This window comes from Sorex araneus, chromosome 10 (genome assembly GCF_027595985.1).
Source record: "Sorex araneus isolate mSorAra2 chromosome 10, mSorAra2.pri, whole genome shotgun sequence".
In the NCBI taxonomy this organism is placed as follows: domain Eukaryota; kingdom Metazoa; phylum Chordata; class Mammalia; order Eulipotyphla; family Soricidae; genus Sorex; species Sorex araneus.
The window spans coordinates 26,749,668-26,821,756 of NC_073311.1; positions in this window are offsets into that span (position 1 = coordinate 26,749,668).

The window sequence follows — 72,089 nt, forward strand, 5'->3', positions numbered from 1 at the left end:
AATATTTCTTAAATTTTATATAGTATATTATATATTCTATATAAAATATATTATAATGATATACTTTATATGTTATATAATGTTATATGATATATCATATGATAATATAAAATATATGTTATAATATATGATATAATATGTGTAATGTATATTATGTACAATATTACATATATAATACCATCTGATGCTATTATATGTATAAATATGCCTTTGGCTATTATATATATGCAGTACTGCACTATAGCACTGTCCTCCCATTTTTCCTAGACTTGCTTGAGTGGGCACCAGTAACGTCTTTATTGTGAGACTTGTTACTGTTTTTGGCATATCGAATATGCCATGCGGAGATTGCCAGGCTCTGCTGTGCAGGCGGATACTTTCGGTATCTTACCGGGCTCTCCAAGAGGGACAGAGAAATTGAACCCGGGTCAGCCGTGTGCAAGACAACACCCTACCCATGTGCTTTAGCTATTTTGTATATATATATATATGTATATATATAATAGCCAAAGCCCTATATATATACTGTCTGTACATATATACATGTATATAAATGCATATATACATAAATTTATGCGTGCATATATAAAAATATATATAGCCAAAGCCATTGCTGATGCATATATACATGTATGTGCATATATGTGTATGTGCCTAAGTATGAGGATGTATATAAATTTATACATATATATATATTTCTGAGACTGACTGGAGCAATAGCACAGCAAGTAGGGCATTTGCCTTGCATGTGGTCGACCCAGATTTGATTCCTTGGTTCCCCTCGGATAGCCTAGCAAGCTACTGAGAGTATCCCGCCCACTTGGCAGAGCCTGGCAAGCTACCCATAGCTTATTCGCTAAGCCAAAAACAGTAACAACAAGTCTCACGATGGAGACGTTACTGGTGCCCACTCGAGCAAATTGATGAACAATGGGACAACAGTGCTACAGTACTATCACTTGTACTGTAGGTACAAGTTGATCCTCGATTTGCTCGAGCGGGAGCCAGTAGCATCTCCATTTGCCCCTGTCGAGTGCTAGTGTAGCCCAATGATATCTTCTTGCTCAAGAACAGGAAGAGCCTCAAATCATTCCTTCAGGGTTTTGACGAATAAGTCTGACCATCTCGTTGGTGGGCGGCCACACGGTCTTTTGACGTCCCATGGAATCCAGTCAGTAAACAGCTCTAGTCCAGCAGTCGTTGCAGTGCTATATATGTTTATATATGCATAGGCATGGGATGATCTTTATGTTATCTCATATGGGTGAATAACAAAAATGATTTGAACAAAGGAAGAATCAGGGTGAGTCTAACTGGATAATTTGGATTCAGTTGGTGATATGGGAGATTCTGAGCCTCCTGATATTTATAAGCCAAAATAAGTTAAAATTTCAAATACATAAAATAAAAATAAGATAAAGATGGAAGAAATAGTAAATTTAGAAAATTGTTTTGTAATTATTCAAACTGTGAAGAAACATTAAAAAGAATAAGACAAGAATATATTGAAAGTAGAAAATGAAGAGTTTTGAATGTTACGCTAAAAATTTAGGGCCATAAAGACTGACTGACCAGTGATTGTTTTGAGTAAAGAAATCATGTGTTCAAATTTGAGTTTTAAAAGATTCATATTGCAGCTGTGCATAAAAGGCATCGTGCCAGGGAAGGGTCTTAGTAGACTATGGCTGTAGCCCAAATAAAATAAAATGAGGCATGAATCAGGAAAGTGGTGCTGGAAAGAGAAGTGAAGTTTATGTGTCTCTTTCATGTTACTTTTCCTTGACCCAGTTCCTCCTTCTTTCTATTACCTGGAATATATGTCTGAAATATTAGACTTGCTAATGAAAAGCCCAATAAACTTTCTGAAACCTCTTTTCTTTGACTTCTTTTATCTGTCCCTGTGAATCAATAATTCCTTTCTAAAATAATTTTCTCAAGTCAGAGTGATAGTGCAGGAATTAAGGCACTTGCCTTGCACGTGGCTGTCCTTAGTTTGATACCAGCATAGCATAATGTTTCCTGAGCACAGATCCAGGAGGAAATCTTGAGCACTACCAAATCCCCCCGATACCACCACCACCACCCACCAAAAAAACCTTTCTATTTTTTTTTTCCTCTATGGCCAGGGAGATAGTACAGCAGGTAAAGTGCTTGCCTTGCATTAAAAAGAACCTGATTTCAACCCCTGGCAGAACATATGATCCAAGAACTGGTGGGGTCAATCCTGAGCACAGAGCCACAGTCATCTTATATGATTTCATTTAAATCAGCTGGAATTTTATTTTAAGGTCATAGTCAAATATACATGAGTAAATTTTATGGTATTAACTCTATTTCCTAATCATAAGACACAAACTTTTATCATATACCAGGGTTCCCTAACAATGCATAGCACAATAAAAATTATTAGTCTAGATACTCCATAATCATCTGGTGAAGAAAAAAAATGCCAATTATTCATGATCATGATCACTAAATCCCGTTGATCTTCGAGTTGCTCTAGCAGTCTCAGTAACCTCTACATTCGTCCTAACCCTGAGATCTTAGAAGCCTCTCTTTTCTAAGCCTTCCCACCGATGCTGCATTGGAGGCTCTCTCAGGGTCAGGGGAATGAGATTCAGTTGATTACTGGCTTTGGCATATGGATACACCATGGGAAGCTTGCAAGGCTGTCCCATGTGGGCAGGAGCTCTCAGTAGTTTGTGAGTTTCTACCAGATAGAAAGGTAGGTTATAAGATATCGCTTCTGGGAGCTTGCTTTTAAGTCTCTGGATGTTGGCCCTTGATGGGATTACACACACCTGGGTTCCTCTGCCGGTACCTTCATGCGTGAGGCTTGTCTGAACGTGTGGAGAAGGGCCTTGAACATGGCTGTAGCTAGGTTCTGGTGGTCTTCGGCCCGCCGGGAGCTTTGCTCAGTACGTGAGAGGTGAGAGGAGCTGGAGCCCATCCCCTCCAAGGGGCCCCGGGGAAGACAGCCAGGCATGCGGGCAAGAGACTCTCTGCCAATTATTAAAGAATATATTAAAAGGCTCTTTTAATCATTAAAAGGCTCTAATCATAAAATGTTTTTTGTATAATTACATCACTGGAATAGGTGACATAAAACTGAGTATCCTAGCAGTTTTTAGGACTTACTCCTGGGCTCTGAGCATAGAGGTCATTCCTAGTAAAGTTCAGAGGATATATAGGATATATAGGATATGTAGGATACATCTATAGGTATGATATAGATACATATATATCTATATATATAAATCTATATACATATAAGCATATCTATATAGATGTCTATATGTATATCAAACTCAAGTAGGCTGTTTGCAAGGCACTGTACTCTTGCTTCTGCTCCCCAAGTGACAAAGCCAGCACTAAAAATCATGTCTCCAGACATTTATACATAGATGGGAGAGTAGGAGAGTACAAAATTTATGCATGAAATAACAGTATGTTATAGCAGAATATCAAATAAATCTTAAAAAATTAAAATTAAGAAAAAAATTTTTAAAAGACAGAAAGAATCCTGCTCGGAAACTACTTTGTGATAGAATGTCTTTGTGATATTCTATCATTCTAAATCTGCAAAACTATGCCTGGGCTTCAGCCCAGCAAGAAAGCAAGCACTTATATACATATATATGTAATTGTGAGCTTGCAGGATACTTTTTTAAAAATTATTTCTTAATTTCACTATACATACAGAACAGTGACCAAAGCTGCCAGAACTGACTAAAATATTCTACAGAAAGATTTAAGAAATCTGTAAGAAACTGAAAAGTGTTTAAAACTTATAATTTAAAATTATTTATGACTAGTACACATTAAAATGCATATTCACTTTTTATCCTTTGTGAAGGTAGGAATCCTCCTTTACTTTATATCTCCAAACATATTGTTAAAGATTGCAAGTCCCCTGCTTTCTGCTGAGAGTACAAAACCTAATTTCATGGTTATAATGGAAATTTTCTGATGGGACCTGCAGCATGAAAAATAAAACAGGTACTGTAAAAAATAAAATTTACTAGGAAAAATTTCTGTCTTAATTTTTCCCCAACATAATAAATTCCATGCAGCAAAGAAGTTTGTAATCCTAATATGATTATGCTTATGACATAGATCCTACTAATTTTTTTCAGCCTTTCTCTGAGATAAAAATATATTTTTTTTAGAAAATTAAATTTATATGAACACTTTGTGGCATAAAAAATCTCAAGGAAAACACAGGAAATTTTGATCATTCATTTAAATGAGGGAAAATATTTTAGATTAGTTACCACTGTTTTGAAAAGGAAAAAAACAAACAGACTAAATGAAAATTTAGAGACATACTTATCTCACAACCATAGCATCATAGGTAAGTCCTTGGAACTTCTCCAAAAAAAATTTATAAGCACATTTAATTCTTTTCTCACAGCAGATTTAAAGAGCTTTCAAATAATTCCCTGAGAAAAGTAATTTTGCATGTACAGTGATTTCCATAATGGAAAAAACAGAGAAAAGGTTGATGTTTCTATTATTTTTAAGTCACTTTTCTTCACATAAATGTAAAGAAATAAGTAAAGGAAAGAAGGCTAGTTTATGTAGTAGGGAAAATAAATGAGAAAAACAACTATGATTATGACATATTATATTTTATATATTTAGAAGCAAATGTAAAATAAATAGAATTCCAGGCCACACTGAACAATGACCAGCAAGCAGGCATTATTCTAGCATAGGTCTCCAGACAAAGATTTCATTAAGTGCCATTAAATTGTTTACATCTGGTTTGGGCTCTATAAAAAATCGTAGGTTTGAAATGGGGATGATGGTATGCATTGTCCTTTAGAAACTATAATTTTCCCAACTGAAGCATCTAAATGTAGTCCAAGAACCAAGTTCTCCAGGGTCACTTTAAACAAATGTTCAAACAGCTTTAGATCATTTCTTGGTGGATCAATTTAGGATTGTGATGAAACATTTTTCTTATTATTTTGCCCTAGCTTGCAAGTGTTGTTAGATGGATTGTTCCAGAACATGTAATTTTTACTAATAAACAAGGGTACCAGAAATACCCATGCAGAAATGTTTCTAAAATATTGACAAAAATATATAGATTAAAAGTAGCTATCACTGATTTTGGCTTTATTCATACCTAGGGAATTTTCTTCATAGTAAAAATAAATTACTTTTTGTGAAATATATAAACTCCCCTTTTTAAAGTGAAATATTAGTATTTGATTTATTTTTTGTCACATAATAGCTTATATATCTCCCATCAACCATCACAAAGAAAAATCACTGTCAATGTCACTGTCATCCCGATGCTAACCAATTTGCTCGAGGGGCATCAGTAATGTCTCCATCATGAGACTTGCTGTTACTGTTTTTGGCATATTGGATACACCACGGGTAGCTTGCCAGGCTCTGCCATGCAGGCAAGATACTCTGGGTAGCTTGCCGGGCTCTCCAAGAGGGGCAGAGGAATCAAACCCAGATAGTCCACGTGCAAGGCAAACACGCTACCCGCTGTGCTATGGCTCCAGGCTGCAAAGAAAAATATTCTCATATATATATAAATTCAACATTCTGCTTTAATAATCATATAAGTTTATATTCAGCTGAAGATAAAGACAAAGAACTTTGAAAATATTGCATAATTATTTTAATTGATTTCTTATTTAGGTTTCATAATTTATAAAAGTATTCAAATCATTCTTGTATATTTAGAAATTTAAATTATCTCTTTATTGGGGGCTATAGAGATAGTACAGGATTTAAGGAGCTTGTGCTGCATGTGGCTGACCCCAGATTTAAATCCCCGGCACCTCATCTGGTTCCTTGAACCCACCAGGCATAACTGCTGAGAACAGAGCCAGGTGTCACCTAAATACACCAAAACAAAACAAAACAAAACAAAACATAACAAAACAAAACAAAAAATAATGTCCTCATATAACATGACTCTGGCCATTAATTTTTATGTCTTCCTTAAAATGTAATTTCCAAGAGGTCTGAGTGGTCTTTCTTTGTTCTGGTGCCTTAAATTCTTATGTGTAGCAAACACTCTAGAATATATTGGCTCTTATCAGTGTTTGCTAAATTTATAACACTTTTATTATTATTAGAGAAAAGATTATTTGTGTTCACTTAAAAATAAATACTAAGATCTGACATAAAAATTAATTTTTTTAATGTACTAAAGATTTTTATATTCAGAATGACCTAAGTGGAAATCTTGAATTTTAGTACATTCTATAAATTTTAAAAAATAATTTAATCTTTATGAAGTTTTAATTTTTTTTGTAAAATACAAAATCTCAGAAAATATATGACAAAAGTTAATACTCAAAAGCTCATTCTCGGGGCTGGAGTAATAGCACAGCGAGTAGGTCATTTGTCTTCCACGCAGCCGACCTGGGTTCCATTCCCAGCATCCCATATGGTCCCCTGAGCACTGCCAGGAGTGATTCCTGAGTGCAAAGCCAAGAGTATTGCCGGGTGTGACCCAAAAAAAGCAAAAAACCAAAGATTTTCAAAAGCTCATTCTCTTTTAGAAATACCTAAAAATCACTTAAAGGAACAAAACTATTTGTAATTATTAAATGAAAACAATATTACTTCTGCATTTTTTATTCATACCACTGACGTAGCAGAGGTTATATATTTGCACAACCCAAACAAAAAAATAGAAGAACTATAATTTTTTTAAAATAGACTTACTCCATTTATTCCATGGGTGGTCGTTCAAACAGGAGGCCTGCTGTGTACTTGATGCAGTTTACTTTGAATTTTGTACTTTGTGTATTTATAGCAATCAGACTATTATTCCTACAGCCAGAGAATACTAATCCATTCCTATGCTGGAAAGTATAATTTGGAATAGCCTTTTCTCAGAGTAATATAAAATAAATAATTTTCGTCAAATAAAATGATATTTGTTTAATGTTATCTTTTATATTCATGAGTTTTTAAAATTAATTTGAGGCTGGCAAGTAGAAAAGAAATTGTGCAAACAGGGAACACAATATATCTGTTCTAAAGAGGCAATATCAGTCATCTTGGTGGATTTGTCTAATCACCTGTAGGGATTATTTCTGCTTAAGTTCAATGTTTTGAAACAGTTGCTTGGTTTACTGATAAAATCTGTGATGTCAGTTAAACAGGGTTCTTCCTGCATTTACTACTTTGTAACTGAACACATTAATGAAATGCTTAATTTCAAACTTCCCAGTATCTTAACTTGTTACATTTATTTCAGTATACATTAGATAATTTAAACTTTTTGAAATATGTAAGGAATTAGCAGTTAAATGACATTTTATATTTTATTTTAATTTCTGATAAAATATATGTATCATGACCTATTCCAAATCGTCAACCTTCATATGAACATACAAAAAATCAACAACTCAGAAAGGAAACTTCAAATTCTTGTGACATTGACCAATGATTCATGCAAGTGTATGCTCATTCTCAGTTTATTCTTTCATCTAAATCCTGATACTACAATTGGCATGTTGGTTTTGTGAATTGTGAATGTCTTTGGACTTATTCTTTTATTCTACTCTTTACTTGCTTGATTCCTAGCTCTTCATAAAATTCACAGCTTAGAATATTTTTTATTTCAAATATGGTTAAGGGAAGCCTACTTTCAACTCTCAGTATCTAGGTGTCTTTTAACTGAAATAGTTAAACATAACTTTAAATGACCTATCATTTATTTTCATTGCCATCAGTTTCCTTTTGCTCCATACTTTGTAAGATTCTTACTTATTCCAAAATATATTTTATGAGAATGAATGTGTTCTTTCTCTTGTCCAAAAATGTCTACATCTGCATTGCTCACTTTTGGATGATTTTGATCCTTCAACTCAAGGCTAGAATCTCAGCCCCAGGAATTATAATTTTTGATTTTTCATTTTAAATCCTCCTTTTATCACTATAACTGTCCTAAAAACACCTTTCTAAAAAACTTCTGAGATTTCTTAGAGTTAGAACATCCTTCATAGATTAAGGGAATGTCCTTCACAAAACAAACTTAGAGTCATATACCAAGTGCCAGCTTATAGGTGTGCAGGTTACTTGTAATTCTGTCATCTGTCTATATTATCTATACTCTTATGCTATCTATATCCTAATTATCCCTTCATATTTAAACACTCAAGGTCTATAAGACACTAAAAAAATACATGAACAAGTATTTTAATTTATAAAAAATATTAGCCTTAAAATTATAGTCTTACAATTTAACAAATGGATCAAATAAAGGCAAGAGAGGCACACATAGATTATAGAACCTAGAATAGTCCAAAATTTGAGGCTATTGGTTTCTCTTTTTGAGTTAAAACCAACTATCCTCACTACACATGAAATTTCAAATGATATTATCTTTTTTAAGAAAGTCTTTTTTATTACCAGTTAGGGAAGTTGATCTAAATTTTGATGTTTATTTTATCTGGGTTGCCTTTTGATATTTTACTGTAAGAATTTGAGCAGGGAGTGGATGTAAGAGAGTGAAACCAGGATCCCATCCAAAAAAGGAATGAAGTCTACTATTAAGCTGTTTTCCTTGCCCCTGAATGCTAATTTTTATTAGATTTTTAATCATACTACTATACATTTAATTGTTGACTCACTAGCTATGTGATTTAAGAGTCACCAGCCAATCCCTTACTATGGTCCTCAAAGATTACTATTATTTGATTTTAAAACTCTATTCTTTAGTATGTGGCTAGTATTTTGAACATAGCCAAGTGTCTTCCTGAGATGTATCACTAGTACAAACTACTTAGTGGCCCATCGTAAACCATCATATTAATACAAATATCAGAATCCACCATTAAGTGATAGAGTGAACTTCTATCACTCAAGAATCTCCAAGAGACTGAATCTCCTGCCCCTGCGCCAGACTGTCTTCACCTGGGTCCCCTCAGAGGAGGTTGGGTTGAATTTCCCTCCCTGCCCAAGCAGAGCCCCGGCAGCTGAAAACCTCCAGAAACCAGTCACAGCCATGCTCAAGATCACTCTCCACATGCTCCGAAGAGCCTCACCCATGAGGGAACCAACAGAGGAACACAGGTATGCGGGACTGTGGCTGAGATCTCCAAGCCTCCTTGAATTGGGACTGGGCCTCTTCCACCCAGATCCCCATTTTTCCAGTAGCTTAGCAGTCACACCCACAAATTGCTCCCCATGCCCTGTAATCCCATCAACAGCCAAGACCCAGAGACTGTAAAGCAAAGCTCCTGGAAGAGAGTGACACAGTTTTTCTGAAGCGTACAGCCGAAAACGCGACCTCTTATACTCTAGCCCGCTGATGTACCTAAAATAACACATGTTTGTTTGGTTTTAACATATTTGCTTGTATTCTCTTATATACCTAAAGGGCCCCAGAATGAAATCAACAACTTTTGCACACTTCCTTCTTATGGTGGTCAGAAGATGCTTGCTGGACTTCCTGCTTCCGGAGTTCCTGGCTTCTGGAGTTCTGGGGGCTATTCTCTGGTGCTCATTACGCGGTCAATTCACTCCAGGGAACGAGGATCGTGGGAGTTATACACAGAGATAAGGCTGTAATACCTGTTCCATTTTATCCTGATGTCTCCTCACCTCTACTTCCAGAGTCCACTGAAATTTCTAAAGCACCACCAATGAAAACATCTCTGATGCTGCGCAAAATCTTCGTAAAGAGAACATAGCCTTAAGCTTTCACTAGAGGCCCCACATCAATCAGTAAGAGGGCCTGAGGGTAAGGAAGAACTCTAGAATAGGAACAAGGCTGCCATCAGCAACCAGAGCCCCCCTCCTCCCATGGCAAGAGGGAATAGGAATAGACAACCACAAGTTTCCAACTCTATTCTTCCACAACAATATGAAGAAACAGCGAAAATCCCCTCCATGAAAATCCCCTCCATGAAGAGAGGAAGAAGAAAAGATTCGAGAAACCTCAACAGGGGCTACTCACATCTACGACCTCTCAGATAAAGAATTCAGAGAGGAAATCTTGAGAAGAGTCAACGTACTCCAAGCAACCATCGAAGAGACATCCAATAAACTAAGGGAGGGTATGAACAAAGCATTGGAACAGTCTACCAAAAAAAATGCAGGAAGAAATGAGAGCAGAAATTTCAAGGCTACAAACAGAAGTCACACATGTAAAGGAATCGGTAGATGAATTAAAAATCTCAATAGGTGCCCTCAACAGTAGAATGGGTACAGCCGAAGACAGAATCAGTGAGCTTGAAGATCAGCTGCACAAAGCTTACAGACAACAACAAATAATGGCAAAAGACCTCAAAATGGCTATAGAGTGAATCAGAGTCCTTGGGTATGACTTCAAGAGGAACAATATCAGAATCATTGGAGTACCAGAAGTACAGGGAAGTAACCCCAATGAAAAAAACACAGTCAAAGACATCATTGCTAAGAAATTCCCAGAGCTGGAAAAAGGCAGGCATCAAGATCCAAGGAGTCCAAAGAGTACCAGCAAAAAGAGACCGGAATAAAAAGATTCCATTCTGTCATAGTCAGAATGACAGATGCTGTGGATAGAGATACAATCCTGCAAGCAGCAAGGTCAAAGAAGGAAATCATATACAAAGGAGCACCCCTCAGATTTACAGCAGATCTATCAGAGGAAACCCTCCGATCCCAAAGACAATGGTGGGACATAGTGAAAAAACTCACCGAAATGAACGGCTCACCAAGAATATTTTATCCGGCTAAACTCTCACTCAAACTTGAAGGAACCATACACTATCAGATAAACTACAGCTCAGGAACTTCATAGACTCAAAACCAAACTTAAAAGAAGGTCTAAAGGGGTTATTGTAAGACAATGAAGAACCCCATAGGAACATCAAACCCCACAGAAAGATGACACAAAACCCCATGAAAATAATCTCTCTCAATGTCAAAGGCCTAAATGCACCTATCAAAAGACACAGAGTGGAAAAATGGATCCGGAAACTAAAACTGACATTCTGCTGCCTGCAAGATACACACCCACACCTGAACAGCCAGAGCAAACACAGACTCAAAGTCAAAGGATGGAAAACAATCCTGCAGGCAAACAAATCCCTTTAAAAGCTGGAGTGGCCATATTAGTATCCGACAACATAGATTTCAGGCTGAAAAAGATTAGTAGGGACAGTGAAGGTCATTTTCTATTTATCAAGGGATATGTACAACAGGAGGAAATCACACTCTTAAACGTATACACACCTAATGAACGACTGGCTAAATACTTAAAACAACTTCTAACAGAGTTTAAAGAGGATAACACTGAGAACACAATGCTAGTTGGAGACTTCAACACCACCTTATCACCTCTGGAGAGACGACAAGAACAAAACTCAGCAAAGAAACACTGACTCTGAAAGAAGAAATGGAAGAGAGAGGCCTAATGGACCTATACAGGGCATTACACCCCAAAAAGAAAGAATACACATTCTTTTCCAGTGCACATGGAACATTTTCCAAAATAGACCATGTACTGGGCCACAAAACATACCTCAATAGAATCAGAAAAATTGAAGTTATATTAACTATCTTTTCAGATATTGATGTGCTGAGGATAGAAGCCAAGCACACACAGACACAGAGAACCAAAGCAAACACCTGGAAATTAAACAACTCAATGTTGAACAATGAGTGGGTCAAGAAGAAAATCAAGGAAGAAATCAAGATACCTAGAAACAAATAAGAATGAAGACACGAACTACCAAAACATTTGGGACGCAGCTAAAGCCATGTTAAGGAGAAAATTTATAGCTCTGCAAGCATTCCCAAGGAAGGAAGAAAGGGCCTACATAGATAGCTTGACTTCACATCTCAAGATCTTAGAAAAGGACCAGAAAAAAGAAACCCAAACCAGATCGAAGGAAAAAAATAATAAAAATTAGAGCAGAAATTAACAAGGAAACTCAGAAAACAATCCGAAAGGTCGATGAAACCAAGAGTTGGTTCTTTGAGAAAATAAACAAGATTGATAAACTGCTAGCAAGACTCACAAAGAGAGAGACAGAACCCTAATAAACAAAATCTGAAATGAAAAGGGGGACATCACAACAGAAACCAGTGAAATTCAAAAGATCATCAGAGACTACTTTGAAGGTCTCTACGCCACAAAACAAGAGAACCTAAAAGAAATGGATGAATTCCTTGATTCCTACAATCTCCCAAGACAAAAAAGATCTTGAATAGACCCATTAATAACAAGGAGATCGAAAGTCACCCCAAAAACAAAAACCCAGGTCCAGATGGATTCACTGGCGAATTCTTCCAAACGGGTTTTAAAGAGGACCTTTTTCCAGTGCGCCTCAAGCTTTTCCAGGAAAGAACTCTCCCAAAGAGTTTCTATGAGGCACATATCTCCCTAATACTCAAAGCAAACAAAGACACCACTAATAAAGAAAATTACAGACCAATATCCCTGATGAATACCGGTGCAAAGATCCTCAACAAAATATTAGCAAATAGAATCCAACAACTCATCAAAAGGATCATACACCATGACCAAGTGGGATTCATACCAGGGATGCAAGGATGGTTTAACATTCAGAAATCAATCAACATAATCCATCATATCAACAAAAGTAAAGATAAAAATCATATGATCATATCAATAAATCCACAGAAAGCATTTGACAAGATCCAACATCCTTTCATGATGAAAACTCTCACCAAAATGGGTTTTGGAGGAACTTTCCTCCAGATAGTCAAAGCCATCTACCACAAACCCATGGCAAGCATTATCCTCAACGGGGAAAAACTAAGGGCCTGTCCTCTAAGATCAGGGACAAGACAAGAATGCCCACTCTCACCACTTCTGTTCAACATAGTACTGGAAGTACTTGCAATAGCAAAAGATATTAAGGGCATCCAGATAAGAAACGAAAAAGTCAAGCTCTCACTATTCGCAGATGATATGATAATATATCTAGAGAAGCCTAAAACCTCTACTAAGAAACTCTTAGAAATGATAGACTTGTACAGTATAGTTGCAGGCTATAAAATCAATACCCCAAAATCCATGGCCTTCCTATACGCAAACAATGAGACAGAGGAAAGGGACATGAAAAATGCAACCCCATTTACAATCGTGCCCAGAAAATCAAGTACCTCAGTATCAGCTTAACTAAGGAAGTAAAGGACCTCTACAAAGAAAACTATAAAATACTGCTCCATGAAATAAAAGAGGACATGAGGAAATGGAAACATATCCCCTGCTCATGGATAGGGAGAATCAATATTGTCAAAATGGCAATACTCCCAAAAGCATTATAACAGACTCAATGTGATCCCTATAAAGATACCCATGAACATCTTCAAAAAAATGGATCAAGCTATCCTGAAATTCATATGGAACAATAAACACCCACGGATAGCTAAAACAATTCTCGGGAAAAAGATGATGGGAGGCATCACCCTCCCCAACCTTAAACTTTACTACATAGTGGTAACAATTAAAACAGCATGGTGCTGGAACAAAGGCAGAGCTGCAGACCAATGGAACAGGGTGGAATATCCCCACACACAACCCCAAATGTATGATCATCTAATCTTTGATAAGGGAGCAAGAAATGTGACGTGGAGCAAGGAAAGCCTCTTTAACAAATGGTGCTGGCACAACTGGATGACCACATGCAAACGAATGGGCTTAGACCTCAACCTGACACCATGCACAAAAGTCAGATCAAAATGGATTTAAGACCTCAACATCAGACCAAAATCTATAAGGTACATTGAAGACAAAGTTGGAAAAACCTTCCATGATATTTAAGCTAACGGTATCTTCAAATATGACACACAACTGATCAACCAAATGGAAAGAGAGATAAACAAATGGGACTATATTAAACTAAGAAGCTTCTGCACTGCAAAAGATACAGTGACCAGAATACAAAGGCAATCTACAGAATGGGAAAGAATATTCACCCAATACCCATCCAATAAGGGGTTGATATCAGGGGTATATAAAGCACTGGTTGAACTCTACAAGAAGAAAATATCCAACCCCATCAGAAAATGGGGCGAATAAATGAACAAAAACTTTCCAGAGAAGAGATACAAATAGCCAAAAGGCACATGAAAAAATGTTCTTCATCACTAGTCACCAGGGAGATGCAGATATGAGATGCCACCTCACACCACAGAGAATGGCACACATCCAAAAGAACAAAAGCAACTGCTATTGGAGGGGATGTGGGGAGAAAAGGACCCTTCTACACTGTTGGTGGGAATGCCAACTTGTTCAGCCCTTCTGGAAAACAATATGGACGCTCCTCAAAAAGTTAGAAATTGAGCTCCCATTTGACCCAGCAATACTACTCCTGGGAATATATCCCAGAGAAGCACAAAAGTATAGTCGAAATGACATCTGCACTTATATGTTCATCGTGGCACTGTTTACAATAGCCAGAACCTGTAAAAAACCCGAGTGCCTGAGAACAGATGACTAGTTAAAGAAAATTTGGTACATCTATACAATGGAATACTATGCAGGTGTTAGAAAATATGAAGTCATGAATTTTGCATATAAGTGGATCAACATGGAAAGTATCATGCTAAGTGAAATAAGTCAGAAAGAAAGAGACAGACATAGAAAGATTGCACTCATCTGTGGAATATAAAATAACGGAATAGGAGACTAACACCCAAGAATAGTAGAAATAAGTACCAGGAGGTTGGCTCCATGGCTTGGAAGCTGGCCTCACAGCTTCCAAGAGGGAAAAGGCAGTTCAGATAGAGAAGGGAATATCAAGTAAACTGTGGTTGGAGGACCCGCTCGGGAGGGGAGATGTGTGCTGAAAGTAGACTATAGATTGAACACGATGGCCACTCAATACCCCTATTACAGACCACAACACCCAAAAGGAGAGAGAGAACAAAATGGAATGACCTGCCACAGAGGCCGGGGGGCGGAGGGTCGTGTTAGGGGGTGGGAGGGATACTGGGTTCATTGGGGTGGAGAATGGACACTGGTGGAGGGATGGGTGCTCGAACATTGTATGAGGGCAACACAAGTGCAAAAATGTGTAAATCTGTTACTGTACCCTCATGGTGATTCACTAATTAAAAATTTTTTTAAAAATTTAAAAAAAATTAAAAGAAGAAGATGCTTGCTGATTTTCTGTAAAGAACTATTGTTTGATACTTAATGGAAATTAATTGTATAAAAATTGCAAAATGAATTATAGTTGTCTCTTAGGTTGTGTCCTTGTCATATTTGCCAAAATCTCAAAAATAAAAATAAGTCTTGGGAGAAGAAACTCCAAGAAAATTCTTTATGATGCAACACAAATTTTTGTGAGCATGGACACTTATGTTTCAATATCTTCTCTTCCTAAATATAAATTTGAACCTAGACAATTCCATGGAAAGCTGTGACAAACAGGTTGGTACTTGATTATTTTGGTTGAATACCAAAGCATTGGGCTGGAGTGATAGCACAGTGGTTGGGCGTTCATGTTTCATGCGGCCGACCCGAGTTCGATTCCTCTGCCCCTCTCAGAGAGACCAAAGCATTACAACATTATATATGTTTTCATTTGTACATCATTGAAAATAAACATAATCATATACATCACTGAAAGTACAGTTCTAACTTTAATACATATTTTTCAATTTGTCATAATTAACTTCTGTTCCCACTTTTATTTAAACCTAAATTATCATATACAGTTTATTTTTATTTTAATTGTTTTTTTTCTATTTGCCACATATAAGTGAAATCAAACAATGCTAGTATAACTTACTTCCTTAATTGTATTAAGCATGGTACACTCTAGAGCAAACCATGTTAGTATAAATGCCAGGATTTTAGGTTTCCTTATAGCTCAATAACATTCCATTGTGGATATATACCACCTCTTCTTTATCCATTCATCAGGCTATGGGGACTTAGGCTGTTTTCAGATTTTAGCTATTACAAATTTCACCCCATTAAACATGGGAGTACATGCATCTCATAAAATTTATGAGTTTTGAAAAATATCCAAAAATGGGAAAACTGGATAATGTGTAGTTTCTGCTTTAACTTTTGGAGTAATCTCCATTCTCCTTTCCATAGTGGTTGCAGCAATTTTTAACCCCTTCCTTCCTCTTCACTTTGTTGTAATTATTGTTGCATTGTATGGAGGTCTCCAATATCAGGTCTCAAGAGCTGGCTTGTGGTTGTCACACACTCTGTTGTAACACTTGCTGGAAGTTACACACTTGCTTGATGTGATTGTGAAGATACAGTTGTGACGTGAAAGGGACATACACCCTTTGTGGCTTTGGGATTTACAATGATATTGCTGTAAATGACAATGTAATGTGAGTCTGTGCTGGGGACAAATTATAATTTTCTTGGGTGGCAATTTTAATGTTTGAAATGAAAGAAAAAAATCACCTGACTACCTCTTGCTGTGTGTAAGTGGAGTCTAAATGAGAGTCTTATGAGATTTGTCTGCCTTTGTTCCTTTTGTACTCCCTTCAAAGTTTTTCCTTTGTCTTGAACATTTTACTGCTGTATGCTTTGGTGTATGAATCTATTTAAATAGCCATGAATTCTGTTAGCTTCATAGTCTTATATAGTTAGGTACTTTCTCAGGGTTGGGAATTTTTCCATTATTATTCCTTTAAATGAGATTTCCATCTTTTTCTCTCTTTCTTCTTTCTCTCAGGAGACCCATCATTCTAATACTATCTTTTCAATAGTGTTGGGTAATTTTTCTACAGTTTCATTATCATTCATGTTTTATTTCTTTCTCTTCTAATAAGCCACTTCAACATTACTATTTTTAAGTTCACTGATTCTCCATTTGAGTATTTCTTTTCATAGCTTTCTCTATAACTTTTAGCTCACATTGTAAGAACTTCGTATTCTAAATCTGTTTTCTTATTTAAAGCTACAGTTTAGATTTTATCTTTGTTAATTTTATTAGCTGATTGATTTGTTTTATTGTCCCATTTATTTTAACTCCTTGATTAGTTCTTTTCAATTTTCATGCATCAGTTTGATCTGCCATTCTGAGTTTGCGCCTACCTCTTTGCTTCTTTATTTAATTTTGAGTTGTCTGTAAAAAGGATGTATTTTTCATTTTGCTTGAAGTTGAATTCCAGAGAGTTTTTCCTCTTTGTGATCTCATTTACATGTCAGGTTACCTTGTGTTAAGGTATTTTTTTTCTATTTTACTTTATATTTTAATTTTCCTTTTTAAATTTTATTTTATGTGTTTAATTTTAATTGGACTGGAGTGATATTAGATATGCCAAAAAAGTAGCAAGTCTCACAATGGAGATGTTACGGGTACCCACTGGAGCAAATTGATGAACAATTGGAAGACAGTGCTACAGTGCTACAGTGCATTTTATTTTAACTATGTAAATAAGAGAGAATTTTAGTTTATAAGCAGGTAGTATTCTATTAGGCTAGATTAGATCAGATTCAATATTTAGTGTCTTTGCTGGTTCCTGTAAGTACTGGTGAATATTTACTATTTTCTTTTCAGTTTCTGTGCTAGTAAGATTGTGGAGGGCACGGCAGGATCTAGCCTCTGCATGTGGGTGTAAAACGTCTATATACCTCCATGGCATTTCTTCTCTTCCATTCCCATAGCCCTTGGTTGCACTGGCTCTCCAACATAGTCATTCCTATCCTAACCACATCCTCCATTTCTCTCTTTCCACCCACTCAGTGACAAAGGGCTAGTGTGCATGCTCTGTCTGCAGAAACCTTATTTTTGGTTTGTGAGCATGGGAGCCTCTAATGTATAGCCAGTTGAAGCCCCTGAACACAATGAGTTTGACACCCAACAGTAAGCAAAGGAATAATATGTTCCAGAATATCATTGAAGATAAGAGTATGCGTTTAATCTAATTTCTCTTTCTAGTGTCTTAATATTTACTGAGAGTAAGACCTAATTAAGTGAAAGATTGGGCAGAAGATAAATTGTTACAATTCACATAAGTAAGAATGAGTTTTATTACAATTTTAGGTTGTATGCATTTAAGATTTGCATATGGTCCAATATGGTCCCCAGATATAAAGACATATCTCGCCAACCCCTATAAAGAATACTTGGGAATTTATGGTTGAAAATTTAATTGTTAACCTTTAACTAGTACTATGACTGGGACTGGAGCGATAGCACAGCAGGTAGGGCGTTTGCCTTGCACGCGGCCAACCAGGGTTCGATTCCCAGCATCCCATATGGTCCCCTGAGCACTGGTCGGGGTAATTCCTGAGTACAAAGCCAGGAGTAACCCCTGTGCATCGCAGGGCGTGACCCAAAAAGCAAAAACAAAACAAACAAACAAGAAAACTAGTACTATGACTATGTTAAGAATTAACTTATGAAAAACAAAAGATTCACTAATAAAGCAGGGATCATTATTTTGACCATTTCAAAAAGGGATTTTAAAATATATTTATTACTTTTACAATTAAAATAGACTCAGAAGTTTAAAATGTAGATTATTTGGTTTTGCTCATATTTTATATGCAATTTCCTGACAAATCTCTTTTCTCTTTTATGGAGGCCAACCTGGAATGTAGCCAGGCCAGCTATAAGGATCTGATGGTATAGTGAATGGGGTTGCCATTGCAGCGCTCAGATGAGCAGTACAAAAGGATGACCAGGCCATACCTTAGCACAGTTTAGGATACCATGTGCTGCCGTGCCACGAACTGAACTCAAGGATTTGGACATTAGTCATGTTCTCTGCTAATTTAGCTACCTCCCTGGCCTAAATTAAATTTCTTGGAAGACTTAAAGTATTTGACCACATTCATAAACGTATGTTTTCCAGTTTCTACACCAATATTTTTTTATGTTGGATTTCATTCCAAAGCATAGCCCTTATATTTTAGGTATTATAAGCACATTCTTAAGACTTCTTAAACCCATTTATCAGGTATTACATGCAATCGGATGTGTCTAATACTTTCCTAGGCATTGCAATATAGCAATGAACAATATAAAAATAAAATATCTGGCATAATCCTAGAGCTTTTATTCAAATCCTGATACCAGCAGCATTGACGGAACAGAATCAAATCAATAATCAAAATAAAATTAGTATTCTGTTTTGTCCTGTCATTCTGTTTCTGTCCTTGGTATTCCTTCAACTTTGGAGCAGATATATATTTTAATTTTCAGATCTTGAATATGTAGTATTGAAAGGGAAAAGGTAATCTGTGTCTAAAAACAAGGCAAAAACAGAATTTCATGAATAACAGATTTTTTTAATGTTTAAATAATGACAAATAAGTTTCAGGGGCTGGAGCAATAGCACAGCAGGTAGGGCGTTTGCCTTGCATGCAGCCAACCCGGCTTCAATTCCCAGCATCCCAAATGGTCCCCCAAGCATCACCAGGAGTAACCCCTGTGCATCACTGGATATAATAAAAAAAATTTCAGTTACAGTAAGAAATTTCATTCATACTTTAAAAATGTGAATGAGCATAAGTTAGAAAGAAACTTTGCCTCACTTAAGAAGAAAGAAACTTAGTTAAGAGATTACATTGTTTGCTATAGTTAAAGACAGATGTAAGGATAAAACAAGTTTTCTGAAACTAAAACTAAAATGCTTTCCACAGAAAAGCCTTCCTTTCAGTTCCTCATTAGAGCTCCTCTGTGTCTTCGGAAATAATCATACACCTATATCTTGAGGTCAAAAATATTAAGCAAATCATTTTGTCTACTTTTCAGACTAACATATTTTTAATTATTGCTTTCATTTTATGAACATGCAAGAATAGGACAAAAATTGAAGAAAAGGAGACACTTAATTCCCATTCAAGGAGGCTCAAGTGTTAATTCCCACATGACTGCAGAATCAACTGTGGGTACCATTGTCAGTAGGGGGCTTCAACTGAGCAGATCAGAGAACTGCACAACAGGAAAGATAATGTCCTGGGGCCGGAGAGATGGTAAAGTGGTAAGGCACTTACCTCGCACACAGCTGATCTGGATTTCATCCCTGGCACCCCATATGGTCCTACAAGCATTGCAAGAAGTCATCCTTGAGCTCAGCGTCAGAAGTAAACTCTCAACACTGCCAGGGGCGGCCCCTCAAACAAACAAACAAAAAAAGTCAAAAGCAAAAAGAAAAAATGTTCTTTTAACATCCCAAATAGATATTTCATACTTTGGGTTTTAAACTAAGTGACAAACAGACTTTCTACTTGATTCTGATATTTTAAGTAGGATTGCCAAATGAAATGCACTGCACCAAGTTAAATTTGAGTTGAGTTTCAGATAAACATTGAATAATGTTTATAACCAGATGTCCTCCTGAAACATTTTTATTTGTAATCGTTGATTGTAATTTGAAAAGAATGAGCACCGGAGATGAGTTGAAGGACTACAGCATATGCCTCACATGTCTAAAACCAGGGTTCGGTCCCTGGCACCACATGGTCTCCAGAGTAATTCTGGAATTGGCCTCTGAATGCCATGTCAGGAGGGTCCCTGAAGTACTGTCAGCTGTGCCAAAAAAAAGAGCTAAAAAGGATTGGAATTTCAGTTGTTCTGATCAGTGAAAGATGCGGTTCACATTGAGATGAATTTTATTTTCATTTTGAAGTATTGGAATAGTTATTTGTTGAATATTTTACTCATAGCTCCAGCACTAAGACATCCAAAACATTAGCATTTGTTTTACTGTGATGTACTACCTGTGAAGATATTCTAAGTACTCCCAATGACTTAGTACTTTATATGGTAATGAATTTATACCTCTGTTTTATGATGGATCAATTTATGCTGCTTTAGTTTTCTCCATTTGGTATTTATATTTCTACATTGTTTGAAGCTAACAAGCAACAGCAATAACATTCAAAATACCTCATATCTCTGTGAGTTTCTGCTGAACTAAAGTGTAAGTGGAGGTCAAACAGTGAGTTGATTTTAGAAATAATTTATACTAACTCTTTTAAATCCTGTTCTGTGTTCTATTTTCTCAGTTAATGTTATAGTCATTCTTGGATTTTATTACTATAGAGGATTATACTCCATGGTATGTTGGACCTGCTAATTTGTCTAGTCTAAATATTGGAGGTGTTTTTTTCTCCCAATATATGATAGACTGCTATGGGGAGGAGGGGAAGTAAATGTATAATAAATCTACAACATTTGTGTATTACCAAACATTCATTTATTAACAATGTGTGTCTATCACTGTTTATGTATTGGGAGAAAGAAACACCTCAAATATTTAGACTAGAGTTTGTAGTTTCTGATTCACATGTTTTTAAAAACATGTACCTGAAAAAGTTAAAATGTCAGTGTTTATTGTTAAACAACATGCTTATTTACTTTTGTAAAATATATATTTATGTATAAATTAATACTGATAAAAGAATTGCCAAGTTAAACAAAAAATTTACACCAAATATTTTGGATTAGTATCTTATATTGCCAAATTTTAAATATTAATTTATTGATAAAATATAGCAGTGAGTATTTTTCTGTACCTTGTTTTAAAATTAAAAGCAAAGTAAGCATTGATATCACTATAATGTTCAAGTTCTAATCTGTATTTTATTGATTGTTTGCTTGTTCGAGGGCTACACCCACCTGTGCTCAGGATTACTCTTGGCTCTGTGTAGATATGCCACATGCAAGACAAGTCCCCTGCTGAACTATTGCTCTGATCCCAAGTTTTAATTTGTATTTTATATGTAAATAAAAGACATTACTATAAAAGAGGTGTTACAACTATGTCTTTTTAAATGCTATAAAACTAAAAGAATATAAACCTTAGGGACTCTCTCTTTAAATATCTTGATGATGGTTGCTAAATGCTAGTAATGGCCTTTCTTTATAAAGATAAGAGATATCCATCAGAAAATTTCATTTAGCCTTCTATGCACACAAACAAAAGATTGAAGATGGAAGATTTGTAGATTAATCATCAGCATGCTTGATAAAGTAACATAGAAAAAATCATGTCACCTGCCACTTTAAATAAGTAGATTTCAGGGACAGAAGCCAAGTTTAGACCCCTGAACTCTATATGGTCCCTAGAGTCTGCCAGGAATGAGTCCCGAGTACAGAGTCAGAAGTAAGTCCCAAGCACTGCCAAGAGTGGCTACCAAACAGACAAACAAAAAATAAACAAGAACCAGTTTTCAGTCTAGGTAAATAAGTACATAAATAACTATATATGTGTGTGCATATATGTATATATGTATATATATATATATCAGGTAGGAAATGTATGAACCTACATTCAATTATTCATTTGGTGAATTAAATTAACAAGGCACAGTTTAAAGAATTGGAAATTTTCCAGTTTCATTCTATAACAATAATCAAAATTCTGATCTCTCTGAAGAGTATACTAATTCATTATAAATTATTGGCCAAACAGCAGGTGTAAGATCCCTGCCGGAACATCTTAAGCACTGCTTCTATCTTGGCTTAATTATCTCCAAAGGGAATAGCTCTTTCAGGTTTATTCCAAACAGCTTAACTCTTGAACTTTTCTGGCTGAGAGAAAAGGAATACTTTCTGAAATAAGAAAATAAGCAAAATTCATGTAGAAGCAGGACACTCCCAAATCCCATGATCAAAACATCTTTTATCTCTCTCACTCTGGTTAATAGGTATATCATTTATATTTTTAAAAAATAGTCACAGTGGGAATATAAGACTAAAAGTATTGTCAACAACCACTTGCAGAGAAAAAAAATTAGATGAAACTTGGGGTATACTTTACCAAAATTGTGCTTTTCTTAAATTGAGTGTAAGAGGTCAGTTGTGATTTGGAAAACAGAATCTTGTGCATAATAAAGAAACTTCATAAGTTATACATACAGCTAGAGAAATAGCTCAAAAATGTAAGAATTTTAATTTTAACTCAACAAACATTTTCTGAGTGTTTTAAAATGAAATAAAATATTTAGAAACATAACAATCACATATAAAATAATTTTTAGAAGCTTTATAAAAAATCTTTTGATATTACCAACATAAAAATGAATAGAAGCATACTATTTTTTTAATGCCCTATACAGCATCTTTAGGACAGTCATAGTAACATATTCATATAGTTTATAATTCCTTTTTTCACAGATACTAGTATGGTTCTTGGAAAATTCAACAAATGATTAGTAAATGAACATATAAATGAGCTCAGAAATACACAAAGAAAAAGCAATCCATTCCATATGGCTATATCTGGATTGGTTTCAAAGAGAAATCAACACAGGAATTGGATCTTGAAAGATAAATGAAATATTAACAGGCAAAGAGGAGAGCATTTAAACCAGAAATAACAATGAATAAAATGGGTGCAATTTCCTGTTCTATTAGCAATAGCATTTGGTCTGGTTTTGTTGAGTCAATAATTTGTATGTGAAGTTGGGGAAGGTGATGCCTTCCATCTTCTTTATCCCAAGGGTTGCTTTAGCTATTCATGGAGGTTTATTTTTTCATATGAATTTCAGGAGTGTTTGGTCTGGAAAAAAAATTATTTACTCAATATCCATATGAATGGGTTAATATCAAAGATATATAAGGTACTGGTAGAACTTTACAAGAAAAAAATTATTCAACCCCACTGGGAAAAGAAATAGACGGAAACTTTCTCAAAGAAGAAATTCAAATGGCCAAAAGGCACATGAAAAAAATGCTTTACATCACTAATCCTCAGGGAGATACAAATCGAAACAACAATGAGATATCATCTCACACCACAGAGACTGGCGCTTATCCAAATAAACAAGAACAACCAGTGCTGGCACAGACGTGGGGAGAAAGAAACTCTCATCCATTGCTGGTGGGAATGCCAACTGATCCAGCCTTTTTTGGAAAACAATATGGACATTCCTCAAAAAAAAAGAAATTGAGATCACATTTGACCCAGCAATACCACTTCTGGAAATATACCCTGGAAGTCCAAAAACACACATCAGAAACACCATCTGCACGAACATGTTCATTGCAGCACTATTCAAAATAGTCAGAATATAGAAACAATCCGAGAGCCTGAGAACGAACAACTGGATAAACAACTGGTACACCTACATGATGGAATATTATGTAAATGAAGTCATGAAATTTGCTTATATATGGATGAATATCGAGAGTATCGTGCTGACTGAAACGAATCAGGAGAGGGAAAAATATAGAATAACTCCAGTAATTTGCAGGATATAATAAATATAGTGCGAGACTAACATTCAAGGCCAGAGTAAACAGGGTCCAATGGGACAGAAAAATGGTTGGAAGCTTGCCACAAGTGTGTGGGGGCAAAGGGCAGTTAGGATAGAGAAGGGACCAGTATGACGATAATAGTCAGAAATGATCACTCTGGATAAGAACTGAGTGTTGAAAGTAGGTAAAGTGATATACAATATGACCTTTCAATATATATATTGCAAACCATAATGCCCAAAAGGATATAGAGAGAGGAGAAGTAGGGTAGAGTAGTGGGGGAGGGGAGAGAGAGAAAGAGAGAGAGAAAGAGAGGGAAGGCATGCGAGGGTAGGGGTGTAGGAGAGAAATTGGAAGATAGGTGGTGGGAAATGTACACTGGTGAAGGGATGGGTGTTGGATCATTATATAACTAAAATGCAGTCATGAAGAAACATGTAAGTGTATATCTTACTGTGATTCAAAAAATTTAAAAAGAAAAATTAAAGTTGCATGTGAAAGTTGAAAAATTCATGATATAAGTTGAAGTGAGAATATAAATTGAAGCTACATTATAACTAACATTATCAACTGAGTCTATCTGCTTAATTTGCATGGCAATGCAAGTTACTTAAGTATTTATTAAGCATACCCAGTCTTAAATGCCTCATAAATTATTAAGGCATGTTATTTCATTTTTAACATATATTGGTCAACTCTTTCTCTGAGTAAGACAGTGGCCTAACCATAAGGTTATATGTAACACTGTAACACTGTAACACTGTTCTCCCCTTTGTTTATCAATTTACTTGAGCGTATACCGGTAACGTCTCCATTGTGAGATTTGTTCTTACTATTTTTGGCATATCGAATATGTCATGGGTAGCTTGCTAGGCTCTGCCATGCGGGTGGGATACTCTCGGTAGCTTGCCGGCTCTACGAGAGGGGTGGAGGAATCAAACCCGGGTCAGCAGCGTGCAAGGCAAACGCCCTACCCACTATACTACCGCTCCAGCCCCATAAGGGTACAGATCCAAGTAAAAGATACAAGTTTTTGTTTCCGTTTTGTTTTCCCTGTGGTGAATATAGCTTAATGAGGGTAATAGACTGCTATGGGGAGGAGGGGAAATAAATGTATAATAAATCTATAACATTTGTGTACTTACCAAACATTCATTTATTAACAATGTGTGTTTAGCACTGTTTATTTGAATTTATTGAATCACTGTGAATTATCGAGTTACAGAGTTATTCATAATTGAGTTTCTGGTGAGTGGTATGTAGCAATCCCTTCACCGTGTGGGCTTCCCTCCCTCAATGTCCCCAGTTCCCTTCCTACCCCAAGCTTCCATCTGTTGGAAGCACTTTTCCCTTGATTGTTTTTCCACTAAGTCACTGTGGTTTATAATGCTGTTACTGACAGTGTAGTGTGAAAATATCACTTTACCACCTTTAAGCACCCAGTTCTCATCCAAACTGATAACTTCCCCTACCATTGTCCTCAAGAATCCTACAAAGGATCAGTTCTTCTGCCCTGTGTTTCTTTGTCACTATTTAAAACACAAAGTTCCTCTTCTGCGTTGCAGGTTTATCTGACTCTCCGGAGAGAAGTGTCAAGAAACTGGTATACTCGATGGACTCGTGCACGCGCGAGGCTGCGTTTGACCGCCTGCATTGCTACTGTGAAAGTGAATTTTTCCCGTGCTAGTGGGTCTTTGAGAACTGTATGAAAGATTTGCATACAAAACCCATATGCTTATGAAGTTAAAGTTTATAATCCAGTTCAAATAGATGGGTTTAATTTTTTGTGTGCAATGTCACTCGCCTCGTGTCTGTCTGGGTTACCATCATGCTGATCTGGTCTTGTCCCTGTGCAGTCTGCTATCGGTGTAGGCATCCCTGATCGAGAATCTGTCCAGCTGAGAGGAATCCTGTCACCTAAGGTTTGCATTCCGTGACTCTCACTGTGTCTCTATAGAACTGCGCTTCAGCTGTTGTTGTCTGTCATCTTTGCTTTCTTTGATCTCTTGTCACGGCCATATGGGTGAGATCCCTGCGCTCTGTTCCTTACTAGTGGGCCTCTCTTAGGACTATACCCCAGAAGTTTTCTGTTGCCCCACCTTTCCTAGTCCCAGGCCAAAGCCTCATGTCAGGGCATAGCTGAGACCTGAGCGGAGAGGTGGGGACGGAGGGTGAGAGAGAGTTTATTCTCTGTTGTTATTGACTTTTATATTCCTTAACTTGGGCTCCATTTCATCTGCTATTATTTCCCACCCTAGTCATCTCCATCCCAGTATCTACTCTTGATGCGAAACTTCTTTTTTAGGTGAGTGGGATTAAAATGACTGGATTAGATCAACCTTGGAATAAGTAGATTACCTGGTGTTCCACCCTTCCATTCCCACTGAATCAGTATCCCACAGTCCCAGGAGGGGAAATATGTGTGCACTGCAAGACATGAAGAGGAAGGAAGGAAAGAAGGAAGGAAGGAAGGAAGGAAGGAAGGAAGGAAGGAAGGAAGGAAGGAAGGAAGGAAGGAAGGAAGGAAGGAAGGAAGGAAGGAAGGAAGGAAGGAAGGAAGGAAGGAAGGAAGGAGAAGGGAGGAAGGAGGTAGGAGGGAGGAAGTAAAGAGTGAGAAGGGAGGAAGGAGGGACAAGGGAAGAAGGAAGGTAGGATGGAGGGAGGAAGGAGAGGGAGGGGGCAGGAGGAAGGAAGGAAGGAAGGAAGGAAGGAAGGAAGGAAGGAAGGAAGGAAGGAAGGAAGGAAGGAAGGAAGGAAGGAAGGAAGGAAGGAAGGAAGGAAGGAAGGAAGGAAGGAAGGAAGGAAGGAAGGAAGGAAGGAAAGTAGGGAGAGACAGAGGGAAGGAGGGAGGGAGGGAGGGAGGGAGGGAGGAAAAGGCAAGGCAAGGCAAGGCAAAGCAGAAAGACCAGACAGGCAAAAAAAATTTTACCATTTTCCGTAAATGGAATAGGGAAATTTCTAATCATACAAACACAGTCTTGCTAATATATATTAAATCGGTGGAGGGTGAGGGGGAGAGAAAGAAAGGAACATGGGGTTTGAGATCTTCCAAATTAGCTTTAGAGAAAGTATTTTTATGTGTGGGGCAGGGAGGTGGAGAGGCGCAAGGTAAGTGCATTCCCAGCAGTGTCCATCATTCCTGGGGACCTCACTGGTGATTCTCAGCCAAGGGGGCTGGTTGTTTGGTGTGAGGGTATCTTGCTGCTCCTGCCCTACAGCACAAGTGATATAGGATCCATGTGATTAGATTCTGTGTCTGTTTATGGTCCTCAAGTTCTTCGATATTTCATTCATGAAAATAGTGAGTTAAAGATGCTAAGACTCATAGTTAGAAAAGTATATTGCAAAATAAGTAGAAAAGAAAGAAACTCCTCAGCAGGGAAAGAACGTAATATAGAACTAAATAAAGTACGGCTCATTTTTATAGGGCTTCTATAGAAATAATAGGTCTTTGTGTTATTTATCAAACAAATTGTGAGAGAATTCCCACATTTTTCCCAGAGACATCTTGCTAATTTAGGGTCTATTTGTATGTTGCTGGGATAAGGTTAAAATCTCACTTTTCCACTAAAGCTGGTGGGACTTTTTGTTTATTTAATAAATTTTAGTTTATACATTTTACCTTATGTCCAGGTATTGCCCCACTATCTCTTATCTCTTAGTCTCTTGTGAGCCCAGAGAGAGACACAGAGAGAGAGAGAGAGAGAGAGAGAGAGAGAGAGAGAGAGAGAGAGAGAGAGAGAATCCAGGATTTTGCAGGAATGCCTAAAATTGAGGATTTTTTTTTGGCTTTTTTGGGTCACAGCAGCTATGCACAGGGGTTACTCCTGGTTCATGCACTCAGGAATTACTCCTGGGGTGCTCAAGGGACCATATGGGATGCTGAGAATCAAACCTGGATCGACCTCGTGCAAAGCAAATGCCCTACCCACGTGCTATCCAGCCCCTAAAAATGAGAATTAAATCAGCTAAAATAGAGCCACAAGAACGTTGGGCAAGGGGGAAACTGAGGCTTCCTCTTTCACCAGCAATTGCATCAAGTCCCTTGGGCAGGATTGGGACACACCCCGAGACGCTTGGGAATCCTGGGCTCCGTGGACTGCATGGTGTTAGAAATGTAACCTATGACTCTGCACTCTGGCTCTCTGGCTCAGATGGAAATTTTTAATAAATTTACCAGGAAAAGAACCTAAAATGGAGAATATTTTAACAAAAACCTAAAAAGAGGGTAAGAAGAATAAAAAATAATATGGTGAAAGACACCAAAAACTAGATCTTTGCTGTTTCAAAGAAACGACTGTGGATGATGGTTGGAGTAAATCTAATGAAAAGAATTGAGAAGCTAAAATCATAGAATAATCTGAGTATGCAATTAAGAGTCCCTCATTACCCAGTGAAGAATAATGTAGACTTATTGGACAACATTGGATATGGAAATGACTGCATTTGATTTAATGTTTTATATAATTCTTGAGTTGAAAAATAGAAAAGTGTATAGGGAAAGAGGCTTGGTGTAACGGAAACACTGCTATTGGAAGACAATAGTGGATTAGCTAAATTGTAGACTCTTTTGAGAGTTGGAGTAAACAAGATTTGTTTATAAATAGGATGGAAAAAAGAGAAGAAGAAAACATTAGGGATAAAATTAATATAGCACATCATGAATGACCTATGCAAATGGACATATAAATGCCATACATTCAAGAATGAGTATTTTTGTAAAGAGCAGAAGTTCAGTTTTATATGTTTTACAATGGATGTGCCCAAGAATATATTCAAGCAAATTTTTTTGTTGAAATAGTTAAGCTTAAAGTTTACTGAAAGTGCAAACTTATACATAAGAGTTCAGCTAAAAGTGTAAATTTGGAGTAAACAATATTTTATATTTGCTTAATATATACCTTTAGGAAAACATTTTTAAAAGATTGATTTTTTTTAAGTACAAGGGTAATGAAGTCTATTAGGAGTCAATGAAAGGAGATAAATAATGATAAATAATGATAAATAAATAAATAAATAAATAAATGAAAAATAAATGTAATGAAAAATAAATTAAATAAATAAATAAATACATGAAAAATAAATAAAAATAAATGATAAATAATGAAAAATTCAAAGATAAATAATGATAAAAAGTGGATATTTTATTGTGATATACAGTGATATTGATATTTTACTGTAGTAAAATGCAAAAGAAAGCATTTCAAATATCTGTATAGTTTGTAGTGTTGAGGATGTCTGAATTATCAAACAAGAAATGGCATGATTCGGGGCTGGAGCAATAGCACAGTGGGTAGGTCATTTGCCTTGCAGGAGGCCAATCCGGGTTCAATTCCCAGCATCCCATATGGTCCCCTGAGCACTTCCAGGAGTAATTCCTGAGTGCATGAGCCAGGAGTAACCCCTGTGCATCACCAGGTGTGACCCAAAAAAGAAAAAAAGATCAAGGAAAAAAAAAGAAGAAGAAATTCCATGATTCTCTGAATCTTGCAATACACAGATTACATTACACCTTGATGAGAATAGTTTAGTAGAATGATGGTGCCCTCAGAATTATAATTCTTTGGTGCAGTTATATATATAGATATATAGAAAGAGATGCAATATATATCTATATATGTATCTGTTCTTTATATATATGTACTATGTATATCTCACATATACATAAATATGTATATATCCTGATCATGGGTATAGAGGAAATAGAGTTTTTGAAACAATCTAGTGACATTTAGAGAGTTTGAATATTGGAGGGAATCCAAGGATAATGAAGAAACATTTTACGGGAAGCATTTAAGACACAATATACCTGTGCTCAGATGGAAGAGACAGAGTGAGGAAAATCTCACCAAACCGAAAAAAATAATAATCAATATAAAAGTGATATATGAGGGGATGAGACTGAAAGGATATACAAGTAGAGTAGCTGGCCTTAGGGTGAAAATGTGTTACGGATTGTTCAAAGGGGGGAAAACGTATGTATAGACTGACATAGAATGACAGATTTAGTGTTTGTGTTTTTAGAAATCCCTTCTAATTGTTCCTATTAGCTCAGTAATTGAGAATCAGACTTATCAACTGAGACTGAGAGAGAGGAGTTGTAATACCATCATATAAAAGTAGTAAACTGGTAAGGAAATACAGCAAAATTGCCTGATTGCACTAAGGACCAAATTGAGATTCATGGTGATGAATTTAGAGTGAGATAAATTAGCATAGTTTTATATTTTTCTGTAGTCATAGCTACTATGATGAAGAGAAGTAGATGATGAAATGAATTAAGTATTGCAGTTGTAATGGTTTTGCTGAGGTTGCTACAGTACTCAAGTGACCAAAAATACATGGAACAAACTTCAAAAGTTATAAACTACTGTAGACAACTTTAGCACTTGGATTCAGTACTGTAACATTGCAAGTAGTAACTTTGCTTTATTAATTTGTCAAAGTGCCTTTTATTGTACCTAACCTAAAAGTAGGTCAAAGATGCCCAGTACTTTTCACAAGTTTTAAAACTTTTTCCTCACAGATAATGAAGTAAATCTAATTTCCTATTATTACCTGAAAAGAATTATAAGGATCTAGAAAAAATGTGCATATATAACTGAGCCAAGAGCTATGGCAATTCTTTTGCATGCCTATAAACTTCCTTGATGTCAGCACTATTTTATTGTTTTTATTAAAACACTACTTCAAAAAATAAAAGATGACAAAAGGAAATGAAGATACACCCCATGCTCATGAATTGGGAGGGTTAACATGGTCAAAATGGCAATACTCCCCAAAGCATTGTACAGATTCAATGCGGTTCCTATAAGGATATCATGACATTTTTCAAAGAAATAGATCAAACATTCCTGAATTCATATGGAACAATAAACTCCATGAATAGCTAAAGCAATCCTTGGGAAAAAGCAGATGGAAGCCATCACCTTTTCCACCTTCAAAGTGTACTACAAATGAACAAAATGTTCCACAAAGTGATAGTAGTTGAAAACAGCATGGTATTGGAATAACGATAGACATGCAGATCAATGGAATATAATTGAATATCTTACACAGACCCTCAAATATGTGATCACTTAATCTTTGATAAAGGAGCAACAAATATGAAGTGGAGCAAGAAAAGTCCTTTCAACAAGGGTGCTGGGAAAACTGGGCAACTCCCTTCCAAAAAAAATGAACTGAGACCTCTTTTTTTTATTGAATCACCATGTGGAAAGTTACAAAGTACTCAGGCTTATGTCTCAGTTATACAACATTCAAACACCCATCCCTTCACCAGTGCCCATATTCCACCACCAAAAACCCCAGTATACCTCCCGCTCCAGCCCCCCACCCCCAACTGCATAACTGATGAATTTCACTTCATTTTCTCTTTACCTTGATTACATTCCATATTTCAACACAAAACTCACTATTGTTGGAGTTTTCCCCTAAGAAATACAGCCCTACTACCAAGGAATCATTTGATAATTAGTTTTCCATTGCTTAGAATGAAGAGATATGTAGCCCCACTGCTCCAAGTACATAACTCTTTTTTTTTCCATTTTCCTTTTCCTTTTTTTCCCCCTTGTCCCCCTCCCCGCGCCTCATAGCATGGTGGACGCCATGCCGTGTTTCTCCCTGAAAATGGGAAACAAGCAGAAAAGAGGGGTATTTCCTCTTCTCGGCTGGCGTGGGGCTGTTGCTTAGTTCAGTCTAGAGAAATGGCTCTACTTTGATTACCTTCAATATTTCAACAAAAAACTCACTGTTATTATTTGGAGTTTTCCCCCAAAGTCAGACATGCTAAAAAGGAACCGTTTCACATTGCTGACAATTAAGATATGTTAAGTCGTGTGGTTTTAGAATTCTGTATAAAGTCCAGGGAAAATTCTGCCAGAAACTGCATAGCCCATCTCACAGTCCCAGTGCATTTCTATAAGAAGCTGCGCTGGATGCCAAAATGTGTTAGAAGGTCTCTGGAATCAAAGTCTTTAGGTGCAGAGGGTCTGTTGAGACCTCTTTCTAACACCATGCACAAAAGTCAGATCAAAATGGATTAAAACACTCCAAAATAAATCTTAATTCATACAGTATATGGAGGTAAATGTGGGCAGAACCCTCCAAGACATTGAAATTAAAGTCATCATAAAAGATGAACCACTGACAAAGCAAGTGAAAGCAACAATAAGCAAATGGGACTTCATTAAACTAAGAAGCTGCTACAACTCAAAAGAAATGATGACCAAGATAAAAAAAAAAAACAGTCCTCAGAATCAGAAAACACATTTGCCCAGTAGCCAGCATTATATTGATACTCCAATAGATAAACTTTGCTTTAGAAATGAAGAAGGTCATCAACATCATCAACATCAGACCAGAATCCCTAAGGTACATTGAAGACAAGGTCGGCAAAACCCTCCATGACATTGAAGCCAAAGGTATCTTCAAAGCTGACACGTCACTGGCCAAGCAAGTGAAAATAGAGATAAATAAATGGGACTATCTCAAACTAAGAAGCTTCTGAACCTCAAGAGAAACAGTGACCAAAGTACAAAGACAATCTACAGAATGGGAAAGGATATTTATGCAGTACCCATCCGATAAAGGGTTGACAACAAGGATATACAATGCACTGGTTGAACTCCACAAGAAGAAAACTGCCAACCCTATCAAAAAATGGGGTGATGAAATGGACAGAAACTTTCCTAAAGAAATCCGAATGGCTCAGAGGCACATGAGAAAATGTTCCACATCACTAATCATCAGGGAAATGCAGATCAAAACAACCATGAGATATCATCTCACACCACAGAGACTGGCCCACATCCCAAAATACAAAAGCAACCAGTGTTGGTGTGGATGCGGGGAGAAAGGAACTCTTCTTCACTGCTGGTGGGAATGCCGACTGGTTCAGCCCTTTTGGAAAACAATATGGACGATTCTCAAAAAATTAGAAATTGAGCTTCCATTTGACCCAGCAATACCACTCCTGGGAATATATCCCGCAGAGGCAAAACGGTATAGTAGAGATGGCATATGTATTTCTATGTTCATTGCAGCACTGTTTACAATAGCCAGAATCTGGAAAAAACCAGAGTGCCCCCAAACAGATGACTGGTTAAAGACACTCTGGTACATCTACACAATGGAATACTATGTAGCTGTCAGAAAACATGAAGTCATGAAATTTGCATGTAATGGATCAACATGGAAAGTATCATGTTGAGTGAAATGAGTCAGAAAGAAAGAGACAGACATAGAAAGATTGCACTCATATGTGCAATATAATGTAACTGAGAAGTACAAGTTGGCAACCATGCAACTTCTGGCAGATATCTCTCTGGACTTAGTTACTAAAATACTAAAATACAGAAACCCAAAACTGAGAGGCCGCTAAGTGTGATCACTCGACCTCATAACTCTTCATCCTCAGCAATGGAAAACAAATTATCTAATGCTTCCTTTTCAACAGGTCTGACTTTAGGGGAGAGACTCTCCAAACAATAATAGTGAGTTTTGTTGAAATATTGTATGCAATCAAAGTGAAAGTAAAGTGAAATTTATTAGTTACACAAGCGGGGGGGCTAAGGGTTGGGGGGCTAGGGGCGTGGGGGGGGTTAGGGGTGTGGGAGGGCGGGGTGGAGCTATACTGGGATTCTTGGTGGTGGAATATGTGCACTGGTGAAGGGATGGGTATTCGAGCATTGTATAACTGAGATTTAAACCTGAAAACTTTGCAACTTTCCACACTGTGACTCAATAAAAAATTAAAAAAAAAAAAAAAGAAATGAAGAAGGTCCATGCTTTGTCTTGTATGTCAAGTCATTATGATTAATTCTTTTATTTTTCTTTTTGGGTCACACCCGGTGATGCACAGGGATTACTCCAGGCTCTTCACTCAGGAATTACTTCTGGCGGTGCTCAGGGGACCATATGGGATGCTGGGAATCAAACCCAGGTTGATCTTGTGCAAGGCAAATGCCCTACCAAATACAAATGTACTATCTCTCAAGCCCCTAATTCCTTTAAAAATAAATGCTATTGCCCTCTATTTCCCTGAAGATTCCTCTGTGAAAAAAGTGTACTACTCCAAGGAATTATTTTTATTTTGCAAGATTAGAACAATTTCATTCATTACCATCACCCTTGGCTTCCCTATACATTGTTTTTGGAATAATTGAGTAGTTCACCAAATTAAAAAGTGGTTTCAACCTTGCCAAAATTAAAGAGTGATTCTTTATAATCTTGATTGCCCATTCAAAATTATGAGAAGAAAATGCAATCCTCAAGGCAAAAATAAATGTGTGATTTGGTTGAATGGATTTCAATATCTAACTTAAAATCTTTTGGAACAACATAATATTTTCTCTTTCCCTTTTTAAGCACTGTTCTTCCAACTTTATTACTCTACCTTTTAGTTACAAATATTCCTTTCGATCTAAGCAAGTCTGTTCTCAGGAAATTACATTTATTTCATTACTATACTAACATTAACATTTACTTTTAAAAACATTTTAATATTTGATTGTTAGATGCTATAAAATATAAAAGAGATGACTTGAATATGGGCATTATTGTTAAAATCGCCAAAATATATTACTAAAATATAACTGGTAAAATAAATAAAACAAAGGAATTAGAAGAAACAATAAAGACTGAGAAAATAGCAAAATAGTATATTTTAATCAGTATATTTTAATAGTTGCCTTAATTTAAAAGGATATATGCATACATTTAAATAAATTAAATGGATAGATTACATAAAAAGACAACTTATTTATTATTTTAAGACAAAAATTTCTATATGAATCTTACAGTAGTTATTAGAATTGAGTATATTTTAGAAATAAGGAAATTGCCTGGTATGAAAGGAACTTTGCCATGAGATGGAACATCAATCTATCAAGAGGTTGCATCAGTCCCAAATGATTTTATTTATTTGGAATAAATATGCCTTTAATTTAGTTGGGATAAATTTGCCAAAGTAGGTATTCTGAAGAGATGTAAATTGTTAAGTGGAGTCACTTCTTTCATCCCTAATAAGAATCCATATTCACTTGCTACTTGTATACTCTAGTGAAAATTATGAATAAAACTATAAAGTAAGACTAGTAAAAATTTATCACAGACTGCTGTTAATGTTAAATGAATGTATACATATGAAAATGTAGAGCTAGCTTTAGCCCACAGAAAATATTAAATGTGTCACATATTATCATCATTATCATTATCATTTCTAAAAATTCGGTTTAAATATTTTATCTTGATTCAAAAAATCTAAGAAGAAAAGTAAGCATATAAATATGCACCATTTTTTCATGATTATTAAATTCCCATTTTTCTAAGCACCAGTTATTCATTAGAACTGTATGACAGTCAAAATACTCATCTTTAATAAAAGTTCAATGAGTTCAAAGAAACGATAGTACCGGTAATCTGAAAAGAATAAGAAAGTATAAGAGTCAAAAAAATTACAAAAACTACTACAACCAGAAACAGCAGAGAGAAAAAGCACATGATAAATGATAATTAAAAGAAAATCAAAAGTAGCAACCCATAGCAGAATAACGGAAGCTGAGAAAAAGACATAGAAACTCCAATACGATAATAAGGAAACCACTAGAAAACAGAAAAAGGTGGGGAATAGTATGAACAGAATGCCAGAGAACTATCGGATGAGTTCAGGAGAAGCAATATAAGAATTATCTGTCTCTTAAAAACAGGACAGCAAATAAGATTAAGAAACTATAAAGGAAACCTTCGATATGAACTCAGTTAAGGCCCAAAGATCCAAGAGACACAAAAGGGTCCTAGAGAAATTAGACTTCAACTACGAAAATTCTTTATACTCAAAATGAAAAAAAAAAAAATCCAAAAATAGAAGCAGAATACTGAATGCAGCAAGTTCAAAAAAGAAACTTACAATGGAAAGCCCATAAAACATAGAGAAGATCAAATGAAACCACATACAAAGGAAGGCCTATAAAATATACAGCAGATCAAATGAAACAGTGAATCAGAAGAATGCGGAAGAATATAATACAAAAACTCAAGAAAATGAATACCTCAACAATAATACTTTATCGAGCTAGATTAGCATTCAAATTTTTAAAATGATACAAAGCTTTATGGACAGGCAACAGTTTAAGCAATTTATAGACTTGAAAACAGTTTTACAAGACCTTCTCTAGAGGACAGAAGAAAGTTACCAGCATGTGGTATTAAGTATGGCATTCACTAACAATGCATATAGTTGCTGTCTACTAGATTTAAAAAAACATATTAAATTAGTCTAGCTTGCTAAGGGATTTTGCACATTGTCAATTAAAAATGGTCATCCTATATTGATTAAAATTACATAGCAATCAATCATCACAAACTGAGTTTTATTGATTTATTTTCTCATCATTCTATTTGCCATTGCTTTAAGTTTTGTTGAGCAAGTGATATGAAATTAACTTGTTATATACTTCCCAAGGGGGCAGACTAGAGGATGGGTTGAAACCTGGTGACTTTGGTGGAGGGAGAGGGACACTGGTGGTGAGATTGGTGTTGGAGCATTGTGTGTATAGAACGATGTTATTATGAACAATTTTGGAAACCAAAGTATCTTAATAAAAATTAAAATAAAAAATAAGGTTCAAGTTTCCGTTCCTGGAAAAGCAATGCCAGTATCTCAATTATACCTCTGGAGTAAATGTTTTCAATTCAGTTATGTTTCTTTAGATATATTCATGATATATTTTTTGTTTTGAGAACTATAAACTATTCATATTTATCTAATAAATATGCAAAAACTATGATTTTCAAGGTTGTAATAGTCTCAATTGGATAATCTTGAAATAAAGCAATGGGTAGCATATAAACCTACCTCTATCTTTGTAGAAAATGGATGTGAAACCGATTCTAAAAGACATCTAGAGACATAGAAGAGATCTAGGAGAGAGCAAGAGAGGGCATCAGTAGATGTTTTTTGGTGTGTGTGTGTGTTTAGCCACACCCGGTTATGCTCAGGGTTTACTCCTAAGGGGCTTGGAGACCATATGGCATGCCAGGGATGGAGCCCAGGCCAGACAAAAGAATGCCTAGCACCTAGCCACTGTACTATCATTTGGCCCAGCACATAAGAATGCCTAACATTAGTCATTTGGAAAATATATCATCAGTGGGTTCATATATTGTAGCACTGTAGCACTGTCATCCCGTTGATCATCGATTTGCTTGAGCGGGTACCAGTAAATCTCCATTGTGAGACTTGTTGTTACTATTTTTGGCATATCGAATACACCAAGGGTAGCTTGCCAGGCTCTGCCATGTGGGCAGGATAATCTTCTTGGTAGCTTGCCAGGCTTTCTGAGATGGAGGGAGGAATCTCGGGTTGGCCGCGTGCAAGGCAAATGCCCTACCAGCTGTGCTATGGCTCCAGTCCTAACATATTGTATATGTACATATTTGTGTATATTTGCATATAAAGAATTTCACATAAGCTTGTGAGATTGTGGATTGTAAAAGGGTAAAAGATCTTCCACTTTGAACAAGAATTTAAGTTTCTTATAAACTGAATTGTGCTCTTGGACATTCATTCTAGAGAAACAAATACTTAAGCTTATATATATATATATATATATATATATATAGATATATATACTGACATTTTAAAACAGCTTTCTCTGTTATAGACAAAACCTGGAATCGGCCCGCATGGTCTTCGATGGCAAACTTTTAAACAAACTCTGGTGCATTAATAACATGGGACACTATAGCGATTGCAAAGAGAGGAACTATCATTATGTGCTACACCATAAATAAATCTCTAGAGAACTGGGGCCAGAGTGATAGTATAGTACATAGGGTACTTGCCTTATACTCAGTCGACCAAGGTTCAACCCCCAATGCCCCATAGATGGTCCCCTGAGCCCACCAGGAGTGATCCCTGGGCACAGAGTCAGAAATAAGCTCTGAGCAATGCCAAGTGTTGCCTCCATTTTTATTTTAATCTCCAGAAAATTATGGTCACTGAAAAAATGATAGCAAAATTCCGTATATTCTATGGTTCTACATTTTTTTTTATGTTCTGTGAAGGAAACTATTATAGAAATGGAGACCAGATTAGAAGTTACCATGGGCAGACGGAGCCCATGGACTCAGAGCATGCTTAGCGTGCAGGAGGCCAGAGTTTGATGCCTGGGGCCATCAAGGTCTTGAGAGCATCTCTGAGAGCAACCTGAGCTCAGTATCCCCTGGTGCACTGTCTACGGTGAGTCCCAAACCAAAAGGAAACAAAAAGTTGTCAGGGGAGTGGGTGTGTAGAGAGATAGTACAATCGGTAGGCTAGTTAACTAGCATGGAAGCATCCCAGTTTGGTCCCTGGCACCACTAATGGTCCCCCCCAGCACTGTCAGAAGTGACCTCTTGTGTAAAGAGCCAAGTCATTCCTAAGCTCTGGTGGATATGACACCCCACGAAACAAATTTTTTAGGGGTTAAGTTGGAATTCAGGGATTGGAAAATTTATAGAGATATTATTGTTATAATAGAATTATTCTGTACTATATGGTAGATATGCAAAAAATAGATACATGTGACATTATTGTAGTTCAAAATGTATATAATTATTCTTTTGTGCTTGGATGAAATAAGTGCAAAACTGGGACAGGTAAACACAGAGGGGATTGTAATGACGTTAATTTCTTGAATAAGATTCTGTAATGTAGTTTTAATAATTGTCATATGTAAAATTAAAGAAAGGCATTATGAATCAATCTATTTTATTTCTGATCAATATATGTGTACCAAAAATTACTGAAAGTACACATATTGTACACACATGTAAAATTTTATATTATTTATTTCAATATAAATTTTCTCATTTTGTCACCTAAGAATTTTTAAAGCTAACTACTATGTGAGTATTCAGCACTATTTTTATTTTCTTTAATTGCACATAAATTAAATATCTCTTTACCTATTTTTAGCATACTAGAATGAAATAAATACTACAATAATATTAGAAAATAATCTGAAGATCCTATATATTCTATGTTCATCAGAAAATGCTACCTATCATCCCAAAATCATCAGAAGGGCATAGTCATTTATATTTTCAGATTGTCAATTACATTTTGAATTAACATTGTTCTGAAAGGTATTCACATCTACTGACTTTAAAGTGGACTAGAAAATTATAATGTGAATTTCCTCAGTGCATTTCAATAAGTTCTGCCTTTCACATAACTTCCTTCAAGGAAGACCATAGAAACACTTGATTAATGAAAGTCTGCTACTCCCATGTCAGGTAGCCTCTCTAACTCCAAAGCTGAAGGGAAATCATGATCTGAGCATAAGAACTCCTGAGGATTTTACCAATAAAACAGCTGCCTCGATTTTCAAAAGGTCAGGCAAGGGCATTACGTATTTAACCTTAATTCCCAATCTTCATCACAATGTCTTTGGAAAGAATGAATAAATAGATGTGCTAATACAACTGTAATGATGAATACAAATCTTTAAATTATAGTTCTCACTTCACAACACTGATTCCCCTAAGCTTCTCTCAGCATCAGTCAAGAAAATTTTTACAAAAAGGGACACAAATTGCATAGATTTTTCTCATGAAAGGTAGTCTTCTTATTTTATCTAAGTCCCATGACTGTTTTCATTATGCAGAATCAATTGAATTGTTTATAAGTTCTAAAATGAGAATCTCATTATTTGTAGATATTCAAAAGTAGTAGTTTAGGGCCAGGGTTGTGGCTCAGTGCAGAATATTTGCTTGCATATGTGAGGCTCAATTACCAGCACTGCTCATAATTAATAATGATGATGATAATAATAATAATCTAGTTTGGTAAAAGGTAAAGGAGACAATCTAAGTTTATAATGTTCAACTATGTCAATTAAGAATTGAATAGATTAGACACTGGTCTCCAAGGGATATCAAAGTTTATAGTAAATGTGGGCCTTTGCTCTGAATTTATTTATATTTTTTCTAACCTTAAAAAGTACACTATAAGTGTTTTATTTAGAAAATAATAATAGAAAGTTTCTATATATAACTTTAAACTAAAGCCATATTTAGTAACAAATAATCTTTTTTTAATTTTAACTTTTTTATTAAATCACCATGTGGAAAGTTACAGTTTCCAGGCTTATCTCAGTTATACACTGCTCGAACACCCGTCCCTTTACCAGTGCCCATATTCCACCACCAAAAATCCCAGTATACCTCCCACCCCCACCCCCCAACCCTGCTTGAGTAGCTGATAAATTTCACTTCATTTTCTCTTTACCTTGATTATATTCCATATTTCAACAGAACATTCACTATTGTTGTTTGAGTTTCTTCTCAAATAAACCGACCTGCTGACAAGAAAGCATTTGATAGTTAGTTTTCCACTGCTGAGAATGAAGAGATAGGAAGTTGCACGGCCGCTATCGCATTTAGGATTTCTGCATTTTAGTACTTTAGTAAAGTCCACTGAGATTTATGTTAGAAATTGCATCATTTCCCTTCCTGGGGCAGCATGGGGCTCTGGCTGAGTTCACATTCTAGAGACATTGGTGGAAGCAGTTGCTGGTACCAAAAGTAGTCTAGCTGTCCTCTGGATCGTGGTCAGCAGCAGCAGAGCAGCCGCACAAATAAACATGTGGCCACTTGGGTCGCATCTCGGCAGAGCGCACAACGATATCTCCCAGGCTCGAGCAACAAATAATCTTTGAATTTCAAAGGACATTTATTATTTTGCTATTGTGGCATTTAATACTTAATTTAAAACTACATTTATTAAATTATGTATGTGAATTCAATAAATAAATTCTATAAATTTACAAAATGTTACAAAAATGAAATCTTTAGATAAAATATACATTTGTATTTAGTATGTTACATTGAATATAAAATATAAAATTTAGATAGGAATACTTCAAGCATAACTCCTGTATTTAGACTTTCTTCAGGATTCATGTCATATATAGTATTTATAATTACATGAATTTTAATATTCTTATCTTTATTACCACTACATAATCTCTCATTCTCTCATCACAAAAAAGCTGCACCTTTAACCATCTGATTTTTTAATCCTTTAGTCTTTACCTATTTCTTATTATAAATAATATTCACTGAGCCTTTTCATTTGTTAGTTTTAGTCTTCCCTAAAGTAGAGACCTTATCATCAATCAAATAACCATGCCTTTCAGTTTTATTTGTATGTGTGTATGTGTGTGTGCGTGTGTGTGTGTGTGTGTGTGTGTGTGTGTGTGTGATGGGGGAGGGGGGAAACTGGATTTGAGTTACTCCTGCAGTGCTTAGTGGCTATTCCTGGTATTGTGCTCAGGAATGACTCCTGGCAATGCTTGTGGGATAGAAGGCAATGCTGGGGATTGAACAATGGTACAGTGAATGGAAAGCAAGCAATCGACCTACCTTCTGTTCTATCTCTCCATCCTCAACCCTACTTTTTTCAGTGCTTCAGAAATTTCTATCATAAATTCCTCAGAACAAATCCTTTCTCTAACTAGGTTAGAGAAATTCACACTTCCCCAGAAAACTTCAGAATATCTGTACATCAAGTTCTGCCACAATATACTTCTTGTGTTTCCCCTTTATACTGAGGAATTAAGAATATATTTCAGGTCTTCTGTGCCTTTTTTCCACTGTACATAGTGTAAGAGAAGGATTACTGTTGGTTTTATTGGCTTTAAGGGCCACACCTGGTGGTATTTAAAGCTTACTCCTGCTCCATCATCAGGGACCTCTCCTAGCAGAGCTCAGCATGGGGTTGGGAATCTAATTTGCGTTGGCCATGTGTAAGGCAAGCCCCATAACCCCTGCAACATCTCCCCTGCACCCAAAATAATTTATTTAACTGCTACATGATAGAAGAGAAGCCATCATCTAATCTGACGTGGAGATGATCTTGAGATCTTTGACTCGAAGTTTATTTACCGTGATTGTATGAGACTTTGGAGAGAATTTCCTTTTCTTTTGCATGCAGAATAGAAGTAAATATTTGTATAGAAGAAGAAAAGATCACCATGGTTTCTTATGTTGATCCTATTTCTTCTCCATAACTGAAAGAGGATTAAATACCCTTCTTTGCCAACTGCTATGTATCCAATAGTAACTTCTTGTGGGAAATGTGTAATTTCCCATCCCATAGGTCTTAGGCTTAGCCATCTGATGTCCTTTGTCCATGATGACATGAAAAATGACTTTGTCTGTGCCAAAGTCAAGTCTATTGTTACAAACATCTTATTTGAGATAAATTTAAACTGCCCATTAAAATTAAATTACTTCAGTCTGCTTTTTAACTATTTTTAAACTTTTTAAAAACATTAAAACATGTTGGAGGGGAAAAAGGCCTTAGTAATGTTATGTAGGAGATAGAAGTTCTTTCTTATAATTAACCTAATGCATTATAAAAATAAAATTGTTTTGGGGCCCGGAGCGATAGCACAGCAGCTAGGGCGTTTGCCTTGCACTCGGCTGACCCGGGTTCGATCCCCGGCATCCCATATGGTCCCCCAAGCACTGCCAGGAGTAATTCCTGAGTGCAAAGCCAGGAGTACCCCCTGAGCATCGCTGGGTGTGACCCAAAAAGCAATAAAAGTAAATAAATAAATAAATAAATAATAAAATTTTTTTGCTCTTTTTCAAAAAATAATTCCATGTATTTAATCCTGGGGCTCCTGATAAATATTTAAAGAAAAAAAATGTCAATTATCTCTATAATAAACTATCACCGCCTAACTTAAATTTAAATTTGACGTGTAATAGAGCTAGGGATTTTTTTTAATTCTTCATAATTCCATTTGATGTACCAAATATTATATTGAAAAATACAGTTTCATATGAGATTCTAGGAGCAAAGAAATTTGTGGTCTAGTGAATTATGAAACTATTACATAATATAGTTCTCTTTCTGAAAAGTCAAAATACATTGTAATGATTTCCAAATGCAGAAGTCCAGAGAATAACATAGTAAAGAACTATTTATCATCAAAAAAAGAGAATTGTGCCCAAGTACTTTGTCACTTATTAATAGATAGAAAAGTATTTCCCAAGATTAAGACTTTCTATTTGGATTCTTGAAAACAGAATTATTCCTATTTTATTGTTGTTAAAATGAGCCAAGTAGTGATACTTAGCAATATCCCAAAATTTTAAAACACTTAAGTGAAAACTAAAATGTTTCTGATTAATGGTAAAGCTCTTTCCTGAATAGAACAGGAAATTCACCTAAATATTATATATGATATGAGATGATCACAATGTTTTCTCATAAATTTTTGAAATTAAACATCTGATCTTGAAGGAAACTTAGGGAAAAGATGAGAGATGCTGATCGCTTCCCACCAACTTAACAAATCTGCATCAAAATATGGCATTATATACCATAGCATTCTTCTACCAGAAAGTAGACCTTGGAACTGGGGCAATAGTAGGATGGGAGTAGACTGGGTAGGACATTCGCCTTGAATGTGGCAATCCAAATTAGATCCTAGCATCCCATATGGTTCCCTGAGTATCATCAGAAGTAATTCCTCAGTTCAGAGCAAGGGATAAACCCTTAGCATTGCTGTATTTGGCCAAAAAAAAGAAAAGAAAGAGAGAGAGAAAGAGAGAAGGAAGGAAGGAAGGAAGGAAGGAAGGAAGGAAGGAAGGAAGGAAGGAAGGAAGGAAGGAAGGAAGGAAGGAAGGAAGGAAGGAAGGAAGGAAGGAAGGAAGGAAGGAAGGAAGGAAGGAAGGAAGGAAGGAAGGAAGGAAGGGAGGGAGGGAGGGAGGGAGGAAGGAAGGAGAGGAGAGAAATAGAGGAAGATATTGTAGTTTTATTGCCAATGGCAATATTTGAGTTTACAAACAGAAATTACCATTTTAGAAAAATTGCATTCACCACCAACATCTTGATATTTTCCCACCACAGAAAGACTTTTCTGAGGATACTAGTGGTGATATTAATAATATATTCTAATATTGTTTGCTAATGTGTATCAAATATTGGAAAATCTAATATAAAGAATTGCCAAGTGATGCATAAATATACACTTGAAGAGACCAATGGGTTTTAATGAAACATTTAATATTTACAAAAATCTGATAATTATGTTTTTATAGTGGCATTAACATTTAATATACTACAAAATGTTGATTTGGTGTTGTAAAAGAGTACCCACACAATTATATATAACAAGAACACTAAAATGCTTCTTCCTTTTCTAAACATTGGATATGGATACCTGTGAATTCAAGCAACAAAAAGCAATAGTTTGAGTGTGGATAAAATATGATATTATCTGAACATTTGACATTAAAATAATAAAATAATGCAAGTAGCCTCTCTAATTTAATTTGATAAAATATAATTATGCAATACTGTGTAAACACATAAAAAGTGGTACGCAGGCACATTGGGGCTCTATCACTATCCCGCTGCCTGTGTTCAGTAGTCTCGGTAGTCTCGAGCTGCTTCCCTAACCCCGGGGAGGTTGATGGCGATGATGAGGCAGGCGAAGGAAGGAACAGAGCCAGGCTGGTTGGTCTCAGTTGCAGTTTATTCCATTTCCATCTCCATTCTCCTCTGATTTTCCTCCTGCTTCTTCCTCCCCATGCTACTTCATTCTCCTTCTCGCTTTAGATCTGGATCTGGAGCCGGCTTCTCCAGATCTGGCACTGGAACCCCCAGCCCACTCTTACAGCCTAGTTAAATCCCCAAGCATGAGGGTTTGGGGCTTACACGTAAGTGTGGTCACAATTCTTTCCCTCAGGGATGCTGCTTCTAGGACGGATTCTCATACAGCAAGATGACCTGTCTAAGGGCGAAATACTATGGGTGTGTTTCTCCTCTCCTTGTCCAAACTAACATATAAGCATTCATAATATTAATCATTTTGTATGGACTCAGTAAGAAATACATTAAGCTTATAGAATTGCTCTCCTGGGGTCTTCTTGGTCTCAGACTACAGTGCTCAGGCCAGATTAGTCCTTCCTATCCCTAGCAGGGTCCTTGCTTTTGGATCTCATCCTTGTCTTTGCTTTTGGATCATGACAACATTTGTCCATGATCAAGCTCTTAACTTATAGTTAAGTATTGTGGCACTTTGGCCTGACCCATATTGATGCCAAGGTTAACTCACAGCTTGCCTTGAGTCCCTTCAGTCCCTCATTGGGACCCTGCTTTTGGGGTGCTAAGAACTAAGGGCAACTGAGGCTTAAGTCGAGAAAGCAGAAGCTCGGGAGTAAATAATATACGAAGCCAATTAAATCCCAAGTTATAAAGCATAATATTGACTGTCTTCCTTTGTTCATACAAAAAGGACATTGCTTTAAACTAAACTATTCAATGACAAAAAGAGAGGAGGAAGACAATATTTCACTCATACATATAAAATCATAGATTTCTGAGGAATCTGACCTTACAAGTTAACAGAGTCTGATTAGGGGGGAAAGGTGATAGGCCTGTTGGGGAAGAAAGCATGGAGAGGAGTTTACAGATAAACACAGTGGAATGGAAATGTCTCGGGAGCACTGTGATAAACCTAAGTTCCTGTGGCAAGGGGAACAGGACATACCAATGTTGTCTTAAAATGTTTAGAGATTATTACCAGATAAACCTAAATTCTTTGTGGCAAGGGAGAAAGGACAAACCAATGATATCCTACATAAAACAATTATTATTTATATTATTAAGGGATTAATTATTGTTATTTGTGGATTAATTATTGTTATTTGTGAGTGAATTAATGCATATTTTTAAAATTTCTCCATAATAATGTCTAATATTTATAAGTACAAGCATTAAAATATTTTATTATATTTTATAATAAGTATATTCTTACATTTTTTAGAATTCTAAAGGTATCTTGTTATTTAAAAAAATAGAGTCACTACTATTGGCTTTAAAATCATTTGTACCATCTCCTGAAACGTAATTTCTCTTTTTATTGTATATTTGCAAAGCCAGTGCCTGAGAGATCTTTAAAGGCTCTGATCAAATTATTTTCATAGGTCACCAAAAGTCATGGATCTCTTCATTGAATTTCATTCTTAGTCACATTATCTCTCTGCCTTGCACTTTTACCTATGCAAGTAATATATATTTTCCTCACAGTTCTACTTTCCACCACTCTTGTTACTTTCCATGCTGCTGGTTCCATTTAAAAAGTTAACTTTTCTTTTAAACCTCATCTTGGATATATCTTCTGCCTTCCACAAGATGTCATATTTTTCTGCCCCAGATATCTTTAGAAAGTAATTTCCACTCTTACTTACTAGCATTAGTATATATTTTAATAGGAGGATTATGGTCTTTTAAAATAATTTATTCTAATTATTTAGAAGCACTAAATAACCATGATTTACAAAGTTATTGATAGTTGAGTTATAGGCATACAATATTTCAACAGCTATCCTACCACCAGTGTCAACTTCTTTCCACCAATGTCAAGATGCTCCCTGGACCCCCAATCCCTGCACCAAAGCTTGACAAACACATTTCAAAGTTTAGAGTTGAACTTTTGATCGTATGTTTTCAGTGCTGTTGAGTCTGTGCTTTGGATATATAGCTACAACACTCTCCCACATCACAGGTATAACCAAGACTACTGAACCCTGTTCCCCATTATTTCACTTTCTTACTTTCCTTCACCCCTTTGTTTCTTTTCTCTCTGACATTCTCCCTACACTCTGGGGCAAGAGCTGACCTGGACACTTACTATGATACATTTCCTCATCCAGTTACTCTATATCATAGACAAGTGAGATCATCTCGTGTCTTTCTTCTTCTGGCTTCTCTCAACATGATATCCTCCAGTTCTAGTTCCAACCAGTTACAGAGAATTGCATTATTTAGTAATTTCTTGACTCTACATATTATTTCATAGTTGATATATTTCACATCTTAATAATCCGTTAATCTGCCCTTGGACCCTCTTGGTTGATTTCATCTCTTAGCTATTTTATGAAGTGCTGATTGAATAATGGTGTGAATATGTCCTTCTGAATGAATATTTTTCTGAGCTATGCATTGATACCCAGAGGTGGAATTGCTGGGTCATATTTGTCCTTAAAGATGGGTATTTTAGATAAAAATTTCATTTATAAACTCTGTAAACAGCTGGGTGCATCCCCCAAACAAAGCAAAATAAATAAATAGACAAACAAATAAAAGCAATTAGTACATGTAGATACTCAGGAAATTTAGTTTGCTAATTGAGACATCTTATATCTTATAGCCTAGTTCTCCCTCTCGGAGAATCTGGCAAGCTACCAAGAGTTTCCTGCCACATGGGAGAGCCTGGCAAGCTCCCTGTGATGTATTCATATGCCAAAACCAGTAACAATGCTGGGTCTCATTCCCCTGACCCCGAAAGAGTCTCCAATGCAGCACCATTGGGAAGGATGATTAAAGAGATGCTTCTAAAATGCCAGGGCTAGGAAAAATGGAGATGTTACTGAGACCACTCAAGAAATTCAACGATCTGACAGCTACATAGTATTCCATTGTGTAGATGTACCAGAGTTTCTTTAACCAGTCATCTGTTTTGGGGCACTCTGGTTTTTTCCAGATTCTGGCTATTGTAAACAGTGCTGCAATGAACATAGAAATACATATGCCATCTCTACTATACCGTTTTGCCTGTCATATAAATGGATCAACATGGAAAGTATCATGTTGAGTGAAATGAGTCAGAAAGAAAGAGATAGACATAGAAAGATTGCACTCATATGTGCAATATAATGTAACTGAGAAGTACAAGTTGGCAACCATGCAACTTCTGGCAGATATCTCTCTGGACTTAGTTACTAAAATACTAAAATACAGAAACCCAAAACCGAGAGGCCGCTAAGTGTGGTCACTCGACATCATACCTCTTCATCCTCAGCAATGGAAAACAAATTATCTAATGCTTCCTTTTCAGCAGGTCTGACTTTAGGGGAGAGAATCTCCAAACAATAATGGTGAGTTTTGTTGACATATTGTATGCAATCAAAGTGAAAGTAAAGTGAAATTTATTAGTTACACAGGCGGGGGGGGGCTTAGGGTGGGGGGGCTAGGGGCGTGGGGGGGTTTGGGTGTGAGGGGGCGGGGTGGAGCTATACTGGGATTCTTGGTGGAATATGAGCACTGGTGAAGGGATGGGCATTCGAGCATTGTATAACTGAGATTTAAACCTGAAAACTTTGTAACTTTGTAACTTTCCACAATAAAAAATTAAAAAAAAAATAATGGTGAGTTTTGTTGAAATATTGTATGCAATCAAAGTGAAAGTAAAGTGAAATTTATTAGTTACACAGGCGGGGGGGCTAGGGGCGTGGGGGGGTTAGGGGTGTGGGGGGTGGGGTGGAGCTATACTGGGATTCTTGGTGGTGGAATATGAGCACTGGTGAAGGGATGGGTATTCGAGCATTGTATAACTGAGATTTAAACCTGAAAACTTTGTAACTTTCCACATGGTGACTCAATAAAAAATTAAAAAAAAAAAAGAAATTCGACGATCAACAGGATGATGATGATGATGATGATGATGATGATGATGATGATGATGATAATGATGCAATGTTATACCTGAGTAGATTAAATAATATCATGTCTCAAGCAGTATGCCATAATGACATCAGGTCTCTGGATCAGTAACAATTAGCAATTTACATAAAGAGACTATTATGTACATTTGGTAAATTTTTAGGTTCCAACAGAAATTGCAGCAATATTTTTCTGACAGAATTTGGCTCCCTATTGACTAAATATCTAGTTTGGGTGAGATGACATAAATCTTCTGTCAGGTCATAAATCAGAATAAAATTCTAAGCAAAGAAACCATGCCAAAGGGCATGTATTCTATTTGGATTTCTAGAATCTTATATCTGCTTTAAACAAAAGCTGTTGTTCCCCACAATTCTACATTTAACAACCATTTATTTTATTATTTTTGAAGCATTTATTTGATGCAAACCTAGATAAATGCACATATTTCAGACTTACAGAGTAAAAGCTTCTGAGTAGATAATTCAAATTAACACAAATTGATAGGTGCGTTATAAGTTTAAGCACTCCACATTTAAACAATTTCCATATAGTGTGATAAAGATTAACATCAACTGACATACATATAGAGATTCTACTTACAGTTTTTGGATTTAAATAAATTATAAATAATATAAATCCTAATTTTAATTAAGTACAACCTTAGATAGTTCATTTCTGTTACAGAATTGTAAATAGATAAATCTCTACTAATGAAATAGTGGCTAGTGCTATAGAATATTTACTAGTGTCATTGTTAAGAGCTTGGAATTTCCCCTGGCTTCTTATAGTTACATCATTAATGTTACTAATGGATGAATAATTGTGTCAATAAATAAATAACACTAAGTACTCATAAATATTTTATAAGTACCTTCTTATAAAGTATTGCAATTACCCTTATGAAGTGAAATTCCATAAATGCATTTTCTGTGGCTCAGGTAGTATCATTGTAATGGGGAGATCAGACTTTCGAACATTTGAATTTTTTAATTTTCTGTTTTTCATGAATACGCAAGCTCAGTTATAGCACACTAACTAAATATAGTGTTGGGAGCACAAAGGCACATGTGCAGTGTGTGCAAAACAGACACATGGAGAAAGCTCAGAGACAAGCACTCAAGCAGATGTGTGGGCTTCTGTTCCTGTGAAGAGTGATCTTATAGGTGCAGGGGTCAGATTTTGGGAGAAAGACCTCAAATTTGGGCTATGTGGCTTCTAGGCTAAATGTTTAAAAGAGACATCCTCTCTATCCATTGCTTAATGAATAGAGGTGCTGGCATAAAAGTTGTCTGGTGTATAAAATTGATGGCTTTAAGGGTACACTGTCCAGTTTCCATGGTTCAAGGGAGAAATCTCAACTTTTATTCTGGAGAATAGCGTTCAAAGAAATAACATTGTAAAGATCAATTGTTTTCTCTCAAACTTATGCGTTTTTTAATTTTTTTGTTTTTTGCTTGTTTGCGCAGGCTCTGTGCTCAGAATCAGGAGATCTTGTGTGGATCAAACTCATGTCAGTTATGTGCAAGGCAAGTGACATACCCACTCCAGCCTCCAGCTCCTCAAAGTTATATCCTAAGACTGGTTCCTATTATTTGTTGGGATTTGCTTCTTTACCATCTAATGCCAACCCCAGATTTGATTCCTCTGTCCCTCTCAGAGAGCCCAACAAGCTACTGAGAGTATTCCATCCGCACGGTAGACCCTGGCAAGCTACCTGTGGCATATTCGATATGCCAAAATCAGTAACAAGTCTCACAGTGGAAACATTACTGTTGCCTGCTCGACAAATCGACGAGAGTGCCACAGTGCTACCATCTAAAGACTTGAAACAATTTTTTTAGTCAGTCTCTAATATTTAATTATTCTAGTGCATTACTAAATTAAAAGAAAAACTTGTTTGGATACTTTAAAACAAAATACATATATAAACAAATAAATTCTATCTTTATTAGCATAAAAATATCATTTCCCTTTCATTGTTACTTTAATCCTCATAGATCTGCTGGCTTGCAAATAATTATTCAGCCAGCAAAACTATGTGTTAGGGAGCAGCAAATAAATAGTCTCTGACTAAAAAAAAAAAGTAAATTTAATGTAATTTTTACATTAAATTCAAATTGAGGGTTAAAAGAAAAAATTTATGACCCATAACAAAACTTTTATTAAAAAATAATCCCAATGGATAATTTAAATGGGATTTGCAAGCCTCCAGGTTACGTATTTCCCATGATATCCTATTAAGTCAAATACCAAATCCTGAGGAAATGTGAATTTAGTCTATTCTATTTAGTTGAGTACAACCAAATTTATTAGAGTAGAGGTTCCAACCTTTTCAGCCAAGTATTTCTTAAAGAAATTCATAAAATAAATATAATGTCTCACAGATCTTACTTTAAACTATTTTATAATACAAATTCCTGCAGAGGAAGCAACTGTGCATATGGTTAATAATGGATTTTTAAGAGAAACTATGTCTAATATGTTTCAATGAATTCAGTGCTTCTAAAATGCCACTATGGTATCTGCCCCTATGAGCGTCCATTCTAGAGGGGTGGAAGGGCTCGCCAGCTGTGCTGGGGGTCCAGACCCCACTCCTGAGTATGTTCCACACTCTGGGGGCCACTGAGCTCTGCAGTACAAGGTTGTCAACTGCAATGTGGTGCTGGGAGAGCCCAAGGATTTTGGGTCCCCCCAGGGGCAACTCAGTAGTACTCAGAAGAATGCTTTGATGCACCAATAAGCATTATTCTTAACATTTGAATTTGTTATTTTTTTATGGTTATTTTTTCTTGAGCTCTAATTTCCAGTTCACTTCTCTGCTAGAATGTCATATAAAGATATGTTTTGATATCTAAAAGTATTTTACCATCTACCGTTCTTCCTGCACTAACATATGCCTCAGAGACCTGGACCCTAAGAAAACAGAGTAAGGACGCTATTCGGGTCTCCCAAAGAGGAATTGAAATAGCTATGCTTGGAATATCATGCTTCACTCAAGTGAGAGAAGGAATCCAGAGTACATACCTCCATCAATGATCGAGGATCAGGGACATTGCCTCATTTGACAAGGCGTTGGAAATCAGATGGGCCAGAGATGTAATTCTATTTGGAGAGGACCACTAAACTGCAGCTGTTACTGACTGGATTCCACAGGACTTCAAAAAAAATGCATGGCCGCCCACCTATGAGACATTCAAACTTTCTCAAGACCCTGAAGGAATGGTTTGAGGCTCTTTGTGTTCCTAGAGCAAGCAGATATCATTGGGCTACACTAGCATGGGACAGGGATGAATAGTGATGTTACTGGCGCCTACTCGAGCAAATAGATGAGCAAAGGGATGACAAGTAATAAGTGTGACCATGCTTCTCTGGCACGAAACTCTGTGATATCTTCCAGTGATCTATAAATGCTTCTTTTCTTCACTATTACAAACATTACTGATACATTATTGATTTAAATTCTATAATAGAATCTGTTTTGCTAATTGAGGTTTAGAATTTTTTGCAATAGAAGAAAGATTTTGTTTTTTTCCATTACTTTTTATCTATTGTTAGATCACTACATCTTATTCCTATATTGGTACTTGCTCCAGAATTGTTTTAATTTTGGAGAGTTGAACTACACCTAACTGTACTCAAAGTGAACTCTTGGTTATGAGCTCAGGGATCATACTGACAGTGCTCGTAACACTACCAGGGATCAAACTGTGGTCAGCAGCATGCAAGATTAATCCCTGTATTATTAATCCCTTACTTTCTGTACTATATCACCAGACCTGTTTCTAGTTTCTGAAAAAAAGACCTTAAAATGGATGACCATCTTTTTTGGATGATCTTTTTATACATCAATAGATAAAATTGCAAGATTGATCATATAGCTATTACTTTCAATTTATAATTTCATGATGAGTAAATAAAAATTAATTGCCAGTTAACAAATGGGCCAATTTTCAAATTGGTAGCATATAATTATTAGAAATTCAGATATCTTATATCTGAAGTGGCACCAGTAACATCTCCATTGTGAGACTTGTTGTTACTGTTTTTACCATATCAAATACCCCATGGGTAGCTTGCAGGCCCTGTACATGATCTATTCATTCTCTCCCTCTCTCTCTCTCTCTCTCTCTCTCTCTCTCTCTCTCTCTCTCTCTCACTCACTCACTCACTCTTCCCCCCCTCCCCAGCACTATCACTCTGTAAACCTATTTAGATATATGCATTATATATAGACTTTTCTCAATAAAAATTTTTGCCAGTGGAATTCTCTGAGTTCTTTATTTTAGGATTGAAAATAGAGGAACAAATTTTTACCTTAAAATGAAATGGCATTAATAGGCAAGCTTTGAGGGCAATGCTATAAAACAAAATTCAGAAGTCTATATCTCTAATCGACCTTATTAAATGATTTGACTGAAGATTTGAGCTGCCTCTTGCCAGTAAGTAAAGAGTTACTTCAAAAAGTAGTACAAAATTAAAGGTTTATAGAGACAGAAAAAAGGGTGGGACAAATTTATTAACAAAAGAAAAGACCATTTCAGCTTCCCTCAGGGAAAAATCAAGAAGGTTCTCATTCACATTGGCCCCTAGTTTTGATCAGAGAACTCAGATTGTTTTAAAATTACATTTCCTGAGAGAGACCTAAATTGCTTTTAGGTTAGGTATAAAGTCTGGATGGAATCAAGAATAAACATGTCATTTGGAACATTTTTTTTCTTCTTTTCTATTTTAAAGTACTGAATTCTGACTGTTTGTATTGTTGAGGAGAAAAGTTATGCAGCTACAAACTTTGGCAAAAGATTCAATTCCTGTCCTAAAGGAAAAAAACAAAAGTGTCTGGGGAAAGATATTTAGAGTAAACACATGCCCTGAGGATGTCTTTCCAGAAAGCCAAATCTTCTTAATGTAATTTAAAGAGCCTGGCAAACTACCCGTGGCTTATTGGATATGCCAAAAACAGTAACAATAAGTCTCACAATGAGAGACATTACTGGTGCCCGCTAGAAGAAATCGATGAGCAATGGGATGACAGTGACAGTGATATCTTTGATTTACTGTGCTTATTTAGCAACATCCTTAACTGCCCACTCTCTTTCCCCAGCATCCTCTCTATAACAGAACAACATTCAAACGGTTTTGGAAACACAAAATATTCATTTTTTTCTGGGTTGTTTCCATGTGTATAGAAATTATTTTTGTAATTAATACATCTCTTTTAACTTTTTCTCCTAGCAATCTTCCTAATGCTTTATTATTTGTTCAGCTGCTGAAGAAGTCAGAGGATTACAGTATAATTTCTTTGAGCCCTAACACCATTCTGCTCTACTTGTATTGATTGATATTGATAAGTCTATAATTTCTCTATTTCAAGTACTAACCTATAAATAGACAAAGCTAAATTAGATATTTTTATATTCTATTACCCATTAATGGAAGTATTTTTTATGCTTTATAACTGAAAACTAAAATATATGGGCAAGCATCTTATTCTCTTTTGTTTATACTTATATAACTAACAAGTCCTACGCTGAATTAAGAAATAATTACTTATTAATTAAGAAATAGCACAGGAGGGCCGGAGTGATAGTATCTTATGACTAACACGGAAGAGCATTTGTCTTGCAGCTCACCTGGGTTGATCCCCAGCATCCCGTTCTGTTCTAAAACCACAAGCAGTTATTTCTGAGTGCAGGGCCAAAAGTAATCTCCAAGCACCACTGGGTGTGACCCAAAAACAAAATAAATAACAACAACAAAAAGAAGTAGCACTCTAGCTTCTATTGGATTACTTGTTATGCATTTTTCCATCTGGAACATTTTTTATTACTGTAGCAGATATTTTACATTTTAAATCACTGTCACTGTCACTGTCATCCCATTGCTCATTGATTTGATCAAGCGGACACCAGTAACATCTCCATGCGAGACTTGTTGTTACTGTTTTTGGCATATCGAATACTCCATAGGTAGCTTGCCAGGCCCTGTCATGGGGGATGAGATGCTCTCAGTAGCTTGGCAGGCTCTCCAAGAGGGGTTGGAGGAATCGAACCCGGGTTGGCCACATGCATGGCAAACACCTTACCTGCTATGCTATTTTAAATAGTATCTAATATAGAGAAGGGAACATCAAGTAAAATGTGGTTGGAGGACCCGCTCAGGAAGGGAGATGCGTGCTGAAAGTAGACTATAGATTGAACACAATGGCCACTCAATACCCCTATTGCAAACCACAACACCGAAAAGGAGAGAGAGAACAAAAGGGAATACCCTGCCACAGAGGCGGGGTGGGGTGGGGGAATGGGATTGGGGGGTGGGAGGGATCCTGGGTTTTTTGGTGTTGGAGAATGGGCACTGGTGGAGGGATGGGTTCTCGAACATTGTTTGATGGAAACACAAGTACGAAAATGAGTGAATCAGTAATTGTACCCTCACGGTGATTCACTAATAAAAATAAAATAAAATAAAAAATAAATAACATCTAATATTTTCATAAGTAAAATTCTAACTGTAGAATTTTTATTATTCAAATTGATGTAAGTATTTCCACTTCATATGGTGTCAGACTTAAATGACTGGTTGAGCGAGTTTATAATTAAAAATACTTAACCAAATAATAACTGGTTCCAGAGAGTTACTACAGCAGACTAGGCACTTGCTTTGCACTCAGCCAACCTGCATTCAACTTCTGGCATCCCATATGATCCTTTGACCACACACCAGGAGTAACTCCTGAATGCAGAGCCAGGAGTAACCGCTGAACACCGCAGGGTCTGACCCCCAAACCAAATAAATTATATTTAATTATTTTATTTATTTTAAACTACTACCAGGCTTTAGAATGTGAGAAAATTGGTAATCTTATTTAGCCTTACTTCTGTATGCACTCAAATTTTATATGTCCCAAAACGACTTCAAAAGTATTGTAAACTATAATACCTCAATAAAAAATAAAGTTTAAAAACTTGCATTCTCTATTATATGTGACAGTAAATTGCTTTAAGAAATAATCACACTACTTTGAAATCCAGATATGAAGTAATTGAAACACACACTTTGGGTTCTTGTCCAGATCCCCTGGAATGCTTTAACTTTTCCTGAGAACATCTCTCTAGTTTCTGTTCTTTACTTCTAAGAGCTTACTTGCAGTGATGTTTGGAGACTTTCTCTTATATACAGGGGGATAAAATAGTGTTAGAAATAGTTTTATTTTAAAAAATTTACTTAGAGAGTATAAATTGCCATGGCTGCACACTCCAGAAATTCTAAAATTTTGAATCGATGATATAGTGGGAGTTAAATTTTTAACTGAGTTGTGGTAATTTAAGGATTCAAAGCATCTCTGCAGCTTCTTGATTTCTTTCAGATATCTTTATGAGTCTCTGATTCATGGCTGGTTAAGGAATTTATAAGGCACCAGGCAGTTCATGGGCATGGCTTCCAGGCTCCCGGAAGAACAGGGAGTTTGGAGGAGGAATAGAACTCTGGATGGTTCTCACCACATTGGATGGGAAGTAAAGTAGAAGGTAATCAATCTCCATGAGAAAATATTCACACACAAGGCTTAACCTGTAACTGTTAAGCCCAGGACATTCCTAAGTGCAAGATAGACAGAAACGCAATTACTGAAAACAAGATGATGCAAGAACAAAAGGAGCTTTATTTTAGTTAATTGGGGTCTACTATCTCACCCCACCAAGTGCTATTGTGATAGAATGGGGGACTCCATGTAGCAAGCAGCTTGTATAGGTTTCAAAGTTTCAAAGTTACAACAATTTCACCACTATGTAAAAATAGCACCTTAACCTCACTTTATTTCAAATTGGATTTTTTAATTGCTTTATAAAATAGAAAAGTGACAAGGTATTTGTAGACATTGTTTAAAATGCTAGAAATAAAATATTCTTCTATTGATACTTTTTTTAAAAGAATTTAAACAACATAGCAGGTGGAAACCCATGTTAACCATTTCCAAGTAACTTAACCTAAATATAGTTACATTATAATCCTGTTACACAGAAGAAGGGGGAATAGGGGCATGTTTAAATGAAAGAATCACACTCAAACTAAAATTGTCAGGTATAAAGATACAACTTGAGCAGATGGCAGAGATCATTATATCACATATTGAAAACAAAATCAGTCTTTTAATATCAAAATTACTCTTTTAATATAAAAATATCTTACAGATATAAAATATTTAATTAAAATAATACATTTTAATTTTATATTCATTTAATAAGTTATTTTATTAAAGTGAAAAGGCTTTAATTAAATTCAACATGCAAATAATCTTAAAATTCCCTCTCAGATAAATTAACTCTGCGATTTTACTGCCTATTTTTAAAAACTATTCATTAAATTATATGTTGCTGCATTTCCATATGTGCTAGCATACGAAATACACCCAAAAGAGCAGTTTTATCTGTTATCTCATAAAATTACCATTTCCTACACCATGATTCTTGATGCTACACCTGTTTTTATCCTGGCCTTGTTAAATATGAGCCTATAGAGGACAAAGGTGTTAGTGGCTTTCTCCAGGGTTTCTCATCCTTGACTGTGTCAGAATCACACAGAGATGTATTATAAATTCTTGGTTGTCTTCCCAGAGATACTAATTAAATAGTTTTGAGTTGACACCAGGTAATTTGTCATTTGTTTTCACAATTTAGCAATATTAATGCTACTATTACCAAGTACACATTTTCAGCAACATATTTTAGATTTGTTTCCAATAAAAATAGATGGGCAACTGAAATAGTTTGGTAAAACAGAAAAGGCTCTTGCCATCCTGGCAGGTTTGATAAACCCAGATTTAATCCCCTGCACTCTGTATGATTCCTTGAGTATTGCCAAGAGGATTTCTGAAGACAGACCTAGGAGTAAATCATGACAAAAGCAAGCTATGCCCCCAACCCTGCGAGAAAGAAAAAAAAGAAAAATGATGACTGGATAAGGAACATCTGGTCACATACATTCTTCATTTGTGTGTGTTGGAGGGCAGAGGATCCACATATGTGTGTGTATTGCATTAAATGGGGAAAAAAAGTTTTGGCATGTTGTTATATTTTTTTCCTTAAGTTTTAAGGTTGCATTTTTGAGAGGTTTTGCAATGTAAGTTTGATGTTACTCAAAAAGTCAGTCAACTAGGCTGATCAAAGACCATATCATAAAGAAGATGTCCATCTGTTGACAGTCATCAGAACATCAAAATTGAAGAGCTAGAACAGTATCCCCCAAAGAATCAAGTCCTGGGGCTGGAGCAATAGCACAACGGGTAGGGCGTTTGCCTTGCACGCGGCCGACCCGGGTTCGATTCCCAGCATCCCATATGGTCCCTGAGCACTGCCAGGAGTAATTCCTGAGTGCATGAGCCAGGAGTAACCCCTGTGCATTGTCGGGTGTGACCCAAAAAGCAAAAAAAAAAAAAATCAAGTTCTTTGTTCATTTTGTTATCTTTTTTTATTTGTTTATTTTGTTTATTGCAAGGGTTTTTTGGTATTTTTTGTTTGTTTATATGGTTTTTGGGTTTTTTTTTTTGTCTCTGGTACTATATCTCAAGCCCCCGAGAACCAACTTTTAAAAAGAAATGTCAACTCTTTCATTCCCACAGGAATTATTAAAATTCCACTGTGCCACTCCTATATTTCCTTGTATGTCCTATGTTCCCCATTTCTGTAGACAGTCAGTTTGGGGGGACTTACTGTTAGCTCTGGGCTTGAAGATCACTCCTGGTGGGGATTGGTGGATTATATAGGGCCTCAGAGATCAAACCCAGGCTGGTCACTTGCAAAGTAAGCACCTTACTCACTGGACTATCTCTCTGGCCGCGCGCCTGTCTATCCTTTTAAACCTTTCCATTATTTTATACTATATTGGACAAAAAAATTGCCAATAAGTCCTAGCATATTTGTATCTTCTGTAATTTTCGCAGAACTTGAAAATTACAGACCCTGAGGTTGAATACTGGTTATGTTCTCAAAAGTGATCACATGGTATCTTCAGCGTCTGAACAGCTTGATTATCTAACTACCTAAATATCTCAAAGGGTTCTTGCAAATACTTTATTAAATAATTTGGTGCATGAAATTTGATTATTTTATGTAAATATTTAAGTTTTAGCTTTTATGGTGGTTGTTGAATGTTTTAGGATAAGCTTCCATACTCTTTCAAGGACTTATTATGGGTCTGAAATCCTCCCCTAGCTATCTATAATTATCTGTTTTATGAAATCTTATTCAGGGCATTTAATTTCCCTCATTTTCTCTTTTACTCATCTGAAATATAAAATAAACCAGATGCTCTTTTTTTCTTCCTCAACTAACTCAGAGCTATTAGTATTTAAGAAAATAGTTCCTTTTACTATGTTTATTAAGCAATTTTCTTTAGGAGATTGTAAATATATGTGTCCCTTTTCCCCAGGAAAGAAGAAAAATGCAGGACAAATTAGGTTTACACATATTTTCGTGGGAAAGAAAAGTATATTAAAATTATTTATAGGACTTAAACTATTTCCTCAGGCCAATTTCTTAATCCCAGCTGTAATATTTAGGTTCTATATAAACCTGAATTGTTTAATTACTTATTCCTCTGAGAAATCACACTACTACTTACTGCAATTTAATTGACACTGGAGTGTGGTGTTACATGATAGGCTTAAAAGATAAAACTCTAGACTTCTTTAATAAGAACAGTTTTCTAAATTCTTAAGGCAGAGTTTGAAGAAGGTATAAAAATATATATTATATAAATTAAACACTATTTAGAATCAGAAGTATATAAGAAGGTATGGTCTGAAATTAGAGCTAACAGAACTAGTCTCAATTTATACTGTTCCTGATTTTAGAAACATTTTAATGCATATTGGCTTTTCTTAGTTTTCCATAGAAAATTTCTTTCTTTCAAAGGAACTGAACTCTTAACCATCCAAGGCCCCAGACCAGCCATTAGGACTTTTCTGTCTGTTGTTCTTTATCCAAGCTTGTCACTTCATCAGAACTAAAGCATCTTTTTAAATTTTAGAGAACAGCTTTCTGAGAAGAGCAAAAGTAGAGCCCGTTGGCTTCCTTCTCTAAATTTCCCTGTGAATTGTCAAAGTTCCTCAACATGGGAGCTGTAGCATTTCGCAGGATTATCAAGTTAGTCTGGGCTTCACTTGTCTTTGCAGGCTACCGTCTCTACAAAGTCTGCTCTGCAGAGTTTCTCTGGCCAATAGCCACCATTCTTAACATAAGAATTTGCCTTTTCAATAATTGTTAGTTTTTAAGCATTTCATTATCATCGAGTCCAAGTTAAATAAAAATATATCCCCAAACCATCTTTATCTTTTTTTTTTCTTTTTGGGTCACACCCGGCGATGCCCAGGGGTTATTCTTGGCTCTGCATTCAGGAATCACTCCTGGTGGTGCTCGGGGAACCATATGGAATGCCAGGGATCGAACCCAGGTCGGGCATGTGCAAAGCAAACTCCCTCCCCACTGTGCTATTGCTCTGCCCCCAAACCATCTTTATCTTTTGAGTACAATAAAGTTCTTAAAATTCAACCAGATAAAATAACAGAAAGTATTTTTTTATTCTAAATAACAACCCTAATTTTTTTATGGGGGACTCTGCGCCAGGCTATTTTCACTAGGGGTGCTCCAGAGTGGGGCAGTTGAGAACCCTCCCTGCCTCAAGGGACCCAGCCCCAGCAGCTGACCTCCACTACCCAACCACCATCACACTCCAGGCAACGCACGAGGCTGCTCCAGACACATTATAAGACACTTCCTACCCATTTTCCATAACTACCACACCATATTTGATGGAGTTCAGACAGTAGGCAACAAATAATAGAGAGTAATATGTATATATATGTATATATATATGGGAGTATATATATATGTATATATATATATACACATATATATGGGAGAGTCCACCACGCTACTGAGAGTATCCTGCCCACACGAGCAGAGCCTGACAAGCTACCTATGGTGTATTTGTTATGACAAAAACAGTAACAATAGGTCTCATTCCCCTGAGCCTGAAAGTGCCTCCAAGAGTTGGGAAAGACAAGTAAGAAGAGGCTGCTAAAATTTCAGGGCTGGGAAGAATAGAGACATTACTGGTGCCCGCCCAAGTAAATTGATGAACAACAGCCTGACAGTGACAGTGACTTCTTTTATGGAGCAAACTCTTAGTTATAGTTGACAAAAAGGCATTAAAATTTCAGATTTAAAAAAGCCAGGATAAAAACAAAATAGCACAAACTGTGTACATTCTTAGAATTAAAATTACATTGTTAGAATTAAAAAATGACTATATGGGTATCATAATAAAGATATAGTAGTTCAAATGAACAAATACACTAAAGCTATTTAGGAACAAGTTGTCTTTTTTTTGTTTTCTTTTTGGGGTGTGGGGGCACAGTGCAGGGGTGTTTAGGGCTTACTCCTTTCTCTATAATCAAGGATCACTTCTGGAGGGGCTCAGAGAACCATATGTGGTGCCAGGAATTAAACTCGAATTAACTGCATACAAAATAAGCTCCATATTTCCCATATTATATCCCTGACCCTTAAAAAGTTTAATAAAATTGAAGAGTATATTGAAAATATATAATAACCTCCTATGTCCTGAAGGATTCAAAGTGCTTAGGGGAATTAGTACCAGAAGAAATTATTTTAAAAAGTCATTCAGAGTAGTTTTCTTAAAGCGTCTAATATATATAATAATGGTGGTTGAAGGAAACAAGTGTTAAAAGTGACACCTGTTTTGGGATAAAGATAAATATTGGTTTTGGATAAGGAGTTGTAGATATATTAATATTTAATTTTCTAAATAGACATTTTTTTTACTGTTCCTGAAGAAAAAAGTTAAGACCAACATACTTGAAGCACATTTTAGCTCAAGAATTAATTTCCAAGAAATTTGGGGATGTATAAAATTTCTTACCCAAGAGAGAACAGATTATTTTTGATCTTAGCATAATTCATGAAACTAATTCTCATAGTGACTCCTACACAATTTAAATTAGAAAGTTGAAATTTGGGGGCGGCAGCAGATAGAGCTTTTGCCTTGCACGAGGCAGACCCAGGTTCAATTCCCAGTATCCTATATGGTCCACCAAGCACTACCAGGACTAATTCCTGACTGCATGAGCCATGAGTCAGCCCTATGCAATGCCGGGTGTGACCCAAACAGCAAAAAACAAAAAACAAAAAAAAAAAGTTGAAGTTTTCTTCTGGTCAGCAAAATAACTTCATGGCTTCTCAATAGAATATGTATTTTGTATCAAAGTGAAAGTAAAGTGAAATTTATTAGTTACACAGGCGGGGGGGGGCTTAGGGTGGGGGGACTAGGGGCGTGGGGGGGTTAGGGGTGTGAGGGGGCGGGGTGGAGCTATACTGGGATTCTTGGTGGTGGAATATGAGCACTGGTGAAGGGATGGGTATTCGAGCATTGTATAACTGAGATTTAAACCTGAAAACTTTGTAACTTTCCACATGGTGACTCAATAAAAAATTAAAAAAAAAAAAGAATATGTATTTTGTAAGCAAGGCTTCCTGATTCCCTCATAATCCTCAAGGCAGATGCCTCTCTCAGATGTCATAGTGTCAGTAATAGTTTTTAGTTATAGATATTGCAAGTGCATAGTTCATCTAACAAAAGCGGTAAGCAATCAAAGGAAAATGACAATATATCCCAAAACTAAATGTAAAAAGAAACAAAATCATTATGGTTGGATGAGCAGTTTTCCATTCATCTCAGCTTATTTTATAGAGCTCTATTTAATCCTTCATTGCTCAGCATTTCTTTAACAGGTTAGCCAGTGATGTTTTGTTTGTTTGAAATCTAAGAAATTTCATGAAAATTTCTTATGCTTACATTGCTTTTGCCTTTGTTTTTTCCAGAAGATTAGATATTTGCTCATATATTGTGGGATATATGTAGCAAATAATATTCATAAAATCGCTTTAAGTTTGTACAATGGGAGATTTTTTCATGTTATTTTATAGAGCATTTGTTATGAGAAAATATCAGGAGGAAAACTAAGAAGAAAACGAATATTTTTTAAAGTAAGTTTTATATTAAAATATACTTACATTTTAAAACATGCTTCGAGTGCTATGCTCTTGCTACATTGCATCTCAAAAATCTACTTGGTTGATTTTTATATGGTGTCTCTTTTTTTGTTTATAAAAATGTTTTTTTGATGAATATTGGCACATTACCTTGTGCAATACCAGTGCAGGTTAATGTGCTAGCATTTCTGTGTTAGAAATAGAGGTTCAGATTTAAAACGGTGAATGGGCTTGGTGATTGGAGGTCATTTATCTACTTCCAGTGATTATACAAAATTGGTAGCTTTTTGTAACATGAATGGCACTATTACAGTTCACAAAGGGGACATACATATTCTTCAGAATAAATCTTTTCTGTAGTTCTCTTCAAATGGTGCTATCATATCATTTATATAGGGATGAGTTTTCTGACATTTTCCTATTTTTACAAAAATTCATTCCCAAGCTTGCCTGAGGATGCCTCTATGCATTTGAAAAATATTTTCACTTTTGTGGGATTTTGTTTGTTTGGGGTCCATTGTGCTTAAAGAGTGCTCCTGGTTTTTTTGCTCATTCCTGGCAGGGCTGGAGGACTATGCATGGTAACTGGTATCTGACCCTTATTGGGTGACTGCAAGACAATTGCGTTACCAGTTGTATTTTCTCCAGCTCCTTAAAAATTATTTTTTTTAATTACTTAATTGAGATAAAATAAGAAAGTCTCACTATCCTTATATATTTCTAAGAGTTTCCATGAAATATTTTACTGTTTTACAAACACTTTTCAGCTTTAATGAAATTTAAGCTCTCTCCTTAGAATACTTTCAAATGTTTTTTTTTAGTTTTATTAAGTACAAAATCTGAGAAATTCTGCTATTTTAGTTTAATATTTTCTACAAGTTCTACTAGTTAGAAAGGGAAGTGTAAGTTAAGGCAAAGGGACCTATTAAAGCTATTTTACAGATGAATAAATTAAAGTTGATTCTATATTTTCTAAATATTATTAGCTCAATATGATGAATAAAATGGTTTGTCCTAATTACACATAATTTTCCCTATGAATCTTGAATTCTCAAGTTAACTGCAACTCTTCAATAATTTTCATGGCAGAGTGAAATAATTGTCAAATTGAGTGTGCCAAGCAAGTGTCTGCAAGGAAAAATGAAGAGAAGCTTGACATTAATGAAAATGACCTATAGTTTGTTTCAGAAAAAAAAATCATTTTTTGGTTGAAAAAGTAAGACACAAGATGAAATCTAGTACATTTTCCTTACTGTAACTGAAAATATGATGGTGGAAAAAGAACTTAATGGTATGATGAAATGACTGAGGTCCTGTCAAAGGATCTAAAGACCCCAGGAAAAATTAATTTGGATATTAAAATATGTGGTAATATTCCTAATTGGATAATTAAGTATTTTAAACATGTAAAACTCATGCATGACCATATGAATCTTTTGGCAAAAAGAAAGATAAATGAAAATAACATGGCTCACCTCACCCTGGAATTTTAAATGCTCTTTTATACATTTTTTTCACTGACTTTCCAACTATGGAAGCATTTACTACAATGACACCTTCATCAACTCAGAACCCAAATAACTATGAGGCATATAAACACCCTTGTTTGCTCACTCTTGACATGTAGAATAGACAAGAAGTAAACTGCACTGTCTTAAATAAAATTAATTTTGGCTTGCTTCTTTGTACAATAATTTATTTTGTAAAGCAAACCAAGTAATCCAAGAGGCCATCAATAGGAGTGACCCAAGGAAGGTGCCAGGAAAATTCTACGTGGTGGCATATTTCAGTTAATCCATGAATATAGAAAGAAAAAATGATTAAGATGATATAGTGCAAGAGAGAAATAGACACACATTTTTATTGCCCTTTCACTCAGTAGGCTTAGTTCTGAGGTCATGATGCAAATATTTGTATTCACTGGGTTTTGACTGCTTCCTCACTTTAATATTCTAGATCACACATAAGTGAAATTAACCTATCATTCTGTTTCTCCTTTTATCTTATTTTACTTAACAGCTACTACTTCAGTTCCACTCATGCTTTTGCAAAAGAAAATATTCCATATTGCGGGGCTGGAGCGATAGCACAGCGGGGAGGGCGTTTGCCTTGCATGACGCCGACCCGGGTTCGATTCCCAGCATCCCATATGGTTCCCTGAGCACCGCCAGGGGTAATTCCTGAGTGCAAAGTCAAGAGTAACCCCTATGCATTGCCGGGTGTGACCCCCACCAAAAAAAGGTTAAAATAAAAGAAAATATCCCATATTGCATACATATGCAATATTTTCTTTATTAACATGTTATTGAGAACTTGGGTTATTCAAATCTTGGCTACAGTAAACAGTGATGCAGTGAATACACATGCTCATATATCATTTCAAATTAATTTTTTTCCTCTCAGACAGATAGCTGACAGTGGGATTGCTAGATCATATGATGGTGTGCTTTTTAAAAAAAAATACTGTTAGAAATCTTCATCCTGTTTTTCATGAGGTTTAGTCAGTTTATATTCCCACCACTAGAGAATGAAAATTCCTTTTTTCTCTCTCACTTGTCACTTCTGACCCATCAGATATAGATAAATCTCTATAGTGTGAGGTAATACACAATTATTTTCATTTGCATTTCTTAGTTAATAATAGATGAAGAGTGTTTGTATGTGCCTATTTGCCATCTATGTTTTATTTTTTTTGTAAAGTTTTAATATCTTCTCTCCATTTTGTGATGGATTGCTTTTGTTTTCACATTGGTGAATGTTTGAATTTCTTACAGATGTTGGATATTTGACTTTTGTCAGATATGTTGCATGCTAATATTTTTTTTATTCTCTAGGTTATAATTTTGTTTCAGTAATAGTCTCTTTTTGCTGTTCAGAAACAATTTTAGCTTGATGTGATCACATATATTTTTACTTTTGTTTCCCTCACCATTAGGATGGCAATCCCAAATACAACAAGAAGTATTCCTGAGTCACATATTTGTTGAAAAGAGTTTCCTGTTTCCATTTTTGTTGCAATGCTCATGGGCCAAGCCGGGCAGTTCATGGGGGTCAGGATCTTCGTCCAGTAGTGCTCAGTCATGCAGAGTAAAAGAACAACCTAAGACCTAACACACACATATTACATATTCTAAATTTATATCCCTTAAACTACTTTTTTCTTTCATAAAAGAAAAATATTTAAAAATACATGCAGCACTTTTTAAAGAGGAAAAGTTAAATATATTTAAAACACATGCAGGACTTTTTAAAGACAAAAGCCTATCTAACTGATTTAATTTGGTAATTTTTGTCTTAAAGAAAATTGAAGCACAAAGAGAAATTCTTTAGAAAATAATTGATATTAGGTTATTAGTTAAAATATTATCTTAAAACAAATCTGAGATATACAAAATAACATGTTATTTTGATATTAGCATTATACATGACTTTAGCATCATGTTTCTAATTAATATTTTATTAAGATATTAATTAGAAAACAATTATATTTCACCAGAGAAATAGCTTAATGAGCGGGAGGATATACTTTGCATGGTGTAGGCTCAGGTTGGATTTCCTTATATCCTAAGTGCTGGAGTAGGTTGAGGAGATCGAGAGAGAGAGAGAGAGAGAGAGAGAGAGAGAGAGAGAGAGAGAGAGAGAGAGAGAGAGCACAGCACATACTCAATTCTAGCACTGAAAATAAAAGAAGGCTAAAATTAGAAGAATATTGGTAATTTTATTTTATAATACTAATTTTTTTTTGTTTAATTATGAACAAACCCTTAGAGGTCTGTCCCCATAAGGAAAATCATTCAGCATCAATCTGGCACATCGGGATTTAAGATTTAAAGAGCATGGAGCAGAAATCCCTGTCTTTAATTTGATTGTTCCATGTCAGGAAATAGTTTTTCCCTTTTATATCCCTGCTTTCATTCCACTAATAAGCCATTATAACTAATTACAATACCAGCCTCTGTTTAGAAATAGGCCCAACCAACTTGTTATGAACACATGTGAACACCTGAGTAGGTGAACTTTTAAACATATCATTATTTACAAGATTACATTTTCTTCAATGAATTTCATAGATCAATTTCAATTGTTCACCCCTAGATCAGTATTTCCTCTTTATGCACTTTATCATCCTTATATTTAATTGTTCATAAAATATAAGCACAATTTTAAAACCATTGAAGCTTAAAAATGCAATGATCTATTTCTATTGAAAAACAAAAAGACCTGATAGAATAGAAATCACTGAAGTAATTATCAAGATGGAAATAATTCCCATTAATTGCACAAATCACATTTTTAGAATGCCTAATATTTAATAAATATATATTACATTTCTCCTCAGTATTTTCTTTGAAATGGAAACATTAATGTATTTTGAGCTATAGATACAGAAAACGCATTAGAAATTTCAATTTGTACATTATGTTTATCTGCACAGCAGAGCCTGGCAAGCTACCCGTGCGTATTGGATATGCCAAAAACAGTAACAATAATCTCTCAATGAGAGACGTTACTGGTGCCAGCTCAAACAAATCGATGAGCAACGAGATGACAGTGACATTATGTTTATATAAAGAAACCTATGAGCCTTTGGATCCGGCTGCGGAGCGAGCATGATGGAAGAGCCCAAGGGAGCGCCCTTGGACTCCAGGCAGCCCACTGAAGTAATTCCGGCATGGGACCAGAGACCCCACGGTGCGCTGAAACAGTGGGACCCGGGCATCCCCCAATTCTTTTAACCTCTCTCTCTCTCTCAACTCCTCCCTCCTGAGCACAGCGCAGGACTTCTCCATCTTATGAGCACCATAAAAGGGTAAAAGTTTGTAGTGATGTTATTTCTGGTTGTACTTTCCCTGGACTTTATACAGAAACCAAAACCGCGCGGCTGCTGCCGCGGCCGCGTGACCTAATGTCATCTTAGCATCAGCAATATGTAATGGTTCGCTTTTAATGGGTCGGACTTTTGTGGGAGATCCTAACAAGAATAGTAAGTCTGTTGCTGGGGTTGGAGGTTTTTTTCTTATACAATTCTACTAGTGTCTTGTATATCCTGGATATTAATTCCTAATCTGATGGGTATTGGGTAAGTATTCTTTCCCATTCTGTGGGCTATCTCTGTATTTTGGTCACTGTTTCTTTTGAAGTACAAGAGCTTTTTAATTTTATGTAGTCCCATTTGTTTATGTTTGCTTCCACTTGCTTGGTCAGTGGTGTTACATCCTTAAAGATAATTATGCTACATTTTGTAACTTCTAAAGGTTGACCAAATTCCTTAGCCATGTCCCTTTCCTCAATCTTTCAAACTACCAACGTTGGATCTCTAGCAACATTCTTGAATAAGTACATCACCATCTAACTTTGTTTTGCAGTCTCTCTCTTTCACTGACAAGTACTCTTGTACTACAGTATGCCAAACAGTGAAATACAGGATAGTCTCTCAAAATTATGGTCAACAGATTAGTATCCTTCATTCTATTTGTAATGTCTCTTGACTATGTAGTTTAAATATATTTGGTTTGTCATGGATTAAGACACACTTCAAATCTAGTTATTTCTGTGTCTATCAAATTTCTCTGTTGTTTTAATGTAGCTCCTTTAAAATTATTGATTAAGTTCCTTTAGCAACATAATTCTAAATCCTCAAGAAACTCTTGTGATGAAGACACTATTCACTGATTTAGCAAATAATATTCCCCAAACCCTTTATCTTTGCAAGATCCACTACAGTGACTGATTACTTTTTTTATTCCAGCCAGAATGCCAGTAGGATTAGCTATGTGACACAGTTTCATTAATAAATCAGTTGTTGGCTTCTTCTAAAAAAAATAATACTTTCCTCTTGCTTTTAAAAGGGTCTGATGTATAACTCTCATACACTCATCCTTATTTTATTTTTGCTGCATATTTATGTGCAAGGAAAATGCCAATAAAAGCATTGGTGTCACAACTCAGAATTGGATAACCCACCAAACTAAAACTTAAACTGTCAGTTGCAGGATTTTTCCTCATGTGAGAAAATAATATTTATTTGCTTATGTAACATTTAGTGGTTCGGTCTGTTATCAATTACCAGAAGTAATCATTCAAATTTACCTTGAATCTTGAAGCAACATTTTTTGGAGGGGGGGCCGCTCAGTGGTGCTAAGGTGTTACTCTTGGCTCTACACTCAGGAATCACTTCTGGTAGACTCAGGAAATGTATGAAATACTGGGGATCAAAGCTGAGTCAGCTGCATGCTAGGCAACACCTTAGCCACTGGATGATCTGTTTGCCCCCTCTTGAAGCAAAATTTTCAAGACTTTTTATGAAAAAAAGTCAAAGATTCCTAATTACATTTTACAAAAAATTACATTTTGCCAAAAAATTTGAACCAAATTCTCAGGTTTATAGATTGTCCAAAGCATAAATAGACAAAGAGTAACAAAACACAAGCGTTTGTTTTCTTTTAAATGTCACATGTGCTGAAAGTAGATAAAGGACCAAACGTGATAACCTCTCAGTGTCTGTATTGCAAATCATAATGCTCAAAGAGAGAGGGAGAGTATGGGGGAAAATATCTGCAATAGAGGCAAGAAGGGGGTTGGAAAGTGGGGGTATACTGGGGACATTGGTGGTGTAGAATGTGCACTGGTGGAGGGATGGGTGTTTGATCATTGTATGATTGAAACTCAAACATGAAAGTTTTGTAACTGTATCTCACAGTGATTCAATTTAAAAAAAAAAAACAGGAAAAAAATAAGAAAAAAATATATACCACACATGCCAGTTATCTACTAAGTGCATCTCACCTTGAAATTTACCCTTCTTTAATCACACTTTAAACATGTTTTCCTTAGCAAGTTACAAGTTCCCATAGCTAGTGCTAGATTGTCGGTTTAGGATAAAATTCTTTTCCTCTTGGTGGCATATCCTCACTAGACACTCTTGCAACACAGTTGGCTTTTCCAACACTGAGCCACTGTAGTGAGGATTGCTTGTCAGCTGCTACAGTGTCAAGCTCTTTCTGCACACCTTACAGTTTCTATAGCATTAGGCTCCTGTGTGCATGGAAAAAATCTCCAGCACCCAGTTTATATCATATGTGGCCTCCAGCCCTATTCATCTGCCAGGAGCTTCTTCGAAGAACCCTTTTAGACCATTTCATAGGATTAGAAATGCTGTTTCCATTAAAATTTTGTGTGTGTGAATAGTTTTCTTCTGAACCTTAGAGAATGTATTCCCAATAAGTTACAAAAGGAAAATCTTCAGACATACTAGCAACACTGCATTATGGTGACTTCTTTGTCATTCAATGACTAATGGGGTAGCTTTTAGCCCTGACATGATGGAAGGCAGGTGCTCTCCCTTGGATATTTTATCTCCACCAAGACATAGTAGCTGACTCATGTCTGTTATTCCCATATTCATTAGAGTTCTCTTTACATTTTACCAGCCTATGCATCATCAGGCTAATCCCAACTGCGGTTAAAAATGAACCACTGTGTGGGCTCTTTCCTGATCGAACCTGACTGACACATATTCACTCAGTATTGCTTATAATGGTCCTTGGGCAGTGGGTATATGGGAAACATAGATGGGGAAGTAGCCAGCAGAGAGTGTGTGCTACTATCCTGCTTTGTTCACAGGATCTTGGGGAATCAGGGTTCAGTTCCTTGTCGGTTCTTGCAGGAAATAATTTCAGGACAAGCAAATGATGAAGAAAACATAAGGGAGGAGAGGATAAAAGAGAAGGTAGAAAACATGTTTCAGAGTGAACTCTCGGAAGAGAGGAGAGGGGAGCAGAGTGAGAGAGGAGAGGAGAGGAGAGGAGAGGAGAGGAGAGGAGAGGAGAGGAGAGGAGAGGAGAGGAGAGGAGAGGAGAGGAGAGGAGAGGAGAGGAGAGGAGAGGAGAGGAGAGGAGAGGAGAGGAGAGGAGAGGAGAGGAGAGAGAGGAGAGGAGAGGAGAGGAGAGGAGAGGAGAGGAGAGGAGAGGAGAGGAGAGGAGAGGAGAGGAGAGGAGAGGAGAGGAGAGGAGAGGAGAGGAGAGGAGAGGAGAGGAGAGGAGAGGAGAGGAGAGGAGGGGAGAGGAGAGGAGAGGAGAGGAGGGGAGAGGAGAGGAGAGGAGGGGAGAGGAGAGGAGGGGAGAGGAGAGGAGGGGAGGGGAGAGGAGGGGAGGGGAGGGGAGGGGGGGAGGGGAGGGGAGGGGGGGGAGGGGAGGGGAGGGGGGGAGGGGAGGGGAGGGGAAGAGAAGATAGAAAAGGGAGGAGAGGAGGGGAAAGGAAATGAGAGGAGGGGAGAGGAGGGGAGGGGAGAGGAGAGGAGAGGAGAGGAGAGGAGAGGAGAGGAGAGGAGAGGAGAGGAGAGGAGAGGAGAGGAGAGGAGAGGAGAGGAGAGGAGAGGAGAGGAGAGGAGAGGAGAGGAGAGGGGAGGAGAGGGGAGGGGAGGGGAGGGGAGGGGAGGGGAGGGGAGGAGAGGGGAGGAGAGGGGGGAGAGGAGAGGGGGGAGAGGAGAGGGGGGAGAGGAGAGGGGGGGAGAGGAGAGGAGGGGAGAGGAGAGGAGAGGAGAGGAGAGGAGAGGAGAGGAGAGGAGAGGAGAGGAGAGGAGAGGAGAGGAGAGGAGAGGAGAGGAGAGGAGAGGAGAGGAGAGGAGAGGGGAGGAGAGGGCAGGGGAGGGGAGGGGAGGGGAGGGGAGGGGAGGAGAGGGGAGGAGAGGGGAGGAGAGGGGAGGGGAGGAGAGGGGAGAAGAATATTAAATCTGAGGATAAGCATCTTAACTCCAAAGCATATCTCAGATTTTCAAGTAATGTATTCCAAAAGAGAATTTGTTCAGTGGTTCAATAATTTAAAGAATTTCCTTCCATCTGGAGATTTGGATTCTCCCAGTTTATGCTGTATGTATCTTTGTAAGTTTGCTTTAAAATAATTTAAAGTTAAGAAGATAACACAGGTTTCCTCATATACAGTTTATGTTCTATGCGGGGATATTGGTGGTAGGGAATGTACGCTGGTGTAGGGATGGATGTTGGAACATTCACTGTATCACTGTCATACCATTGCTAATCGATTTGCTCGAGCAGGCACCAGTAACGTCTCCATTGTGAGACTTTTTGTTACTGTTTTTGGCATATCAAATATTCCATGGGTAGCTTGCCAGGCTCTACCGTGCTGGCATGACACGCTCGGTAGCTTGCTGGGCTCTCCAAGAGGGGCAGAGGTATCAAACCCTGGTTGGCCACATGCAAGGCAAACACCCTACCATCTGTATGTGACTGAATCCATATCCCAAAAGCTTTGTAATAATCCCTCACTATAATTCAATAAAAAAAAATTTAATCTGAAATAATTTTAAAATATATCTTTAGGCTACAAAGAATTGGGGAAGAAATAAAGTCTGCAGTACAT